Source organism: Pinus tabuliformis, chromosome 6, assembly GCF_031772625.1.
Source record: "Pinus tabuliformis cultivar Carrire ecotype Pingquan chromosome 6, CPIR1, whole genome shotgun sequence".
Classification (NCBI taxonomy): domain Eukaryota; kingdom Viridiplantae; phylum Streptophyta; class Pinopsida; order Pinales; family Pinaceae; genus Pinus; species Pinus tabuliformis.
In genome coordinates, this window is record NC_142292.1 from 319613237 (window position 1) to 319685325 (window position 72089).

Consider the following 72089-nt stretch of genomic DNA (forward strand, 5'->3'; position numbering starts at 1 on the left):
CGTCTGTGAAGGGCTTGATGCTGTAGGGAAGGCGGCACTGCTAGCGAACTTTGAGATCTCGTCCTTTGTGAAGCCACCCGATACTGTACGGCTGCGGGTGCGGTGTAGTCGGTAGGCCCAACCGCTTCACGACCTCTGCTGAAATGAGGTTCTTTTGGCTGCCACTTTCGACAATGAATTGCAGCGGTGAACCCTTCACCCACATCTGTGAGTGGAAAAGACGCTCCCCTTCTTCTGGATCTGCAGGATCATTATTCTGGATCTTGGCAGTGGCGCTGGGATCCGCATCAATGATCTGCTTCCCTTTGCCATTCCCCTTGTCGGGTTCTGGCTCAGGATCGGAACGTGCATCTGATTCGGAAGCCTTCAACTCGGCCACCAGCGACCGCTTGGTCCGACACTCACTTGTGTTATGAGTGGGACTCTTGTGGAACTCACACCACTTCCCTGTGTCCTTCTTCGGCTTCGTGGTGTTGTTCTTTTCTTGTGGCTTCGACGGGTTGTCTAGGGTCACCCCGCCTTGGCTTTGTCCTTTGGGCTTCGGATTTGCAGATCCAAAGTCTCGCTTCTTCTGTTTGAACTTTTGCTCGATTTTGACAGCGTATCGGTATGCTGTGCCGAGTGAGGGGATGTTCAAAAACACCATCTCTTCCTGGATGTATCTATGCAGGCAGCCACGGTATTTGAGTACCAGATGCAGCTCAGAATCTTTGATACCCAATTGTGTGCGAAGGGTATGAAAAATGTTTGTGAACTCTGGCACATCTTGGTCTCGTCCCTGCCGCAGTGTGGTCCATTTGATGTATTTGTCCTCATAGGTTCCGACAGGGTAGTACTGCTCCTTGATGGCATCTCGGAAGTCATTCCAAGTGGGTGCGACTGAAAATAGTGAGCCTGTACTTTCATCCTTCTGCTCGCAGTAGGTTTCCCACCAGTCCTTGACGTGGGGGGCTGCTTTGAGAAGAGCGAAAACAATCTTTTCCCGACTTGAAAATTCATGAACAGAAAAATACCCATCTAGCAGATTTAACCATTTATCTACGGCATCTGCGTCTATTTGACCCTCGAAGATGGGGATTTCAAAATTAACTTGTACCTTAAACGGTGTGGCGTTTCCAGAGTTGCTATTGGAAGTCGATGCGTCGCCTCTGGGTAGCCGCTGAAGGATCTGCGCAAAGCTATCCATCATCGCGTTCCTTTGCCGCTCGAGCGCTTCTTCAAGCAAAATTTTGATAGGATCTCCTGCCCCCTCGTCTTTCTTCTCATCCGCCATGGGAGGCCGTCGGGATTTGCGAGGCTGGTCTTGCAAAGGTTTGACCAGTTCAAGCCCTAACTCCTTATATCCCGACCTCGTTGGGGACATGCAAAGAAAAACAGAGAAAAAGCAGACCGCTCCGATACCACTGATCCGGATTTAAACAGGAACGCAATAGATTACAGAGATAACCATAAATACAGAGATGCAATAACCATAAACACATAGATGCAGCGGAAATAATGATTCATTTCATTCATGGAAAATACTGAATACAACCAGAAATGGAAATAAACCAGCTAGGGCGATGGTAGCTATCTCTGAGAAGAGATGTCCGGCTACATGCCTCTGAACTGTTCCGCACTGTATTACAATGAGGCTCGAAGGCCTATTTATTGTTGAGAAACAATGGAAAACCCTTCACATCCCGAAACCTAACCCTAGAAGATGAAACGCCAAATTGTGGGCCCCGTTTGGGTAAATTGGTATATCAATTTCCCGGGGTCGTAATTTTGGCATACGATCTCTGTTTGACGCGTACGATAGCTCGTTAGAAAGATCTATCCGAGAACTACCACTTTGGGAAGGGCAACATCGGTCCATGGACCCATGTTGCCCCCAGATTCCCAAAAAAAACGTCGTTTAGGGCCTCAAAACGGCTCCGGAAGTTCAGGACCCGAAAAACTGCTAAAAATAGTAAGTTGTGCTACAATTAAGGAAACTGAAAAGACTGAAAGAGACAGTTGTGAGGGTCCAAATGGGTTGGTGGGTGGCCACCAACATCCACCTAGATCATTATGATTTAGTGATTGAAATGCATATTAAGATATTATTTTATACACAATTTTTATGTATATATATAAAATTAGTTTTTGATCATGATTATCAAAAAAAATTAATAGCTGTATAACATAAATTGGTTTAAATAAATATAAAATTTTTACAAATTAATTTTCTTCAATTATAAAAAATGAAATACTTGATTATAATAACTTAGTTATGTGGTAAATCACAAATCATTATAATTGATAACTTTAAAAAAAAAGATGATTTATACATTAATTATAATTTTATTAATATAAACTTAATTTTCAAGAATATTTCCATTTTATAGTTATTTTTCCTTTTATACTTAATATATAAAAATTTTGTTATAAATTAAAATTCAACAAAGATGAGATAAAAATATAAAAATGTACCAATGGAAGTGATGATTTAAGATAATAATCATTAGAAATTATTTAAGTTATCACATATTATATTAAAAAGAAAAAGAGACAATATATAGACGTAAAAATAAAGGTAATTGTAAATCACACTCAATTTACAAATATTAAGTTTTTCACAAAAATAAAGGTAATCGTAAATGACACTCAATTACAAATATTAAGTTTTTCACAAAAATAAAGGTAATTGTAAATGACACTCAATTACAAACCTGAAGTCTTTGAGCATGTCGGAAAAAACAAAAAAGTGATTTTTTACAATGTGCATCAAAACCATTATCTTTAATTTTAAAGTGAATGATGACTAAATAAAATTCTTAAATAATGTTATCAATAATTTGCGTAGAATATTATGTGGGGCTCTTTTGTGGGTTGAAAAATATATTATATCTAAATATGCAATTAAGGAAAGACGACATGTAACCAAAGAAATAGAAAAATAGAAAGATTTAATATTAAGTTACGAGGGTAATCTGATAATATTAAATATCAAAATATCAAATTATAATAAAATAAATATCAAATAAAAATTATAATCAAATATCTATGGTGGAGTATAAGAAGAATTGAAAAAGAAAGGTTGATTCATTATTTATAAAATGGATAAAAACATTTTGGTATCAACATTAATATACCATGAAAATATTATGTAGCAATATCTTAACACATTTTTAAATAATAGATACAAAGTGCAAAAATCAAATAAAAAATTGTTAGATTTTAAATAATTACAAAATTGATGCTCAATGTGTTTGGTTTTTTGAAGTTTTGGAAGCTCCACATGATAAAAATGGCAATGTTTGTATTAATGAAAATAAAACCCACTAGTAAGCTCTACAAAAGAGAGTCTGAACCATGAGAGTTTGGCTCTACAGAATGCTCTACATTGATCATCCACATTACACATTAAATAGAAAACATGGTTTTAGGGAAGTTAGAACAACATCCTAAGAAATAGAAACTAATTCTTATCCTGAGGTTACGTGAACCAACTCTACCTATTCTAGGATATTCTCCATTATCTTCAACACTCCCTCTTAATGGAAAATGGGTTCACATATATGCCTAACATCTCCCTAAACATTTGAAACTTAACTTTTCCAAGAGGCTTAGTGAAAATGTCTGCAACATTAACACATGTATTATAATATTTCAGATGAATTTCTTTGGATTGCACTTTCTCCCTGACAAACTGAAATTGAGTATCAATATGTTTAGTGTTTTTGTGAAAAACCAGATTGTTGGCCAACTTGATTGAACTCTGATTGTCGCATCTGATTGTTGTTGCGACTATTTGTTCTTCCCAACATCTTGGAGAAGTCTCCGCAACCAAACCACCTCACACATTGCTACACATGTGGCTTGATACTCTGCTTCTGCTGAAGACAAGGAGACTTTTTTTTGCTTCTTGCTACTCCATGTGATCACCTCAGATCCAAGACTGAATGCATAACCTATTATAGATCTACGATCATCTACATTTCCTGCCTAATCTGAATCTACAAATCCTACCAATCTAACATCAGAAGAGTTAGTGTAAATAATGTTGTAATCTATAGTACCTTGTAGATACCTCAAAACACTCTTCGCTGCATTCCAATGGCTTTCAAGTGGTTTCGACATAAATTGGCTTAACACACTGACTGCATAAGACAAATCAGGTCTAGTGGTGGTTAGGTAGATCAAACTCCCAACCAACTGTCTAGCGTTGCATCCACCGCCTTTGAGCCATCCTCACACTGCAATTTGATGTTCTACTGCAATGGTACTGGTGCAGGCTTACACTGATCCATTCTAAACTTTTCTAATATGCCTTTGACATAATTTACTTGAGACAGAAATGTTTGACCTGAGTCTCTCCAGATCTTGAGACCTAAGCAGTATCTGAGTTTAGCAAGGTGCTTCATCTCAAACATCTGTGACATTTGTTGATTAATTTCATCAATTAGATATGTAGCATCACCTAGAATTATCAAATCATCTACATATAATGAAATCAACACTACGCACCCTTGTTCATCTTTCATGGTGTAAAGATTAGGGTCATTCTTACTTCTATTGTAGTCAGCTTGTAGAAAAAATGAATCAATTTTCTCGTACCACGACCTGGGAGCTTGTTTTAGTCCATAAAGTGCTTTCTTCAATTTACAGACTAAATGTTATTTTCCTTTCTGGACAAACCCTTCTGGTTGCTCTAGATAAACCTCTTCTTTTAGTTCTCCATTCAAAAATGCAGACTTTACATCTAGTTGGTGCATCATCCAATGTTTCTTAGTAGCTAAAGTGATTAACATTTTGTTAGTGTTCAATTTAGCTACAGGGGCAAAGGTTTCTTCATAGTCTATCCCTTGTTTTTGCGAGCACCCATTTGTTACCAACCTAGCTTTCAACTTTTCTATAGTTCTGCCTGCATTAATTTTCGATTTATATAACCATTTACAACCTATGGCTATTTTCCTCTAGGAAGTTCAACCAATTCCCAAGTGTTATTTCTAATTATTGAATCATATTCTTGTTCCATGGCTATTTTCCATTCACTACTTTCATTTTCTTCTTTATAGCTAGACTGTTCAACCACATTCATCATACTAGTTATAAAATCATTTTTCCTATATCTTGCATACATTTGAGCTTTCCTACCTGATCTCCTAAGTGGTGGGGTAGTGGTTTCAAACCTTATTTGATCATCATTTATTTCTTCCTGCTTTTACTGTTGCTCATCCTCTGCTTTTTTTTGCTACTGACCTTGACTGTTCTCTACTTCTTCTTCCTCAAAGTACAGAATGTCCCATCCATCATAGTGTTGATCAGGTTCTTCGTTATCCTGCTCATGGAATTTAACATCTCTACTAACAAAGATCTTGTGAGTAGAGGGATTAAATAATCTGTATGCTTTATATGATGAACAATACCCTATAAAAGTACATCTGATGGCTTTTGAGTCTAATTTTCTTCTATCTTCATTTGGTATGTGGGAAAATTCTTTACATCCAAATATTATTAAGTGTTTTACTGCAAGCTTATATCCATATAAAGCTTCAAAAGGAGTTTTAAACTCAAGACTTTTTGTGGGACTCCTATTTTTCAAATAAACCACAGTATTCACTGCTTCAACCCAGAAGCCATTTGAAAGATTCTTACCTTTCAGCATACTTCTAGCACATTCCACCAATGTTCTATTCCTTCTTTCTGTTACTCCATTCTGCTGTGGAGTATGGGGTACTATGAACTGCTGCAAAATTCCATGATCTTTACAATATTTGAGAAACTCATCTTTCCTGTATTCTCCCCCTTGATCAGAGCAGATAATTTTTATTTGTTTCCCTATTTGTCTTTCAATCATATTTTTAAATTGCTTAAAGTATTTGAATGTATGACTCTTCTTACTCAAGAAATACACCCAAGAAAACTTTGTACAGTCATCAATAAATAGTAGAAAATACAGTGCACCTCCTAATGATTTTCTCTACATGGGACCATAAAGGTCTGTGTGCACTAACTCCAGTATATCCCTCTGTTTCTTTTCTACTTTAATAGGGAATTCTTCTCTATGCATTTTTCCTAAAGTACAGGCATCACAATCATTGTGTACTTGTTTTAGCATAGGAATATCTCTTACCATTTCCTTCCTTTGTAATAACAGCAAATCATTGTAGTCGATGTGGCTGAATCTCTGATGCCAAAGCTCTTCTGTAGTCAAGCTCACTGTTGTCAATGCTCGGACTGGTGCAGGTCTCACATCCAACTTGTACAGTCCTCCTGTTCGGATTCCTGTAGCAATTTTATTCATGCCATACATTAGATATTTAATGTAACAGTTAGATTTTAAAAATTCAACTTTCAAATCTTGATTTGTAATCATAGATACAAAAATCAAGCTCTTTGTTATGCTAGACACATACATTACATTATAAATTTGTTTAATATTACCATAAGGTAGAATAATATAAAATTTCCCACATCCTTTGATTTGATGACTTCTGTCATCACCTAGGTAAATCTGTCCGCCTTCGTTGATTTCTTTAAAATCCTCTAGCCAGTGCTTATTCCCTGTCATGTGTGTTGATGCTCTTGAATCTACATACCAGATGTCTGCATCAACATTTTCATCCTGATTTGCCATAAACAATCTTAAATTATGCACCTTATCACCATTCGCGAGATGACCTGCATGTCTTTTTGGCTTTTGTTGTTCTTCATGATATTTCTTTTTCCTACACTCCATGGCAATATGACCCAGTTTTCCATAATAAAAACATTTAGTTTCATAGTAGTTTTTATTCGGATGCTGATCTGAATTCGAAACTACTTGTAAATGGTTTGCAACGTATTCAATTCAGATATATACATATTTAAAATATGTTCATGTCTTGCAGAAAGAAAACAAATGAAAATTTTAGTTGTTCATGACCCATTTAAGCATAGCAGATTTATTTCCTTTTATTGTTTAACACACTAAAACGAATTTTTTCTGCAAAATAAATCAACCACAGATGCAAAAGAAGTTGATAAAGTAGTTCACCCCTCCTGGGCTACGTCTGCTGGGTCCAAAGTCCCAAATGGGCCTGTCCTTGTTTTAATTAAATGCTCAAATTGAATATATAGTTGAATAGAAGCATCTATAGGTGGAACAGATGGTAAAAATGGATTCAGAACACTTGAATCCTTCAAGATTGACTACTGGTTCACCTCCAATGGATACCTGCAACCCTATACAGCCTTCATAATACTAGGCCCTAGTGGCTCCTAGAACTTTCACGCATGGAAAATTTTAGGGGCTAATGTTCGCCCAGTGGGCTAATTTTCCTTGATTTTTCCAAAAAAAGATTAGCCAATTACCAATTTTTATAAAAGATGATTCGCCCAAATTTTAGAATATAAAATTATTTTACCTCAAAAATCGCCAACATTATATAGAGACTATATATAAAATCATTATAGATTTGAATAATTTTACAAATATATCAATACACATTTTATAGTTTGCATATTAGGGATTAGTGAGATTCGCCAATTTTTTAAACTTCAAGAAAATTTTCCATCCTTAAAATTTTCCTTGCTTTCACGGCTCCAAAACCTCTGAAAATGACCTCATATGGCTGTAAGACGTACACCAATGGCTTCAGAAGGTAGAAAATACCCAAAATAAAAAAAAAAAAATCGTCCAAAACTGCCTTTCCTAGCCAAAGTTATGGCCAATTAATATTTCCCTCCAGTTTAGCCTAAAAAAACTCCAGCTAATTGTAGTTGGAGCCAGTTAGGCCTGCCAAATATGGAGGGTCTGCCCAAATTTGGCGCTCCTGCCAAATTTTCCGCCAACTTGACTGCAGTTATAATAAATGCTTATGAATGGTTGGCGGTTTATCTCGGATTTCGTGCCCGACAGTTAAAGGTTTGGCCCACGGTTTTTGGGCTGTGGTCACATGGTGTGCGGGGGCTGCACTCAAACCAATTCAAACTTCATAAACCCTTTCCACCACTTTAATAACACAACCCATAGTGCTGGCGCATTGGTAGGGCTATTTGTTAATGAATGGGTGGTCCCGTGTTCAAAACTTGCCAATGCCCAAATTTTTTTTACATATGCACCCATAGGATATGCTAACGTCATCTTTGGGCCACGTGGCGGCCTCCGGGCCTGCCACGTGGCATCTTGTGATTGGCTGCAAAAAAGGAATATTCCCCAAAATATTCCTTGGAATATTCTGTGAAATATTCCTTGGAATATTCTGTGAAATATTCCTTTTTAAATTTTTTTTTTGAAAAATTCAAAATTACAATGTTATTGAGAAATTCTTCTTTTTGCCATAACTTTCTCATACAGCGACCATTTTTCGAACTGTTTGTGGCACCGGAACTAGGAGGACAAGCACTTTCCAGTTGTTCAAATTTGAACTAGTTCTGAGCATTTTAAATTTTGAGCATTTTACGACACTTAGGACATGAGCACCTGATCACGCCTCCCCACTGGGAAGCTTTTGGACCCCAAAAGCCTTCAACTAGCTGTTAAATAGGTGAGGGTACAGCTCCCTCACTATGTCCACCTCCATCCACTTTTCCTTTTCGGTTTGTTGCCTTTGAGACCAACCCGAACATAATCTACACTGCCCCTCCTTGAAGTGCATGTCCTTCTGTCAAGGATTGTATCTTCTTTCAGCTCATCTAAGAATTTTGGCCAGAAATCTTCTATAGATGGCAGCTGAATAGCACTTTCATGATCAGCAATCAAAGGAGGTTCATACAAACATAAGTTCTCCACATTGACAATAGAATACATTTGCATGTAGGAAGGCAAATCTAATTGAAAAGCATTATTTCCAACCTTCTTGAGGATTTTGAATGGACCATAACGAATAGGCTTCATCTTTTTACCTTCTCCTTGCATCCTTTTCTTACTAATGTACAACCAAGCCTCATCCCCTTCTTGAAACTTGTGATCGGCTCTATGCTTGTCGTGTCTTTCCTTGTACTTGCCTTGACTCTTCTCAAGATGTTCTTAAATTTGCTGATGTATTTGTTGAATTCTTTTAATGAATGAACGAGCTTTGTCAATATCACTATGTCCCTCAATGGAAACATCTTTCTCAAGAATGAAATCAAGAGGTGATTTTGGCAAGTAACCAAAACAAGCTTCAAACAATGAGGTGTTTGTGGAAGAGTGCTTGGCACGATTGTAAGCATGATGTATGTAGTGCAAATGTTCATCCCACAGCTTGGGATGCTTGCTACAATATCCTCTCAAGAGGTGCACAATGGTTCTATTCACAACTTCTGTTTGTCCATCTGTTTGCGGATGGAAAGCAATACTTTTCTTCAACTTTGTGTCCATCATCTCCCATAGGTTGGACCAAAAATTCCCCACAAATCTGGAATCCCTGTCACTAATAATGGAAGTAGGCAAACCAAAGTGAATCCATACATGATGAAAAAATAATTCAGCAGTGTGTTCAGCAGTTATAGTTTTCTTACAAGGCATAAGTATACACATTTTGCTGAAATGATCAACTACTACATATAAATAATCATGTTGCTTTCTAAATTTTGGCAAACCTCCTACAAAATCCATAGAGATGCTCTCCCATGGTCTAGAAGGTACCGACAGAGTATACAAGCCAAGATTCCTATTACTAGGCTTGCTTGTAGCACATAATGAACATCCTCTTATGAACCTTGAAACAAAATCTACCATGCGAGGCCAATAGCAATACCTCTGTAGATGTGCAACTGTTTTGCTTACCCCAAAATGGCCAGCAATAAGAGAAGAATGAGCTTCTCTTATGACATTTATTCTCTCCCCCTGTGGTATACACAACTTTCCCAAATGAAACAACAAATTGTTATGCATGTGATAGTCATTTTCCTCTACATGATTCCCTTTACTCAAGTTAGCATGCACAGATTCTTTAAAGTCATCATCAGATGCATATTGTTCTATGTAACTATCATGTACAATGGAATCATTCTTAAGTAAAGTAACAGCACCAATAATAGGCCTTGAAAGCATATTAGCAACCTTATTCAAAGTACCTTTCTTGTACCTTATTACCAAATGGAACTGTTGCAAGAAGCCCATCCATCTGAAGTGTCATGACTGTTGTAACTTGCTTTGTGATTACAAGTACTGTAAGGGCTGATGGTCGGTATGTATAACAGTTTTTTTGCCCATCAAATAGTGTTTCCACTTTTTGACGCTTTGCACCAATGCATACAACTCCTTATCATATGTAGGATAATTTACAACAGCACCATTAAAAGTTTCTGAATGAAAAGCAATAGGCTTACCATGTTGTAGAAGAACTGCACCCATGGCATAATCACTACCATCGGTTTGTATCTCAAATGGCTGTCTCAAATCCAGTAATGCAAGGACCGGAGTTGAACTAATTTTCTCTTTCAAAGATTCGAAAGCTTTTCGCTGCTTGCCTCCCCATTGGAAAGCATGCTTCACACTTGTCACTGCATGCATAGGAGCTGCTATAGAAGAGAATTTAGAGATGAACTTCCTCCAATATTGAGCTGCACCCAAAAAACTTCTTACCTCTGTTATGGATTTCGGAGTAGGCCAATTCACAATAGCCTCTATTTAGCAGGATCTATTCTCAAAGCACCTCCTCCTACTATGTGTCCCAAATAAACCAAAGAAGTCTTTCCAAATTCAAACTTTGACATTTTAAGAAATAACTGATTCTTCTTCAAAACATCAAGTACTTTCCTAACATGCATGACATGATCTTCTATAGACTTGCTGAAAATTAAGATGTCATCTAAGTAGACAATAACGAAATCATCAAGAAAAGGACGCAAAACATCATCCATTACCCGCATGAAAGTTGCAGGTGCATTGCACAAACCAAACGGCATCACAAGCCACTCAAAGAGTCCTTGTTTGGTTTTAAAGGTTGTCTTCCAAATGTCACTTTCTTCAATTCTTACTTGATGATATCCACTGCGCAAGTCTAGCTTAGTGAAATATCAAGCATCTTTCAGCTGGTCTAGCAAATCATCTATCCTTGGGAGGGAGTAACGATTCTTTACCATTATTTTGTTCAAGGCCCTGAAATCAACACACATACGCCAAGTGCCGTCTTTCTTTGGAATCAATACAATCAGTGACCCACATGGCGAAGTACTTGGCCTTATGAAACCCTTGTCCAACAAGTCCTTGATTTGCTTCTTTATTTCAGCATTCTCCATAATAGACATGCGGTACATGCCTATGTTTGGAAGAGGACAATCTGGATGCAAATGGATTTCATGCTGAATCTCCCTCTTAGGAGGCAAACCTGTTGTCTCTTCAAACATCTCATGATATGCATCAACTACATCATACAGTTCTGACTTAAGTTTTGGATCACAATTGTCAAATGACTCATGATTCACATCAACCTTGGGCTTAATCATAAGAAGAACAAAATTCTTACTTGAATTGACCAGCCTTTTTACCTGTCCTGCATTCACCATCGCTATATTTGTCTTCTTGCGATGAGCTCTAACAATGAACTCCTTGCCATCTTTGAAAAGATGATATTTGTTTTCATAGCGATGAAAGATAGCTTTCCTATCAAACAAGTAAGGACTTCCCAAAACAATTCCTTGTATATCAAAAGGTACCACATCAAGTTCAACTTTGTCAATAAAATGTGTAGTAATTGCAAAGCGCAATGTGCACTTTCTTGAAACTTGTAAATTTGCATCTTTGCAAATCCATCCAAGTGGATATGGCTTCGGATGTGGAGGTATCAAGTTTAAGCTGCTTGACCAAGTCCTCTGATATAAGGTTTGCTTGTGACCCACTATCAAAAAGTGTGTCAATTTTAGTATGTTTTGAAATCACCCTCACATGAAACAGTTCAATTCTTTCTTCCTCATTAGGAGCTTGTACATGGCAGTTTGAGGTACTAGTGCTGGCTTGAGTTTCAATTTCTTTTCCCTTCAAGTTTTTCAAACCCATGGCTGCAATTTTGATTTCATCACCTGAATCATCCCCTAAATCCTGTGGTGTAGATGTAGTAGTAGCAGTTTTCTGTTTCCCTTTGGATTTGTTAGATTGAGGTCTTTTTTCAGGATGTAATTTCCAACAGTTTTTCTCCTCATGGCCTGGTTTAGAACAATGTTTACATATCACTTTCTCACTCTCTTGCTTGGCAGATGCATTCTTTTTGCCCTTTCCCTTGGAGGTTTTCTCTTTTTTTTTCCCCTTGGGGGGCTTGTTTCTACCCTCTTCAAATGTGTTTTTTCCCCTTGCCTCTAAATGGGTAGCTTGGACACAAACCTCGTCCACGCTAGTAGGGTTAAACATCAAGATGGTGTGTCTAAGGTAGCTATGCAAGCCACCAATGTATTTCAGCAAGGTTTCCTGGGTCTGTAAATCTACCCCTAACAAGAGAGCTCTTCTCCTGAATTATTGGGTGTAGTCTTGGACACTCTAACCCTTAAGTTGTTTGAAATTTTTCCAGTTCATAATGGCTTTCTGCATGTGAGCAAGAGGATAAAACTGTCTTTTAATGGATAACAGAAATTCAAGCCATGTTAAGGTAACCTTACCATATTTCTTAATCTCCTCTTTAGTCTTGGCCTCCCACCAGACCAATGCTGCTCCATCCATTCTCAAAGAAGCCAACTGAATCTTGGTGGCATCATCATGCATATTCTGGATCCTCAAGTAAACTTCCAACTGCCTAATCCAGTTGTCAAGCTTTTCTGCATTCACTTCACCATTAAACATAGGTAATTCAAATTTTACATCAAGCTTCAAAAAAGGACTTTTTCCAGAGGATCTATGCTTATGCACAGAAGAAGAAGACGAGGATGAAGAGGAAGAAGGTGACGATAGGGGTGGTGGATCACCATTACCTCCATGTCCTTTCTTGGAATGATCATCATCCTTCTTACCTCCTTTAGATCCCTCTCCTTCCTGTGGATGTTTGGACCCTTCTCTAGCCAATTTCTCATTTCTTTCTTGGTACAATATCCTCACCATTTCAGTGAGGTCCAAGAAAGCCTTTCTGAAGACTCTTTCTTCTTCTTTTGGATCCATGTCTATAGGAATTTCTCCTTCATGTGCAGACATTCTTGAAGCTTTTGCTAAGACTCTTGAGGGTGAAATTGAAGGTGGAGGTGATCGCTCTCTGGCCTTCCTTGACTGAGGATTCTCTCGTTCTCTAGTCAATTGTCCTTCCCCTCTTTTAAGTTTCAACCTGGTGTTGATGCCCTAAAAATCGTTGTATCAACATTGGGGGATAACCACCCAGTCTGGACCTTAATACAACTCCTTTTCCATTTGGAATAGTGGCTCCGACTGGGGATAATGGGACCAATTTCCCAGTAATAAAAAAAAGGTGTGGATGAATGATTGATTGTCTAATCTAATGATAGGCGAATAACTTAATCTATCAGCAAAATGAAAGAACTACTACTAATCCCGGGAACTATTGTACTTTGAAGTGTAGCGCTTGATGATCTATGTCTATTGACAGGCATATAGATGACTCCATCTAAAGACATGGACATTTATTCATTCAAGGAGTACTTTGCTTAAATAGTTAAACAAAGTGATTAACGCAATATTGCTACACTTATCATTTATATCATCGATACATATATGATCAAAAGAAAATCATACCATAAACATCCAATAGTGGAGGGAATAAAGAAATGTTGTTAAAACACATACATATATTCGATAATAGCAAAGGCGATCAAATGACAATTCATATAAAAAGAATGAATTCAGACATAGATAATAGTACCATATGAGCTGCGAGTCACTCCCAATATCAATCGCTATTTGAGATTCTTCTTCCGACTCAGAAATACTTTCAAACAAACACAGTAGTGCACATTCACATAAAAGCTTCCTTGCCAAAATTAGAATAATTGGTCCAGTTTTATAAAAGAATATACCTAAAGTACAGTAGTGCAACTTCAGGTTTTTAAGTCAAGTACATAACTTTACAACCCTTTCCAAAACAATGAAAGGGTCTATAAATACTTAATTAAGCTAACTATCTATGAAACTGAAATCCTACTTAATTGGTATCAAACGATCTTGAATATCTCCTTCTCAGCAATCTGGCAGTCGGCGGCATGAATCATCATGTAGGTTGTTTGCCTTTAAACCTGAGCTGACATATCGCAAGCATTGGCTCCACTTCGGGCGGTCTGTTGAGGTGAGAGTTGAGTTGGGCGGCATAGGTGGCATCCTGAATATCGGGAATAATATACCCGATTGCATCTGTAAGGCATTTGAGGGTGGCTCTCTGGCTGTGTGGTTTTACTAAGAAGAACCAATAGGCATCCCATGTTAAACTGTTAATTCCTGCGATTAATCTCCCATTTTTCTCTAGATCCGGATAACATGACTGCTCCAATGTTTTCGCCGCTGTCAATTTACCTGGAGTGCATTGGGAAATCATGTTAGACAAGTAGAGAGTATTATTAACCAATTCAACCAAATTACTTGTGGTTGTTTTGCATCTTGAAATTGCCCTCTCTGCTTTCATTAACTGGGACTGCCATTCTGTAAATAACATTTCCTTATGTGATTCTAAAATCTTTGGTAAATTAGCCGCCTGTCCCTGATCGGTATCTTGCCACTCAAGAAAATCAGTTAATGTTTCATGAGCTTGATCCAAATCTGTTCTAGCTTTTTCTGATTTTTTACTTATTGATGTCGTCAAATCGCATAATGGTTCTGCCTGGGCGATTTGTTGACATAAAAGCTTGATCTGTGTTATTAATGCTTTATTTATCTGTAATGCTTCTGATTTGAATTCGGCTATCTGTGGAAGATTCTTTGTCTTCTCAAGCTAGGCTGATAGTTGAGCAATCTACTCATCTTTTGACTTCAACATTTGTTCATTCGCTGCCATCAGTTGTGCCAATGCCTCAGACAACTCTTTCTGCTTCTGGACTGCGCTGTGATCAATCCTCTGTTTCTCTTCCTGCAATTGTTGAGTTAATTGATTATTTACTTGTTGTTGTGTTAACAATTGCTGTTCTGCCTGCTCTACCTTCTGCTGTACTTCTGATAGTTGCGCTTGCAATAAAAAGATCTCCTGGTATTTTGTTTTTAATAGAAGACTCACTTCTGATGCCTTGTCTATTGTTGCTGCCGAATAGGCTCCAACATATTGTGATAGTTTTGTTAGGTCATCAGAAGGGTCAAATTCCTCCTTCCAAACCACATTTCCCGTGATCGTTTGTTCTGGGAATAGGGAAGGTTGATCAGTCCTTCTCCTCTTCCTCTGTTGTTTTACCACAGCTTTGTGTCTTGGGCTATAGAAGACATCCAAGGGAGGAATTTCTTCTATCTACAAAATAATTTGATCAGAGGGATCCTTTGGGATTATCTCTACTTCTTTCGAACTGGGTAGGCTGCTGGTTCCACTTGGAACCTGTTTTGAAGTGGTCTCCTGTGTATTCGCCGCTTTTGAAGTTTCGGTGTCCTTTGAGCACTTAAGATTACTGATAATTGAATCGAATTTCTGCCAATTCCTGGAGCAATTTGGGATCAATTTGAGTATCTACATTTACGTCTATGCTGCTCTGTTCCTGCTCTTTAGTCAGGGTTTCCTCTTGCACTTTCTCCTGTTCTTTTGATGTAACCGGAGGTTCCTTAGTATGTTGCTATTCAGGCTCGCTTGATTCTGTTGCTGGGGTTGTTGCTAACAGATCTAGAGGCAGAGTTTGCAACCTCTGTTCTCTAAGTCTGTTGAATTCAACTAACCCTTCATCTTTGTATTCCATTATGGCCAGCAATCTAACTTGATACATTGATTCAGCTGAGGAGAACAGGTCATCAAACTTATCCTCTTTATGGTCAAACTTTGTCAATTTGGCCTGTTCAAGTGCATTATAGGCGACTTTATTGGGATCAAATCGCCTATTAGGGAGAGTTGTTAGAGTTAATGACTTCATCTTTGTAGCTTCTTTCTCTGCATGTTTGAAATCATGCAAAGTATAGACACCACATCTCAGAGGAAAAGAGGGCCAGACCTGCTTCTTATTTTTGTTTAGAGTTTGTGTAAGTCCTTCGGAAATAATCTGATAGGCTATCTCCCTCGCCAACATTTTATCAGGTATGTACAAAGGAAGGACATGAGGTTCGGCTTGGCTGTCGAAAATTCTTATATAAGTAAATCTTTCCTCTCCGAACCATCTTCCTATTGATGTCAAATCAATCCCTGCTTGGTAAGAAATTTTGGGAGCAGGTTTATCAAAAATAGAGTAATGAATGGGTAACATGAAGCCATTGCAGACTTGGTATAAATGGTGCTTATAGGAAGTTTTCCACAATTTCTGATGGTATATGTGAATAGGCATGGGGTCTTGTGCAGTCCACCTCCAGCCAAGCACGGGAAATTCAGAATTAAAACACAGGGTATCTAGTATATAAGCATTGTAGTAGAATGCGAGAATAAGCCTTTCGGTGACGCGGGTTTTAGTTCTAAAATCAAGAACTGTTGTTGCTAGCTTATCTGACAGTATAGTTTCCCAATCCATTATTTCACTATTACACGCTGCTTCCATCAAGGAAACCATTTCTATAGTGAAATTAGCGGAATCGTGCAACCCCCACAATCTACACATCATTATCCTAGCATAACAATAAGGAGAACATAGGGAATCAACAGAGTACTTACCGGAAGTTTCATGCTTGTGTTTTGCCGAATTTTGCCTCCAGTCCCGAATGGGTTTGGATTCAGTTTCGTTCTCATTTCAAAATTTCTCCAGAAATTCCTTGTTGTATTTCTTCTCTGGCTCGGGCAAATGATACATTTGCCTCAAATCATTAGCCTGAAATGAAGCAAAGATTCTCCCATCTCTGGTGTAGAAGGTTCTGTCTGTGATTGGGATTTCCTTAATTTCCCACCTCACTACATCCGTATATGGGAGCATTTGTTCTCGAGCCGCTATCCGATGAAGGAAAGAGTCAGCTAAGTCCTTTAAAGTACCATCAGATTTTCGATTAGTATCTGTTGTGGCTTGTACTGCTGTCACCTTTGGTTCTTAGGCCTCAATCAAATTATAGGTACTTTGCCAAGTAGTTCTGCCAAGTCCTGAACATGTAGTATCAGATATCAATCCTTTCTTTTTAGTTCCTGGATCAGTGACAACTTGTCCTGTGGCTGGTGAAGCGGAAGCGATTGCAGTTTTATTAGACTTCTTCCCCATTCTGCTTGAATCTATTACTTCGGAAGAATTCTGCACAGGAGTGAAAATAAGCGTAACACAGAGAATTGGTAGCGAAAACAAAGTAGGAGCGAGACATATTGATTAATGCACGATGAAGGATTAACTTAAAGTGGTCGCGGATACAATCTGTGAAAAGATTTTTTAAGCTTACTATTTCATTAAATGGCCGTTAAAACCTGCCAATCCTTTAAATGCCCATCATATCGTTTATCGACCGAATGATTTGTTTAAGCATGCCTTGGATGTTTTGGCGGTTGAGCGCAGGTGAATCATTGTTTGAAAGATAAGGCCTTTAATATGAATTAATCGTAATATCCCTGCTTTAACAATTTTTGAAGTTTGCGCTTTTGGCTTTATCGTAATCGGGTGTCGGGGGAAAACTTAAATCATTATATTGGTTCCTTTTGGAATCCCCGATCGCCGATAGCGATATCACATCGCATCGGGAGTATTAACTGGGGCACTTTGAAAAGCATGCATGGTACATCCTTGATCGCCGATAGCGATATCGCATCGCATCGGAACGAAAGGGACCTGATCGCATCGCATCGGAACAAAAGTGACCTTTGTTATCGAAACTTACTATTGCCGATATCCAATAGCCTATTGCATGTTGTCACGTCGGAGAAAACCAACGGGTCTTTAATTTATTCCTTCTTTGTCATTGCGATATGCAATCTTGCGATCGCTTTATCGCAATGATAAAAGATTAATCATTTATATTATAAGACCAAATAATTGGTTTGTGAAAAATGTTTTTTAATGTTTTCACTTTGTTTTCGGATCTTTTTAATGGAATACAAAGTTGATACCAATAAAAATAAAAAGGGACCCATTTCATATTATAGTTTTGTGAATAAAAATGATATGAAATGGGGGGTTGTTGTAGAGCACAACAATTGGCGATTCGCTAGAAGAAACAATTATCTCTGAAAAGTACGGAAATACTTAAACTTTTTCAAAATAGAGTTCTCATCAAAGGGGAAAATTCTAATATAACTAGGTATATATGCATTTCGAGTAGAATAAAACTATTTTTGCTGATTTCCTCTCTTGTTTAAAATTAGATACATTCTAAGTTTTAAATTGGCCTCTATTGGTTGATAATGATAAAACAGAAAACCTTTCCAAATCAGCTTTTAGAATTGACTCCTTTGTCATAGGTAGAGCCTCTGCTGCCAACAAACGTTCATAGTTTCGACAGGGATACCTTTTAACCAAGCTATTGTCCATTGTCCCATTCATTTCAGAGTATGATTAACAGAATGAATTCAAAACATGCTTTTCATATTTTGCATTTCTTTTCTACTTCTCTGTTGTTTTGTACGATAAAAAGCCATTGTCCTGGTTTGGTGACCAGCTAAGTGACAATGCCATTCACTGGTAGTAATTTAACCGAACAAGCTGGCTCGTGATGAGACCCCTTGTCTTATAATTCTAAGCCATTAACCTGTTTTGGTATGCAATATTGGTAATGTCGGTTAAACTATTTCCCTATGATCATGGTAAGCAGGCTTGTAATAAGACCTCTTATCTTTTATATCAAATATTTTAGAATTACACTCTGAGTAATCATAAGCTTTGGTGACTGGGATGGACGATTTTCTCCTTAAGAGTAAATGGATGACAAGGCAAGAGTTAAAGATGCTGAAGTTGGATTAGTTTCTATTTTGATATTGATAACCTTTTTTGTGACCAATTTGAAAACATAAAATGATTTACAATATTTCTAAACTTTGAGAAGCGTTCACAAAAATTGAAGTGTAGTTTCAGAATGCAATTACACCTAATTTTGTTTAGATAATCTTCGGCAAAATCACATAACCAATCTTTTGTCGACGCGTTTCGAACCACCCAGTGTGGTTCATCGTCAGCACAAGTTGAAGAACCAATCCGGCTTAGCCGGATTGGTTCTTCAACTTGTGCTGACGATGAACCACACTGGGTGGTTCGAAACGCGTCGACAAAAGATTGGTTATGTGATTTTGCCGAAGATTATCTAAACAATGTTATGGATCAGAGAAGTCTATACACCTAATTTCCTAGAAATTATCCTTTTTGTTTAAGACTTCTATTATTTTAAAAGTAAATATCAACCCTACTTGTTTTGAGCAACTTTCAAGCACAGCAAAGGTCAATGGAAGAGACCTCACAACTTTATTTTCTAATGATCCTACAAACTACAAAATTCGAAAAAAAGGAGAAGGGATTACCTTCTCAATTGAAGAATTTTTTTAAGATAAGGCCATTAAGAGGGAGAGAATCTCTCAAACCTAATAAATCTTGTAATATGAAGGTTGAATGGCCTATCTTTTCACAGATCTGAAATGGCCCAAGCCACATCTTCTGGAACTTGGTGTGTTTTCCCTTGTCCTCATGAACTTTGTCCCATTTCAGAACTAAATCACCGACTTGAAATTGTTTTGAACCGGATGAGACTGAATCAAAGGATGACTTGATGATTTGCTGATGTTTTGCATGAATAACCTTGGCTTTTTCTCTTTCCTCTTCTAATTTTAAAATTTGGTCATGTCTAAGTTGAATAGAAGAAGGGATTTCCTCAATAATCTGAACTAGGGCTAGAGAAGGAAGGACAAGATTTGTTGGTAGCACTGATTCTTTTCCATACACAATGTTGAACGGAGAAGAACCTATGGAAGCCTTCTGCGTTATCCTATCAGCCCATAGTGCAAATATTAAGGATTTGTGCCATTTTTTATGATCTTGTTCGATGGTTCGCTTAATAATTTTAATCAGACTTTTATTTGTAGACTCTGCTAAACCATTACCCTGGGGATAGTAATTAGCAGAATATTTTAATTTAAATCCTCTTTTAATAGCGAAATCAAACATAGCATCGCCTGAGAAATAAGATGCATTATCAAAAACAAGAGCATTTGGGACACCAAACCTGGTAATGATGAATTGATCTATGAATTCAATAATTGCCTCACAATTTGTTGTCTTCAAAGGGATTGCTTCAACCCACTTAGTAAAATAATCAGTAGCGGTAAGGATATACTTATGTTGTTTGGAAGAATGTGGAGTAATTTCTCCAATGATATCCAATCCCCATTGCTCAAATGGTTGTTCAATGTTGACTGGTTGCAGAGGGAAAGCTAGTTTTCTTTCTCTTCCACTAGAAGTTTGACAATTTCGGCATTTCCTTACATATTCATGAGCATCTCTAAACAGAGTGGGCCAATAATATCCAGCATGAATGATTTTGTGGGCTGTTGTATCAAATCCAAAATGTCCTCCTGTTGGTCCATCATGTAATTCCTGCAAGACCTTTTGTGCTTCAGGTTTTTCTAGGGATCTTAATAAGATTGTATCATAATTTTTCCTAAAAAGCACATCATCAATAATTGTGAAATTTTTTGCTTTTAATCTAATGGCCCTTTTGTTTTTGTAAGACATGTTAGGAGGTGCATATCCATTTTTCAAATAAAAGATTAAGTCAGCATATTGTGATTCAGAATCAGTAATACTTATCTGGTTAATTTCTTCGGTTTGATCTGTATCACCTGATTCTGGGGTGTTGGACGCTCCTGCCAATAACCTGCAAAAACCTTGGCCTCTAAAAATCTTTGCTAGTTTAATTTCTAAATCATATTCTTGAAGTGTTGTAACCCAGTTTGCCCTTTTTTCACCTAGTTCTCTTTGGATTAATAGTTGCCTGACTACAGAGAAAGGAACTATAATTTTTGTATGGGCTTTTAAAAGGAAGGGTCTGTAATGTTTGACAGCTTTATATACATCAAAGGCTTTTTTTTCTACTTCGTAGTAATTCAATTCAACACCCCGAAGATTTGAACTATAGAATGAAATGGGTGCTTCCGAATTGTGATCGTTAATCTGTGTGAGTACTACTGCATAAGACAAATCGGATGCGATAGTATACAATGTGAAATGATTAGAAAAATTAGGGGTATTTAAAGCGGGGGCATTAATTATTGACTGTTTGACTAAATCAAACACTTCCTTTTCTGATGATCCCCACTTAAAGACTGAATTTTTCTTAATCATAGTTTGAAGTGTCAAAATGATTTGAGAAAAGTCTGGAACAAATCTTTTGAAAAAATTTATTTGGCCTAGAAATGACTGCATGGATTTTTTATTATGAGGGAAAGGGATTTCGGAGATTTCTTTGATCCTATCGGGATCAATATAAATGCCATCTTTAGAAGCAATAAAGCCTAAGAGCTTTCCTTGGTCAAGAGCGAAGAAGGATTTTTTAGGGTTAAGTGAAATACCATACTTTTTGCAGCGTTGAAAGATTTGATTTAAATCATGCAAATGATTGGATTTCTCTTTTGAAAATACAGTAATATCGTCTAAGTAGACGACTACTGTTTTGTTAATCAACCCTTTAAAAGCTATATCCATCGCTCTTTGGAACGTGGCTCCTGCATTAATAAGTCTGAAAGGCATTTTCTAATACGCATATGTTCCCCATTTTGTTATGAATGTGGTTTTGAGTTGGTCATTAGGATGGACCAAAACTTGGTTATATCCTGAAAAATCGTCTAGAAAGGACATTAACTCAGAGCCTGCCACTAATTGGAGTATCTGCTCCATATTAGGTAATGGGAAATTATCTTTTAAGCTCGCCTTGTTCAAATTTCTGAAATCTATACAAATCCTGATGTCGCCATTTTTCTTTCTAACTGGCACCATATTGGAGACCCAGTTTGAGTGCCGAACGGGAAAAACAATCTTAGCTTTCAAGAGTTTATCAAGTTCAGATTTTATTTGACTCTCTAAGTTCAGATGTATTTTACTCAACTTCTGCTGAATTGGTTTCTATTCGGGAAGCATTGGAATGGTATGCTGGATGATGGATGTATCATACGTCTTTAAATCATCATATTTCCAAGCAAAAACATGTTTATTTTTCCGTAACAGTCTAATGAATGCTTCCTTCTCTTCCACGGAAAGTCCTAATGCTAAATTAATGTTTTGAGGAGTTTGTTCAGTGCCAAGGTTTATCAATTCAAACCTTAAGGTAGAACTTTGGAGCTTTGTATTGGTCACAGGTTTAAACCTGTCTTTAATATCATAAAGATCCTCAAGCTTCACCACAGGCTTTGGGATTGAATTCTCCTCGGGTTTACCTCTCATTTGAAGGTCATGCTCGTTTTCCTCTATGATTTGATCATCATAGGACTTTTCGGAAGTTAAAAACTGTAAAATGTCTTCATCGTGGTTGAATACTCTCCAATTAGTGACATTGTCAAGAATTGTTGGCCTAAAAAGTAATTCTACTAAAAATCTATCTGGGCTATAGTCTTCGGAAGGTAGGAGCTTGGAAGCAACATTGGCTAGCAGGTCAGCTGCTGAATTTTGAGACCTAGGAATGGAAGAAATATTGAATGCCGAAAAGTGGGAGGTGAGTTCCTGTACCAGCGACTGATAATGTTTGAGATGGCTAGAAAGACAATGAATTGTATTCCTTACCTGTTTGATAATAATTTTAGAATCTCCAAACACTTTCAAATATTGGACGTTAAGGTCAATAGCTTTATATAGTCCTTGGACTAAGGCTTCATACTCTGTTGTATTATTCATGCATTCAAACTCTAACCTACAGGACAACATTGTTTTTTCTCCTTGTGGGTTAATCAAAATACATCCTACTCCTGAGCCCCCACTAGATTTGGACCCATCGAAATATAATGACCAAAATAAATAAGTATTAACAATTTTATTTACAGTTTCCTCAGTATCATTAAAACATCTTGACCTATCTGTTTGTGAATAATTTTCGATCTGAGATGTAGAATGGTTTACTGAGAAAGGAGATGGTTGGGCAGCGAAGTTGCCAAAGAATGACTCTAATGAATAATTCCCCAAAATGTTGTTATTAAATGCTATTGGTTGGTTTTCTTGTTCAAATTTTGTAACTGTATGGGTCATATGCTTTTCCCGATCGATTTTTATTTGATTTGGCTTACCCTTATAGGGAAGCCACATATGGGACTAATCGGTAAAAATATACCCATGTAGTTTTTCAAACCAATCCCTACTCAAGGTCAAACCATAAAATTCAGGTATATCGGCGATCAAGATATCAATTCTTTGTACTACTCTAGGATCAGCAGATAGCCTGATAGTTACGGAGTTGATTTCTCCCAAAACTTGTACTTTAGTCCTGTCCAACTGTACAATATGAATAGCGTACTTTTGGGGTTCAATGTTCAGTTTCGAACAAACTGAAGCTGGCATTATATTAGAGGATGCCCCTGAGTCAATCAAACAGTTGTGCAGGTTTCTATTGTAGATCTCATAGGTTAGAAGGAAAGGTGGAGTATGAGAATTTGATCTATCTCCTATCAGAACTGCATCAGTAGCTTCAACCATACCAGAAGGTGGTTGACCTGTATCATTTGCAGCTTTAGCACTGGGAAGGGGTGAAGTAGGAACAACATTTAATTCTTTGAGAAGCAGTTTTTGTTGATGTTTCAATTTACTAAGTTCAAACATGGTAATGTTTGCCTTAGTCTTTTTCATGTCATCAACAATATTGTAATCCATTGAATCAGATACTACCAATGTCTTAGCTGTTGATGGGATTGTTGAGGTTGAAGGTTGGTTTTGTGGAATTGTTACAGGTGGCTTCTTTGGGGGTACCTTTTCCTTTGTTGTAGCAGCACCTGCACTTCTTTTCTTCAAAGTGATCTGAACAGGTTCAGAGGTACCTTTACTCCTGGTAGTGACAGGAAATGCTTCTTCTTCATTTTCTGTATCGGAGCTAGGCAATATAAAATCCCACATTCCATGACATTCAACAACTTCCTCTTCTTCATCAGTTGGTGAAGCTGTTTTTTCTTCTCCTTCTTCAAGATCTGAATCTGCATTAGATATAACATTCGATGGTTTTGATTCAGTTTTCTTGTAATTCCTAAAGGGTCTTTTGGTTGAGGTTTCAACTACCTGTTTTTTTATTTCAACCATTTCATTTGACATAGTTTTGAGGACCTTTTGTAGACCCTTCATGTCATATGGGTCTTTAGGGGTTTTCTTCTTTGAATCGTCTTTAAAAGAAACTTTTTTGGTTTTTCTATCTTCAGGAGCAGCTTTCTTCTCTAGAGCATTAATACGTTTCTCCACAGCAAGTGCTTCTTTCATGTTTTCAGCTAAAGTTGGTTTTCTAGCCCTATCTACAAAAATAGCTATATTGGCAGGTAGGGCAGTTATATACCACTCGCTTAGGATTTGCTCAATTGGTTTGGAGGCCGTTGGGATTTTGTTCAAGAGTTTATTGAATCACGCATTAAATTCTTTAATTGGTTCCCTATGCTCTATCCTAAGATTGGAGAGATCATTTATTAGTGTAGCCAAAGACCTATCATCACCATACTTAGTAAGAAACAGTTCTTGGCAAGTCGTCCAACTGGTAATGGAACCAGAAGGTAAAGAAAAATACCAGGATCTTGTTGATCCTTGCAAAGTATAAGGGAAAAGCCTAATGACAACATCTTGCTCCGTTACTCCCTTCAAATTAACTGCCAACATGGAGTTATTAATATGTTCCTCAGCTTGTGTTCCATCATCTGGATTAAACTTGGGTAGCCATTTTTCAGGTGCATCAGGTAATGCATGCAATGGAGCAGGCATATTGACTGCACCAGGCCTGGTCCATGGATCTGCCACTGTAACCGCAGTAGTGGATGATATTACTATTGAACTTCCAGAAGTCTGGGAAGGAGTTGATATTAAGGATTGCGCAGTTTGGGATGTTGCAGTTGCTAATCCCTGATGAAAAACAATGTGTGATGAGGGAATGGATGGTTGACTTCGCACGGGGGAAGGTGAGATGGAGGATGTAGATGAAAGTTCTTCACTGTCAGATCCTTCTGTGTTTTTCTTCGCCTTTTTCCTTTTGGGTAAAGGGAACTCAGTAGGTTCAATACCAAGCTTTCCAATCTGAAGTCTGGTGAGAGGGTGAGGTAAATTAAACTGTGAAGTCACACTGCTTTGAGATACCTCAGATTTCTGTGGTGATATCGAGAAACTCTGAAGTTTGTGGATAAGAGACTGGACTTCCGGAGATTCAAGACTTAGTTGTTCTTGAGTATGATGAGTTTGAGCAGTGGTAGTTGATTCCTCTTGTTCTTGTTTGGATACTGGAGAACCAGCATGCAATTGGGAAGTACGAGGTTATGCGGAGGGAGAATTACTCTTAGAATGGTTTGTAGATTTGGGTTTGCTTGCCATTCACAGTTGAAGCCCTCCTTCTAGCGCCAAAAATGTTGATGCCCTGAAAATCGTTGTATCAACATTGGGGGATAACCACCCGGTCCGGACCTTAATACAGCTCCTTTTCCATTTGGAATAGTGGCTCCGACTGGGGATAATGGGACCAGTTTCCCAGTAATAAAAAAAAGGGGTGGATGAATGATTGATTGTCTAATCTAATGATAGGCAAATAACTTAATCTATCAGCAAAATGAAAGAACTACTACTAATCCCGGGAACTATTGTACTTTGAAGTGTAGCGCTTGATGATCTATGTCTATTGACAGGCATATAGATGACTCCATCTAAAGACATGGACATTTATTCATTCAAGGATTACTTTGCTTAAATAGTTAAACAAAGTGATTAACGCAATATTGCTACACTTATCATTTATATCATTGATTCATATATGATCAAAAGAAAAGCATACCATAAACATCCAATAGTGGAGGGAATAAAGAAATGTTGTTAAAACACATACATATATTTGATAATACCAAAGGCGATCAAATGACAATTCATATAAAAAGAATGAATTCAGACATAGATAATAGTACCATATGAGCTGCGAGTCACTCCCAATATCAATCGCTATTTGAGATTCTTCTTCCAACTCAGAAATACTTTCAAACAAAGACAGTAGTGCACATTCACATAAAAGCTTCCTTGCCAAAATTAGAATAATTGGTCCAGTTTTATAAAAGAATATACCTGAAGTACAGTAGTGCAACTTCATGTTTTTAAGTCAAGTAAAAAACTTTACGACCCTTTCCAAAACAATGAAAGGGTCTATAAATACATAATTAAGCTAACTATCCATGAAACTGAAATACTACTTAATTGGTATCAAACGATCTTGAATATCTCTTTCTCAGCAATCTGGCAGTCGGCGGCATGAATCATGTAGTTTGTTTGCCTTTAAACCTGAGCTGACATATCGCAAGCATTGGCTCCACTTCGGGCGGTCTATTGAGGTGAGAGTTGAGCTGGGCGGCATAGGTGGCATCCTGAATATCAGGAATAATATACCCGATTGCATCTGTAAGGCATTTGAGGGTGGCTCTCTGGCTGTGTGGTTTTACTAAGAAGAACCAATAGGCGTCCCATGTTAAACTCTTAATTCCTGTGATTAATCTCCTATTTTTCTCTAGATCTGGATAACATGACTACTCCAATGTTTTCGCCGTTGTCAATTTACCTGGAGTGCATTGGGAAATCATGTTAGACAAGTAGAGAGTATTATTAACCAATTCAACCAAATTACTTGTGGTTGTTTTGCATCTTGAAATTTCCCTCTCTGCTTTCATTAACTAGGACTGCCATTCTGTAAATAATATTTCCTTATGTGATTCTAAAATCTTTGGTAAATTAGCCGCCTGTCCCTGATCGGTATCTTTCCACTCAAGAAAATCAGTTAATGTTTCATGAGCTTGATCCAAATCTGTTCTAGCTTTTTCTGATTTTTTACTTATTGATGTCGCCAAATCGCATAATGGTTCCGCCTGGGCAATTTGTTGACATAAAAGCTTGATCTGTGTTATTAATGCTTTATTAATCTGTAATGCTTCTGATTTGAATTCGGCTATCTGTGGAAGATTCTTTGTCTTCTCAAGCTGGGCTGATAGTTGAGCAATCTGCTCATCTTTTGACTTCAATATTTGTTCATTCACTGCCTTCAGTTGTGCCAATGCCTCAGACAACTCTTTCTGCTTCTGGACTGCGCTGTGATCAATCCTCTATTTCTCTTCTTGCAATTGTTGAGTTAATTGATTATTTACTTGCTTTTGTGTTAACAATTTTCGTTCTGCCTTCTCTGCCTTCTGTTGTACTTCTGATAGTTGCGCTTGCAATAAAAAGATCTCCTGGTCTTTTGTTTTTAATAGAAGACTCACTTCTGATGCCTTGTCTATTGTTGCTACCGAATATGCTCCAGCATATTATGATAGTTTTGTTAGGTCATCAGAGGGGTCAAATTCCTCCTTCCAAACCACATTTCTCGTGACCGTTTGTTCTGGGAATAGGGAAGGTTGACCAGTCCTATTCCTCTTCCTCTATCATTTTACCACAGCTTTGTGTCTTGGGCTATAGAAGACATCCAAGGGAGGAATTTCTTCTATCTGCAAAATAATTTGATCAGAGGGATCCTTTGGGATTATCTCTACTTCTTTCGAACTAGGTAGGCCGCTGGATCCACTTGGAACCTGTTTTGAAGTTGTCTCCTGTGTATCTGCCGCTTTTGAAGTTTCTGTGGCCTTTGAGCACTCAAGATTACTGATAATTGAATCGAATTGCTGCCATTCCTGGAGCAATTTGGGGTCAATTTGAGTATCTACATTTACCTCTATGCTGCTCTGTTCCTGCTCTTTAGTCTGGGTTTCCTCTTGCACTTTCTCCTGTTCTTTTGATGTAATCGAAGGTTCCTTAGTAAGTCACTATTCAGGCTCGCTTGATTCTGTTGCTGGGGTTGTTGCTAACAGATCTAGAGGCAGAGTTTGCAACCTTTGTTCTCTAAGTCTGTTGAATTCAACTAACCCTTCATCTTTGTATTCCATTATGGCTAGCGATCTAACTTGATACATTGATTTAGTTGAGGATAACAGGTCATCAAACTTATCCTCTTTATGGTCAAACTTTGTCAATTTGGCCTGTTCAAGTGCATTATAGGCGACTTTGTTGGGATCAAATCGCTTATTAGGGAGAGTTGCTAGAGTTAATGACTTCATCTTTGTATCTTCTTTCTCTACATGTTTGAAATCATGCAAAGTATAGACAGCACATCTCAAAGGAAAAGAGGGCCAGACCTGCTTCTTATTTTTCTTTAGAGTTTGTGTAACTCCTTCGGAAATAATCTGATAGGCTATCTCCCTCGCCAGCAGTTTATCATGTATTTACAAAGGAAGGACATGAGGTTCGGCTTGGCAGCCAAAAATTATTATATAAGTAAATTTTTCCTCTCCGAACCATCTTCCTATTGATGTCAAATCAATCCCTCCTTGGTAAGAAATTTTGGGAGCAGGTTTATCAAAAATAGAGTAATGAATGGGTAACATGAAGCCATTGCAGACTTGGTATAAATGGTGCTTATAGGAAGTTTTCCACAATTTCTGATGGTATATGTGAATAGGCATGGGGTCTTGTGCAGTCCACCTCCAGCCGAGCACGGGAAATTCAGAATTAAAACACAGGGTATCTAGTATATAAGCACTGTAGTAGAATGCGAGAATAAGCCTTTCGGTGACACGGGTTTTAGTTCTAAAATCAAGAACTGTTGTTGCTAGCTTATCTAAAAGTATAGTTGCCTAATCCATTATTTCACGCCGCTTCCATCAAGGGAACCATTTCTATAGTGAAATTAGCAGAATCATGCAACCCCCACAATCTACACATCATTATCCCAGCATAACAATAAGGAGAACATAGGGAATCAACATAGTACTTATCGGAAGTTTCATGCTTGTGTTTTTCCTAATTTTGCCTCCAGTCCCGAATGGGTTCGGATTCAGTTTCGTTCTCATTTCGAAATTTCTTCAGAAATGCCTTGTTGTATTTCTTCTCTGGCTCAGGCAAATGATACATTTGCCTCAAATCATTAGCCTAAAATGAACCGAAGATTCTCCCATCTCTGGTGCAGAAGGTTTTGTCTGTGATTGAGATTTCCTCAATTGCCCACCTCACTACATCCGTATATGGGAGAATTTGTTCTCGAGCCGCTATCCGATGAAGGAAAGAGTCGGCTAAGTCCTTTAAAGTACCATCAGATTTTCGATTGGTATCTGCTATGGCTTGTACTGCTGTCACCTTTGGTTCTTCAGCCTCAATCAAATTATAGGTACTTTGCCAAGTAGTTCTGCCGAGTCCTGAACATGTAGTATCAGATATCAATCCTCTCTCTTTAGTTCCTGGATCAGCGACGACTTGTCCTGTGGCTGGTGAAGCGGAAGCGATTGTAGTTTTCTTAGACTTCTTCCTCATTCTGCTTGAATCTATTACTTCGGAAGAATTCTGCACAGGAGTAAAAATAAGCATAACATAGAGAATTGGTAGCGAAAACCAAGTACGAGCGATATATATTGATTAATGCACGATGAAGGATTAACTTAAAGTGGCCACAGATACAATCTGTGAAAATATTTTTTAAGCTTTCTATTTCATTAAATGGTCGTTAAAACATGCCAATCCTTTAAATTCCCATCATATCGTTTATTGGCTGAATGATTTGTTTAAGCGTGCCTTGGATGTTTTGGCGGTTGAGCGCAGGTGAATCACTGTTTGAAAGATAAGGCCTTTAATACGAATTAATCGTAATATCCCTGCTTTAACAATTTTTGAAGTTTGCGCTTTTGGCTTTACCACAATCGGGCATCGGGGGAAAACTTAAATCATTATATTGGTTCCTTTTGGAATCCCCGATCGCTGATAGCGATATCGCATCACGTCGGAACGAAAGGGAGCTGATCGCATCGCATCGGAACGAAAGGGACCTTTGTTATGGAAACTTACTATTGCCGATATCCGATATCCTATTGCATGTTGTCACGTTGGAGAAAACCAACGGGTCTTTAAGTTATGCCTCCTTTTTCATTGCGATATGCAATCTTGCGATCCCTTTATAGCAATGATAAAAGATTAATCATTTATATTATAAGACCAAATAATTGGTTTGTGAAAATGGTTTTTTAATGTTTTCACTTTGTTTTCGGATCTTTTTAATGGAATACAAAGTTGATACCAATAAAAATAAAAAGGGACCCATTTCATATTATAGTTTTGTGAATAAAAATGATATGAAATGGGGGGTTGTTGTAGAGCACAACACCTGGTAAGCATCAATACTTGCAAGACAGTTAGAATATCTTTGCACAAAAACAATCAAAATACAACTACACCAGATTGACTGAAAGAGCATTTATCTACTTTGCAATTGTATAACAAGAGCATTTCGAAGGCTTCCTAGCTCGTTTCAGGCTCTATCTATAGTTTATTTGACTGCTTTTGATACAAAGAAACAACAACATAGCTCTGATACCAACTTGATCTGAATTTGAAACTACTTATAAATGGTTTGCAAGGTAGTCAATTCAGATATATACATATTTAAAAGATGTCCATGTCTTGCAGAAAGAAAACAAACGAAAATTTCAGCTGTTCATGACCCATTTAAGCATAGCAGATTTATTTCCTTTTACTATTTAACACACTAAAATGAATTTGTTCTGCAAAATAAATCAACTACAGATGCAAAAGAAGTTGATAAAGCAGTTCACCCCTCCTGGGCTACGTCTGCTGGGTCCAGAGCTCCCAAATGTGCCTGTCCTTGCTTTAATTAAATGCTAAAATTGAATATGCATCTGAATAGAAGCATATACAGGTGGAACATATGGTAAAAATGGATTCATAACACTTGAATCCTTCAAGATTGACTACTGGTTCACCTCCAATGGATACCTGCAACCCTATACAGTCTTCACAATACTAGGCCCTAGTGGCTCCTAGAACTTTCACGGCTCCAAAACCTCTGCAAGTGACCTCATATGGTTGTAATACCTATACCAATGGCTTCAGAAGGTAGAAAATACCCAAAATCAAAAAAAAATTCATCCAAAATTGCCTTTCCTAGCCAAAGTTATGGCCAATTAAAGTTTCCCTCCAGTTTAGCCTAAAAAAACTCCAGCTAACTGTAGTTGGAGCCAGTTAGGCCCGCCAAATATGGCGGGTCCGCCCAAATTTGGTGCTCCTGCCAAATTTTCTGCCAACTTGACTACAATTATAATAAATGCTTATGAATGGTTGGTGGTTTAGCTTGGATTTCGTGCCCGGCGGTTAAAGGTTTGGCCCACAGTTTTGGGCTGTGGTCACATGGTGTGCAGGGGCTAGCCCTTAGGGGCTGGCCCCCTTAGGGCCGCACTCAAACCAATTCAAACTTCAAAAACCCTTTCCTCCACTTTTATAACACAACCCATAGTGCTGGCACATTGGTAGGGTTGTTCGTTAATGAATGGGTTGTCTCGTGTTCAAAACTTGCCAATGCCCAATTTTTTTTTTACATATGCACCGATAGGATATGCTGACGTCATCTTTGGGCCACGTGGCGGCCTCTGGGCTTGCCACATGGCATCTTGTGATTGGATGCAAAAATGGAATATTCCCTGGAATATTCTGTAGAATATTCCTTTTTTATTTTTATTTTTTGAAAAATTCAAAATTACATTGTTATTGAGAAATTCGTATTTTTTCCATAACTTTCTCATACAGCGACCGTTTTTCGACTCGTTTGTGGTGCTAGAATCAGGAGGAAGAGAAATTTCCAATCGTTCAACTTTGAACCAGTTCTGAGCATTTTAAATTTTTAGCATTTTACGACACTTAGGACATGAGCACCTGATCATATGCATACCTTGGGTTAGATTTGGCCGTTTCGGTGAACTTGCTCCGTTTTGCTATTGTGGACCTCCTTTCCATTTTTGGAAGTTTTTCCTCACCATCAATGCAATATTGGCACTCTGGGGCTTCAGAGTTGATCTCCTCTCTTCTTCCTGCATCAGTATACCTGTCAGCTTTTCGAAATGTTGTATCTTTTCTCTGGCATTTATCCCAGTGATGAAAATTTAATAATCATTAGTGACACCATTCATTGTAATGGTTACAAGATATGTATTGTCCATTGTATGACCAATGTCTGATAATTTGGTTTTCAAATCCTTAATCCTTGCTAGGAATGAAGCAATTGTTTCATTCTCCTCCATCTTCATGGATAGGATCTCACTCTTGAGGAACAGAAGACGATTTGAATTTCTGATCTCGTACAATTCCTTCAGAATTCCCTAGATCTCGTTAGCTCACTTAATTTCTCTGATGTGCGGTATAATGCAGTGTTTCACTGACATATTTAACATTGTCCTTGCTCTACTTTCTCATTTCTCCAAATTTGGGACCGATGTTGATCCAGCCGCGGGCCTCAGCTCATCCCCATTCACAATCATCCAAGCGCTCTGCGCTTCTAGTAGAGTCTGCATCTTAAATTTCCAATTTGCATAATTAGAACCATCGAGCTTATTATGCTCGTTCATGCATGCTTCAAATATATTGTTATTCATCTTGGTGATTTAAAAAAAATAATTCAACAGGTAAAAGATGTTAAATTTACCCCAGATCTGTGATAGAGACAAATCGTTGTTCTTCAATGTTGTCTGATCTCGCAGCAGATGCACAGATCACTGTGGCTTCCTTCTGATCCTCCAGACAACCTTTTGTTGTCAGCTATAGCCTTGTTATTGACTTCCCCATGCAACTTCTCTGACAGCTACAACCTTATTCTTGGCTTCCCCTCGTAGCCACAGCTTTATTATTGACTTCCACGATCGTCGCAGATGTGCCTGTATTTTCTGCGATGTCATTGTAGGTGTACACATATTTGTTGCGATGAAAAAGTTATAAAATATGTGTGAAGGAGCTACAGTGCACTTGTTGTAGAGGTACACTCAAAACCAGTGACGATATTGGAATTGTCGCAGTTATCCACCTAACAATTGCGATGATCTCGGTTCAAAGAACCACCCACCAACCAGCTTCTAGGTTCCTCAAACCTGATGCTCTGATACCATGATAAAAATGGCAATGTTTGTATTAATGAAAATAAAACCCACTGGTCATCTCTACGAAAGAGAGTCTGAACCAGGAGAGTTTGGCTCTACAGAACGCTCTACATTGATCATCCCCATTACACATTAAATAGAAAACATGGTTTTAGGGAAGTTAGAACAACATCCTAAGAAATAGAAACGAATTCCTATCCTGAGGTTACGTGAACCAACTCTACCTATTCTAGGATATTCTCCATTATCTTCAACACCACATAGTATGATTGAGCTTAGTAACGGTCGGAAATTCATATATATATATATATACAATTTTATGGGCATGTGTACTTCATCATGATCCTTTTAAAGAATGAAGCTAGAGAAAAATAACAGTGTATTCAATCATCCAAAACATCATGTCAAGTGCATATGAGATTCATTTTGATGTTATTAGGATATGCACTCCTAGTATTGATAAGTACTAAAAGTTGTGAGATCCACTACACAATTTAATTGTATGTGGTAAGTGGACATATAAAAACATTATTTTACATTAGAGAAGTCTAAAAAAAATTGGATTCTAGCACTAGCAAACTTAAGTAGTGACATGGAATATATGAATATTGTTGGATTACCTTCATGATTTGTTGAAACTCATTAAGTAAGGTAATTTCAAACTAGGTAGTTACAAATATTAGCAAGGTTGTTCATGTTAGAAAAATGACATTATCTGGATGGCTTAGTGGTAGTAAGTGAGTTGGCATTGATGACAATCAGGTTAGCATTGATGTCCTATGGCTATTGCAGTCTCTTGTAGAGAATCATCATTATAGCAGGCTTAGTGGAGAAGCCATAATATGATGATTATGATGGTTGGTGAATCCCATGTTTCGAAAACGTTTCTACCTATGGAGTTTAGCTAAGATTGTCTTGGAGATAGCATAGTTGGATTGTGCTTGAAAAAATATTTCGAATGGTATATTGAAGTTTGCAAATGATCTCTTGGATCACAACTTATTACCAGTCAAAGGTACAGAGCTAAATGGTTGGAGGACCCTTGGACCACGGTTAGTTTGGTGTTCTGCGAAAATGTAACAGAGCAACTTGGAAAAATATTTAAGTAGAGTCGCCAAAGGAAAGTCAAACAGATTTGGGTAGAAAGAACATCGACAGAGGGCTTTTTATTTTCCATGAAGAAAGTCCCACTTGATATCTAAGCTTGTGTACTCTCCCTTGGGAATTTTAAAGGGCACACAAAGTTGAAGGTCGAGATAGAATGATGAGAAACGTGACAGATAGTGGTGCAAATAAAAAGAGCATTGGTTGGTGGATTTTGTAGAGTGGGGAGGTCCTACTTTGCAGTTGAGCATGATGGGTTTGCCTCGGTTAGTTCAAAGAGCACATAAAGATGAAGGATCAGGACACTATTATCTCTCCTCATTGCAGGTACATGGCAATAACAAATTGGTTGGTGATGACATCAACATGACTACAATATAGCAGACATGTGGCAGGAAGATTCAACATTTTTTCTTGGCCTAATGGGCCAAATCCGGGTGACACGTTTCACCACTCTAGAGGTTCCATGTGGCAATGATGATGATAGCATGATGTCATCCCACAAGTATGAACTTGGAAAGTTTGATATGTGCATAAAGAAGAGTGGTTGCTGACAAGGAATCAGGATCACGTGTAGTATAACACATCCCTTAAATTTGTTGATTAGTTGATGCAAGCACTGGGTGGACCCATAGGGTAGATCATCCTTGGAGCATGATCCTAAAAGGTTTTTAAAGGGGTGAATAAAAGGAGCAACTTGCCAACGAGGGACTAAGCCAGTCTAGCAGATTTGGGGGCCAATGGGAGTGAAGGAAAGTGGATGCATTAGATAGCTCATCCCAAAGGAAAATAAGGACGTGAAATAACAAAGTGCCAGGATAAAGGCATCAAGGGATAAAATAAATGCCAAGACATGGTCCTGTGTGTGGTTAGTGACTAAGAGCATGGAGGAAAATAAATGCACACAGGAGGAAATGTTGGGGGGGCTTAGGTAAATACCAACACGTGCTTATTTGCAACTATGTGACCAAGGACATAGAGGTTTAATGCGTAGCATTTAAGTCTTTGGGGGCTATAGCTCAAAGAAGCATGAAAGAGCTTATTTCACAACATTTTTATGGGTTAAGTGACCAAGAGCGTATGGGCTATTTTGAATGAAAAATGTTGTGGCCCTTGGGATGTAGGAAAAATCATTGAGGGCATATGTTTAATGGTTAGAATGAGTCGGTAGCTCTTTGTCACCGTGTGCTAGAATTCGTAGTCCCTCCATATTTGGTGGATATGTGGAAATTGGCCATTCGCCATAGGTTGGTTATGCAAGCATGGTTGAGTCAACAACTACTTAAGATCTTAGCACCTCTGAGCATGAAAATGAGTCGAAAGCTACAATTAATAATTGAAGTTAAAGAAAACTACCAAGAAGCTTTGGATTAAGGCAGCAAGTGCCAATATTTTCAAGATTTATTAATGAGCCTGGTTCAAGCATAATTCACCATATCTAATTGTCGCTCATGCTAGGAAGAATTGAAATTGGAATGGAGGGTTTATGCTTAGTATGGATGTGCCATCCTTGATCATAATATATGTAAAACATAATAAATTTCAGTCATGGGATGACATAACAAGGAATTTATATTCTTTGATGGCATGTTGTAGTATTCTCCTATTGTCCTATGTGCCTCAAAGAGAAATGAAGGAGAGACATGTTGTGTGTATAGGATGAGATTAATGAAATATCTCTTTCATTTTGCAATTTGATTGAGATTTAATTCACAGTATGGAGAAACACACATGTCCCCATTCTCATGTTTGATGTAGCTGCAGTGACTAGGAATATTGATGCAACAATAGGATGGAGAGAAATACTAGTGTACACTCTCGGGCAATGTTAACAACATAATGGTAGCTGAAAAAGCTAATATTTTTCTTTATGGAGAAGAGGAACAAAACCAAGGATTGCGGTTGTGCAATTGGGGGAATAACAACACATTTGAGAGAGATGAGTGGATAATCTGAGTGTGTGAGGTTGTTGTAGAAAGAGGTCATGTGCGCCTATGTAGTGGAAGAAGGTGGAGAGATGAGGATATGCTACTGAATGTGTTTCTCAAATAGAGGGCCAAAAATTATAAAATTGTATGTTGCTATAGAATGAACAAAGTGAAAAAAGAGTAGAGTGTTACAAGGGCTGAGTATGGGATTATTCTACTAATCTAGAGTGAAGGTTGTTGAGTGGAACAGAGGGCCAAAGGTAGAGGATAATAGAGAGTTTAAATCAGGCCAACTGGGTGCCATAACAGTGAGCATTTAGATCCTTATTGAGTGTGGGTTGGAGTCTGCAAACCAGGGAGTTGGTGCTTCCATCTAAGTCGATATCTAAGTAGAGCTTGGGGCTTGGTGCCTCCTGCAAGTTGGTGCTTGCCTAAATCCAAGGAGATGCAAGTTGGTGCTTGCAACAAATATTTTAAGTTGGTGCTTCTCATAAGTTGATTAGGTTTTTGTAGAAGAAGGGAATTAGTGCTTTCTGCTAGTGGGTGCAAGCAAACAATCAAAAGGATTTGGTGCAACCTCTGAGTGGTGGCTCAAAACAATTGATGTAATGAAGTAGGATATCATATTTACATCATAATACAAACAATATTTGGTATTTTTTCTCCCGAAAGGGTTTCCACGTTAAACCTTTGTGTCTCATGTGTTTTTTGCTCATGGTGTATGTGTTTATGTGTTGATTTTATACTGTTGCCACATGATATGTTGTTGATGATTATATGGATGTTTCCAAGTTTGAATGTTCAATATAAATTGGCACAAAAGTTTGAACTAGCCTTAATAATTATTCACCCCCCAACAATATTAACAATGTTTCCAACAATTCACCTCCTACCAACACATTTAATGCTATATTAAGCCATTTTCTATATATGTTAATACTTATCAAAGGAACTGTAACAACCTATTGTAGCGGCTACAACTACCGTCCAAAACTTTGGCTCGCACCCAATTTTAGAGCCTCCCTTGAGAGTTTCACTTGATGACTGTGCACACTCAAGTTCACTTCGTGAGCCCATGCGAGTCTTTGCATCCGCCTTGCTTATAGATTTCATCCAAGTTTTTGCATGTTTGTATCAAAGTCATGCTTGCGACCATGTTCTGGTCATGCTCGAGGTCTTCACTTCGTGTGTAAATGTTGTGTTCACTCTAAAAGAATATGTTTCACTCGCACATGGAGTCACACTCACTGTTGCACAAACGTGGTCATAGTTGATCAACATTCAATCACAAGTTTTTTGCTTGTCGCTCACATTGTCAGTCAATCATGTTGAGAATGCGTGTCTAGATGGTTTGGGTTTTGTCATTGTCAAGTCATGCTGGTGTGCATTTGCAAGATCACATGTACATCTTTCACTCATTCACACACTTAGTCATTTTGTTGAAGTTTCGATGACTGGACCCCCCTCTTCCATCCATACCATCACCCCACCATCGACTCAATCAATTGTCACCTAGAACAATGCAGAAGCACCAAGAAAGTCATCTCAAGTTGCACTGCCCACAAGCGTATCAATCATCCTTCAAGCTGGCCGATCAGAGGGTTTGACCTGGCAACCACCCCGGGACTCATTCCCTACAAAATTTGCGCAGAGGATGCAGACCCTTCCCATTCCTCTAGCTGGGAAAATTGCATAGATAGGACAGACAGATACCTAGTGCCCATCCCTATCTCCCTGAGAAAATTGCACAGTTTTTCCAGCCAGTCCTCCCGACAGTTGACCGACTGCTCATCCAGAAAATTGTGTAGTCTTCACGAGCAGGCCCTCTGCTGCCAAGAAATCTGTGTAGCTCAAAAATTACGTAGCGATGATCAGCAGGTCGACCTCCGAGCCTGAGTGTAGCTTCTTTCGCCAACATCTCCCAATAACAGACATTCAGTTCCCCTTGGGAATTGCATAGTTTCTGCTTCTAGTGAACTAGCCAACAGACTTCTAGATCCCTTTAGGAATTATGTAGTCTGTGCTAACAGTGGCCCGGCTAGGTAACTGCTAGTACCCCTTGGGAATTTCGTAGTTTCTGTTGCTAGGCTCCTGGATAGTTCCTCTGAAAAACTGTGCAAATCTTGTATGCAAGTCGTCCCTGCATCCCAGACAGTTCCTCCAATAAATTGCAAAAATTTTGAGAACAAGCCTCCACTGCCTTCTCATTCCAGAAAATGCACATATTTTGACTGCTCTACCTTTCCGCAACCCAGACTGTTCCTCCCAAAATTTGTGTAATTTTTCCTTGCAGTTGAGCCAAATCTCACGGAAAATCACTGTCAATCCGGATTTCTCGTCTTCATCACCTAGTGACGCTTACACAGTTTTCATCAGTAGTGCCCAGATCCATCATCCTGTCTCGCCAACCTTGCTGCCTCTCCTTGTCACCTGCATTTGAAATGATCATGTGTCATGGTAGACTAGAAGGTTTTTGGATTTGATGTCATCTCGTCATGAGTGACTACAGGTATAAGTACACCAAAAAACATGGCGCGATGACGAATGGGATGAATGAAGGGAGCACATGCTGAAGGACATGTTCACCAATAGATGAACGAATGATGCATGCAAAGAGATGTGCTCGCGAATGGATGATCATGCAAATATATTTTTACATATGGACGAACGAGTAGACATGTAAGATGTGCGCACAGACGGACGAAGGGATGAACATGCACTTTCATGAATAGATGAGCCTTTCACGCCTTCCAAAATACAAGCAATGAGAAACGTGCCAAAGAAACATCAAGTGATCCAATGACCATCAGAAAATATGCTCACCTTGCCATACAAAGATGAAGTTGTAACACACCACATGAAGACATCCATCACCCAGCAGCACTGCAGCCCGACATGCACTCCAACAACAACACAAATGTACTAGCACTATCATGTCGAGTCGTGTCATGAGTCATGTCATTCACATATCCACTATAGGCCGTGTTGTCAAATCAATGTAATGGAACATGGAAGTCCAAGTGACCCACTTGTTGTAGAAAGAGTCATGTAAATTCGAAAATTCATGGAAGTCAAATAGTCATGAGGGTAGTCGAATAGCCACAAGGGTCAGCTTCACCCTTGGCTATAAATACCCCCTCATTTGGACATGCAAATGAATTTCTTACATCAACTCCTCCCACATAGCCAAGAGAGTTTGTAATCTTTACTTTCAAGAGTAAGTAGTGGCTCTAACGCCCCTCACAAGGGGTTAGTGATGTATGGTGTAATGATGTGTCCTGGAACTTTTGCTTAGTTCAAAAGCTTGCTAACTGGCCAACACGTTTTCACACATGTATTGTAACTATTGTAAGACTAATCTGTAACACTTGTGATGCATGTTGCCTTAACATGTGTTCTACATTTGAACTATTTCACTTGTTGTAATACATAATCTATTAATGGAAATGTGTTGTATATGTTGTTAATGTTGTCTCGCCCATGTAGACTACTCTCCTGGACATCAAACAAAAATTTCACATAAAACTTGCTGTAACAACCATGGCACTCATGCAGACTCATCCATTGAGTGTTGTATGTTTTATCTTACCTTGTGTCTTGTGACTTCCACATCCGTGTGGATTTCTACGCTGTAAGCTGTGCATGTCCTATTATGTTCTGTGTTCCTAGAAAAGTTGGGACTTCTCCCAATCGACTTGGGGCTCACTCGCACCCTCTCTCACTCTATAGTGAAAGAACCATTGACACAAGTATCACTTAGACTCACCAATCACATGAACCTCACTTTTCGAAGATAAAGCAGAGCACTCTCCTGTGTTGAAAAAAAAGAGTTGAGGCAGATCTTTAAGATAATGGCAACAAAGCCATCATACCGGATGGGACTCCCACACCAAATGGTGTGAGGTCTACTTGGGACTTCATACCGGGGTGATTCCCTGAATGTTGGTGGGTCCAACATCATCAACATTTATAGCGCTAGAAGGAGCATCAGATGACAAGTTGTGTCCTCTCCTCCTGTTTTGAACCTTTTCATATCTATCATGGAGTCTTGCACTCTTCTCCCTCCACGATGTTTTTTGAATCCGGAAGATGTCACCATCATGAGGTATTTTTTCGATCACTTGTCCACTTACACATATGATGGTGAAGGTGGAGTGGCTTGGCCTAAGTTCTTACATGACTTTCTTTCCATGCTTCATGAGGAAGATCGATGTTCTCATGAAAAAGCCAGTTTTCTTCTTGCATACACCCTTCGCGAATCTCCACATCGGTGGCTGTGCAGCCTACCAGCTGACAGCGTGAACTCACTTGAGAACTTCTATGATCTCATTGAAGACACTTTCTATCATTTTGATCCAGAACATCTTGACCAAAAACTGTTACAATAGTGGAAGGCTTTGCACTAATCGCTTATGGATTTGTGGTAGCGCTTCCATGATTTGTAGTTTCAAGCTTGGAAGAGCCAAATGAAATTTTTCTATCTTTGGGACCGATTTGAATACTATTTTAAGAAATCTTCTCATCCAAAGAAGAAGTTCAAGCTCAAACCCTGTTTAGAATTTTTTAGTGCCTAGATTTACCTCAGGCTGAAAAGGTAGGATCCAGGGCCAACATCAAACCACGCTTAGCTTGGTAACTAGCCCTACTAGGTCAGGAGAGAGCTCTCTCCAGGTCAATCTCAGTGAATTATAATCGATGAGGGCTTGAGATGACTGAAATATTTTCTGATCTTAGGCTAGGTATAAGTGCAAGAGAGTTTGATTGAATAAAATGATAATTTTGTTGGCTCAGATGGAAAGACAAATTTTGGGTGCAGGGATTGACGCTTAGTCCTGCAGAGATATCAATGGGGCAAGGTAGGCAATTGTTTTTAGCACTTAAAATTGAATGAGATGGAAGGAATAGACAGGTGAGGTGTTGAAGAGGAAAATAACAACCATGGATCCTCCCCAAACCGCTGAAAACATCAAGAAACTACAGCAAACTTCAAGTAGAGCACTGCAATTTCAATGGATTCTACTTACACTCTTGTTTGTTTAGTTTAGAAGAAACAAGATAGAGAATGGCATACATGACATATAAGAAAATTCAAAATTATAAAAGAAAGCACTGTACCAAGACAAATTGCCACATGAATCCCAAAGAGTGCTGCAAATCCCGGTCTCAATTCCTTTGCCAAAATGAAATTATGAATGTACAATGAAGCTCCTCACTTTCTCAAGAGTCCAACCATGCTAATGACTGAAAAACAACATAATATAGAAAACCATAGCTCATCCTTGCCTCTAGGAGTCGAGCTCACATGTTTAGGAGCTGATTCAACTAATTTTAAACTAAGAACTAGAAATTAGGCAACAGAAAAGCATGCCTCTAAAAATAAGGGCACTGATTCATTCAGTTTCAAACAACTTTTAAACTGATGAATCTACCTCTACAAGTGAAATTTAATATATTTACATCATGATCCATCAATTTACATCAAATTATATTACAAATTTGTCATTAGGAAAGTGAAAAAGTCAAACTAGCCAAAGCCAGAGAAAAACTTGGTAAAACTGGCAATTTTTCCTCTATGCACCGCGCCTGTTTGGACCCACTTTTTGAGGCCTTCCTGGTGTCCAAATGAGCTCCAGGTGTGCTTGTTGGAAAGGTCTACCTGTCTACTTGCCAACCCAAGTGGAATATTTCAATTTGGCTTCCATTTGCCCCTCCAAAAGTCTATTCTCCCAACACTGCTTCATGTGTGTCAAAATAGGGGTAGCGAGGTCATTTTTTGAGTGTTTTTGACCTTTTTGAGGGCTCAAAACCTGTCCAAATTTCTTGGCCATTAGTAGGAAAGAACATTTTTTCATGCCAAATCCAAAAATTCTGGGTTTTTGTTGGGTCCCTATAATACTAGTGATTACCCCATTACTATTGTAGTTGTACCCCTTATTAATATTGTTGTGCCCCAATTATCTCCATATTGTTATTACTGTGCCCCATAGAATCCCTCTATTATTATTTTTGTGGCTTTATATTATTATTGTTAGGTTGGCTGGGTTATATTGTGACTCCTTAGACTCCTATATATAGAAATGAGGTTTTGTCATTTGAATCATCCAAGAATTGTTCATTTATGTAATGTAAAGGAGGTTCCCCCCTCAAAGAGGCTGAATTCTAAGGCGTTGATCTATATTTTCTATCTTTTTCTTGAGCTGGTTTCATAACATTTGGTATCAGAGCTTTGGATTCTAGGGTTTCACTGCTCCAAACAAGTCATCATGGAATTGTCGCTATAACTTTTTTTCTGCGATGTTTCGGAAGTTTCAAAAAAAACCCATTTGAGAAGAAGTCGCGCGGAACCTTGGGTCCAAATTTCAAAGCTTTTCGCGCTATATTTGCGGAGATATGATCTAAGGAAGTTGGTCTTTTTGCAGAATCCTGAATTACATTCCAAACAGGTGACCTTGGGAAAAGCATCATAACTTTCTCTCTGGGGATCGAATTGAAATTTTGTAAGAAGGTACAGAAAGAGAATGGAAGGTAGTTTCTTGTATGCATTTTTCAGATCCAAAGGTCGAAACAGTGACTCGTGGCAAGTCATACAAGTTCGCTCTACTCAACTAGTCTATAATCAAGTCACCGGGGGAGATTTCGCATAACTCTTCCTTGGAGAATCTAATTTGCGTCAGACTTGTGGAATTGGAAAGAGGACATAGAGGACTACTGCAGATCAAAAATTTAGATCTAGATGATTGGAAAGTACAGAGATACATCAGAGGCAATATCGAGCTCCTACAAAGTGAAAAAAGGTGTGTATATTTTCTTAAATTTTTGCTTAAACTTGGTTTGAAAATTTATTTTGAAGGAATTCAAAGGGCATAATAGAGCATTATTATTGGTAACTAATGCTCCAAGGAAAGAAAATGCAAACACCTGGTAAGGAACCTGAAATCTCTAGCATGACTCATGAAGAAGAGGAAGAAATGCAACATGATATATCAAAATTACAAGACCAAGTGCAACAACTGTCCCTTGCACAAAAAGGAACAGAATCTAAGATGGATGGTTTAAAGAAAGGCGTAGAAGCTAAGATGGATTGTTTAAGAAATGTGTAGAAGCTAAGATGAATGATGTGGAAGCTAAGATGGATGATTTGAAAATAGATTTGAAAACAGACATGAAAGAATTGAAGATAAATATGAATAAGTTGCTACAAGAAAGGGTCACTAATGGTGAAAGGGTAGTAAAGGAAACTCATGATGAGAACAAAATAAATGTTAATCATGATTCCATAGACTCTAATGTTGGATCAAAGACCCACCATATTCCAAAAATCGATATGAGAAAGTTTGATGGCAAGGATCCCCCAACATGGATATTACAAATGAAGCAATTTTTCGATCTCAATAATGTGAAAAACACACAAAAGGTACATATTGCAACTTTATATTTGGAACCAAATCAGTTTGTATGGTATAAATGGCTTTGCTCTCATAAACAATTTATCACTTGGGCAATTTTTACGAAAGAATTGATAGCACATTATGAAGATACAAAAAACAACACTTTTTTTAGCCAATTGATAAGTCTCAAACAAAAGGGTTCAATAATGGAGCACATTGAGGAGTTCCAAAAATTGAACATAAGGGTAAAAGATATTCCTGATGAGCATAGGGTTGATGTGTTCATAGGGTCTTTAAATTATAATATCAAACATGATGTTCACATTTGGGAACCTGATTCATTAGAGAAGGCATTCAGGTTAGCAAGAAAAATGAAAAGCAAAATTATGGCAACCAGGAAGCATACCACTCACAACTATAAATACGGAAGTGTTGTTGCCGCTAGTCTTCCACAACCTATAAGGTTGACAATACAACAATTGGAAGAAAAAATAGCAAAAGGGCTTTGTTACAGTTGTGATAGCAAATACACTAAAGGTCATAAGTGTGCTGAGAAGAAATTATTTTACATAGATTGTGAAGAGGAAGAAGAAAATGAGCAAGAAAGTTCAAAAGAAGAGGATATAGTCCAGGAACAAAGCCTAGATAAAGAGGAAATGAATCTGACCATATCTTGTAATGCATTGGTGGGAATTACCACTCCTCAAACCATCAATAGAGAAGGACAAATCAAGAAGAAAAAGGTAATAGTGTTGATTGATTCAGGCAGTACCCATAATTTTATTCATTGTAAGGTAGCAAGAGAATTGAATTGCTTCTTATATCCAGCACCAGAGTGTCAAGTGATGGTTGCAAATGGAGGAACAATAAATTGCTCGGGAAAGTGCCATAATATCAAGCCATCCATGGGAGAATATGTATTGACTAGCCCAATGCTTTCCATTCCAATGGGAGGTGTTGATGTTGTACTAAGAGTCCAATGGCTACAATACCTGGGTACAATAGCTTTTAATTTTCAAGAAATTTTCATGAAATTTTCTATGGAAGGAAAGGAAGTTGAATTAAGGGGTATTGTAGGGAAACCAGGAAAGATAATCAGCTCTAACGGTATGACAAAGCTTCTAAAAAAAGAACAAAGAGGTGTAATTGCACAATTATGTTCGCTAGATGTGTCCACAGTGGAATCATCTATTTCTCCAGATCTCCAAAAAGTCTTGGACAATCATTCCAAGGTATTTGAGACTCCCAAAGGTCTCCCACCTATTCGTGATCATGATCATGCTATTCATCTGATTCGAGGAAGTGTTCCTCCAAACATCAGGCCGTACAGATAAATCTATGCCCAAAAGAGTGAAATTGAATGTATGGTTGCAGAAATGCTAGAGGCTGGTATAAATTCAACAAAGTCAAAGTTCTTTCTCTGCTCCAATCATATTGGTGCACAAGAATGATGGATCATGGCGCATGTGTCCAGATTATAGGGAGCTCAACAAGCTCACTATTAAAGATAAGTTTCCCATTCTTTCCATTGATGAATTACTGGATCAATTGCATGGATCAATTTACTTCACCAAGTTGGATCTTCATTCAGGATATCATCAAATCAGAATGAAGATTGAAGACATTTTGAAAATATCATTTAGAACTCATGAGGGTCATTATGAATCTTTGGTCATGCCTTTTGGCCTTACCAATGCACCTTCAACATTTCAAGGTTTGATGAATTCAATTTTCAAAACATTCCTTAGAAAATTTGTGTTAGTATTTTTTGATGATATACTAATCTACAATAAGTCTTGGAAGGATCATGTTGAACATGTTGGCAAGGTGCTACAACTATTGGAGGAGAAAAAATTATATGCAAAAAGATCCAAATTTTTCTTTGGAGTACAAGAGGTGGAATATCTGGGTCATATTGTATCTCATGAAGGAGTTAAGGTAGACCCTAGCAAAAATAAAGCCATTAAGGAATGGAAAATTCCCACATCCATAAAGCATCTGCGAGGATTTCTCGGGTTGATAGGGTATTATTGCAAGTTTGTTAAGAATTATGGGAGAATAGCAGCACCTCTAACAACATTATTGAAGAAAGATGCATTTTCATGGACTCCAGAAGCAACAAAGGCATTCGAACATCTTAAAGAGGCAATGTGCTAAGTACCGGTCTTAGCTACACTGGACTTCACAAAAACCTTTATTGTGGAATGTGATGCTTCAGGAAATGGAATTGGTGCTATTTTAATGCAATATGAAAGACCCATTTCTTTTGAAAGTCATCCAATCAAGGGAAAGTTTTTACACAAAGCTATTTATGAGAAGGAAATGTTGGCAATACTCCATGCACTTCAGAAATGGCGACCCTACCTAATGGGAAGACAATTCAAGGTAAAAACGGATCATGATAGCCTTAAATACTTTATAGAACAAAGATTATCCTTTGAAGAGCAACAAAAGTGGGTCACAAAGATGTTGGGTTATGACTTTGAAATCATCTACAAAAAAGGGAAGCAAAATGTGGTGGCAGATGCACTCTCAAGGAAGGATGAGGATGTGGAAGCATTGTTGTGTGCCATTCCTATTATCCAACTAGATTGGATAAACGAAGCAGTGGAGGAATGGAAGAATGATGAAGAAGTGTGGGAACTTATTCAAAAGTTACAACAAGATTCCAGTATGTCTGATACATTTAGCTGGCAAAATGATTTGTTATGGTACAAAGATCACTTATACCTCTATAAGAATTCCCAGCTAAAACAAAAGATTCTTATGGAATTGCACACTTCTCCCTTAAGAGGGCACTCAAGATTTTTAAAAACTTACCACAGGGTTAAGAAGGAATTTTTTTGGGATGGACTTAAAGCAGATATTCAAAAGTTTGTGGCGGAACGTTTGGTTTTCCAACAAAATAAAGTTGAAACAATTAAGGCACCGGGTCTATTACAACCTTTATCCATTCCAAGCCAACGTTGGGAGGAGGTTTTAGTGGATTTTATCATAGGTTTACCCAAGTCTGAGGGAAAGAGTGTCATCATGGTGGTAGTTGACAAACTTACCAAGTATGCACACTTTTGTGCATTATCACATCCATTTAGAGCCAGTACAGTTTCTACTGCATTTATGGAAACAATTCAAAAGCTACATGGAAACCCAAAGATTATTGTAAGTGACAGAGATCCCATTTTCACTGGAAATTTTTGGACAAAATTATTTTCTTGTCTTGGTACTTAGTTAGCTCATAGCTCATCTTATCATCCTCAATCTGATGGGAAAACTGAGATAGTAAACAAATGTTTGGAAGGATATCTTCGTTGCTTTGTATCTGATAAAAAGACACAATGGGTCAAATGGTTGCCTTTGGTTGAATGGTGGTATAACAATTCATTCCATACAGCAACAAAAATGACCCCATTTATGGCACTTTATGGGTATCAGCCGCCATCCATGACATCATATTTAAGAGAAAATTCTACGGTTCAAGCAGTGGAACATCACATTGAACATCAACAACAGGTCCTCCAAATCTTAAAGGATAACCTCGTGTTGTCACATAATAGAATGAAACAACAGGCAGATCAACATCGTAGGAACGAAGTTTTGATGTAGGTGATTGTGTATTCCTACGGCTACAACCATATAAGCAAATGTCGCTCAAGCAAGCTAAGAAGTATAATAAATTATCACCAAAGTACTATGGTCCATACAAGGTGTTGTAAAAGATTGGTACTATGGCATACAAATTGGAGCTTCCTGCAGCTTCTCGATTGCACCCAGTTTTCCATGTTTCATGTTTAAATAAGGTTATAGGTGACAAGCTCCCAGTTCAAACAATATTGCCAGAACTTGACGAGGAAGGAAAAATTATATTGTAACCGGAAGCAGTCATAGAAACAAGAACTCGATAGCTATGAAATCGATCAATTTTGGAGTATCTTATCAAGTGGAAGAACTTATCCGCTGAAGATTCCACATGGAAGGATGAGAATTTTATACAGAAGCATCCAAAACTTCTCAAGCGTTGAGGACAACACTTTTTTGAAGGAGAGGGGCATGTTGGGTCCCTATAATACTAGTGATTACCCCATTACTATTGTAGTTTTACCCATTATTAATATTTTTGTGCCCCTATTATCCACATATTGTTATTGTTGTGCCCCATAGAATCCCTCTATTTTTTTTTGTGGCTTTATATTATTATTGTTAGGTCAGCTGGGTTATATTGTGACTCCTTAGACTCCTATATATAGAAAGGAGGTTTTTTCATTTGAATCATCCAAGAATTGTTCATTTATGTAATGTAAAGGAGGTTATCCCCTCGAAGAGGCTGAATTCTAAGGCGTTGATCTATCTTTTCTATCTTTTTCTTGAGTTGGTTTCATAACAGTTTTTGTGCTTTGGAGGCTCCTAGAAAAAGTGAGTGCCACATGGCACGGCGCATAGGGCAGAAAAAGCCTGTTTTTTATGCCAAAAGTTTCAAAAATGCCCCAAATTTTTTGAAATTTGGGCTGAGTTTTCTTCATCAAACTTGGTGTTGGGCCAAGGAAGCCTCAGCCAATATCTGAAGTCCTTCATCCTCTTTTTTCCTCCTTGATGCTCTTTTCAACTTTGCCTTTAAACTCCTAATTCTCGCTTGGCACACCAAGTTCCTTGAAAAGTAATGATATGACAGGTTTCTAAGGATATTCTTCTCATTGATGGCCTTTTCTAGCTTCCTCTCCAAGTGGATATTGGCTCTTTCAAGCCATGAATCCCTATCGGCATTAATCTCCTGCTCCAGTGAAGTGAACTCCACCCTTCTCCTTTGGGCAACTTGGCGATTCTCGCGAATGTTTTGCAACTCAATAATCACCTGCTGGTCCTCAAGATGCTTATTCCTTTGCGCCATGTATTGTATTATCCATTGGGATCTATCCAAGTTGATTGAAAAGGCATCAATGTCCGCCTACTGTTCCTGAATGATTTCTCTAAGATTTGTGCTTTGCGGGCCCATATTAGTATCATCACCCTCGATGAGAATGAAATCAGTCTTCCGCTCACCTGATGGTCCTTCCTCTTATAGTGGCCTCTTGCCTTAGTCCTGAACCTGTTGTGTTGATGATGGAAGCGAGGCCCCTTCCACCCCAGGTGGAGATAACACTCACCTTTCTGCTGCAAACAACCATCTAGTGCCCTTCTGATAGGTGATAAACACCGGCATGCTAGCGGTCTGTGTCTCATGGCCCTCATGCTGATAAGAAGGTCCACTTGTCTCAAGCAAAGCCTCTGAAGGTCCCTGTGAAGCTTTGAAAAAATCACAAGAGATGAAGTCCTCCCAAGTAATGCCCTGTAAGCCCAGCTGATGAATGACCACAATTTTAATGAGAGAAAAATGGTAAATACTGTTGAACTGCTGCTGAGAAGTCTTGTGCTGCACAAGGGTGGTCATCTTCTCTATGTTTCCGCACATGAAGTAAGGGACGTTCATCATCCTTACCCTGGTAAAATGCATCAACATCCTGATATGATAAGCATACAAATGTGAAAACCGGCTCTCACAGCTGAAATACCTCATGATCAATTTCATGAAAGGAGCATAAGCATCGTGGAGGTACTGGAAAGAAAACACTCTGCTGAGTTGTCTTAAATAGCCCGGTTTGATGTATGGTTCATAATGTTGCCAGTCAATTTTCTGCCTCTTGTTCCATTGCTCTCGAATGTTGGGAATACCAGTTGCTAGTGAAATGGATTCTGGTGTTAATGTAAAGGTAACACTAGCTAGAGTGGCTTGACCATCATGCAAATGCAGCACAAACAAATGAGCCAAATCATGGTGAAACTGAATGCTAGCAACCTTCTCACAAAATTCATAGCAGGACTGGTTCTGAAAACAAGAGATGGAAAGAGGGTAGGTATGTAATTCAACAAGAGTGGTTGGTTCTTCTCTAATATGTTTGCCACCTCTATGAGGCCTCCTGGTTGCATGTCCCTCTATAGGTGAGTCACTGTAGGTCTCCTCTTCATAATCATATGAAGGATCAAATGCCATGTCTGCTGATGGATGAATTGTCTTGGAGTTGCCTTGATGAGAAGTAGGTGATTGTGATGTTTTTAACTTTTTCTACCAAAGGAAACAGTAAAATGAGGGACTGTGTGGGGGTGGGGGGGAACAGTGAGGGACTTAGTGACTGTTGGGATAGGGTTTTAGTTAAGGGAACAAGGAATTATGGAGTAGTTTGGGAGTTTTTAGTATAGGACTGTGGTTTGGGAGTTTGAGTTTGGGACTTTGGGAAATGGGAATGGGGATAGGGGATCAATGAATTTGGGGAATAAGGAAATCAAGGGAGAAATGGAGTAAGGGAGTGCTGAGGGAATAAAGGATGGACTTGGCAGCAAAACAACAGTTTGAAACCCTAGGCAACAATTTGTTTTGCAAATATTGAAGAGATAGGGTTTGATTTCTTATCTGACCACCATGAGGCAAACACCATCAAACAAGCACCAAAGTTGGATGAAAAACAATAATAGAAGCTCAACTTACTTGTCAAGTGAATACCCACGCATTTAGAGCGATTTGGAGCAAGCTTGGGCAGTTTTCGGGATTGTCGGCTGTATGCGCAGCGCAACAAACCCAATGCGATGCGTCTAGTGTATGTGTCGCGCCTATGCAAAACTGAATTAGAGGTTGAGGCCCAGTGCACCGTGCCGGTTATATGCGCCATGCCACGTACCCAATGCGCTGCGCCCAGTGACTTGGAGCGATTTTCACCAATTTTGCCTTGCTCAACCCCAAAATGATTTTTCTTTGCTTTCTCTTTGATTTTTGAGTGCAAATGAGCTTTAAACATTTGGAGACATGACTTATACATGGAGCTTTTAAATTTTGATTTTGCAAAACCCACTTTCATAATTTTTTGAAAATGACTTTATTTTTTAACTCTGCTTTTGGACTTTTTCACTTCATTTGAGCTTTGTGATGAACTAAATGACCTGAGCTTTTCTTGTTTTGTAGGTGTTGGAACTATTGGGGCTAGGGAAAGAAACCAAGGTTACAAATGGAGTGATTTACATATGGAGAAAATAAAATTACATAAATTTATACCATAAAAGCAAAAATACTGTGTTTTCCCTCAAAACAAAGTTTTGAGGAAAGACACATCTCTGAGCACTTGATGATGAAATTTATTGATGCTTGAACCTCCTCATGGCCTACTGGTAATTATTGAACACCTTGAAACATTTTTTGATGAAACCCTAATGAAACCATAGACCTAAATGACAATGAAACCCTAAAGCAAGATCTTTGCAATTTTTAAGACAAAAAATGACTGTATATGCTTTGAAATGAACAAACATGAACCAGCAGGTAGATAACATGAGGGAAACTGTAGGAAAGCCACTACCGTCAGATGATCCATGCGCCTAATGGAATGCAGTTGACTGAGTGGGACACCTAATATGCAATGCAACAAGAGGATTTGATCTCTGACGGAGGGATGAAGATATTGACACTAACATAATTATTCAGTGATGGAGCTACGTAATCACAGACAGACACAGTCACTATCACAAGTGACTGTCCATCGTCCCCTCATCAAATAGCTCCACCATTGCAGATTGATTCCAGAGAGAATGCACACACATTTGTTGGACTGTCAATACTTCTCGACATCGCTCCTCATTTTCGCATAGAGCTAGTTGTGAGTCCCATACCTCATCACATGTATTTTGTACCTCAACCTCTGTCTTCATATTCTAATCATCCTTCGGATGGCACTGTCTTGTGTTCTTCCATTCCAGACTCTACACTTGTTCTGAACGAGGATCGATCTATTGACGAAGTTGGTGCTGCACAACCAACATGCACAGGCATTCATGAAGGGCATGACGAGAAGCTTTAACATCCACCGGCAGTAGGGGACCATCCTTTTCTATCTGTACCTCCTCCATTCTTTCCTGACATCGTTGTTAATCCTGCCTTCCTTGATTTTTCATGTGTATCTCCATCCATGGATGAACCCATTTTTGATCTTTTACAGGGCACACCGTATGTTAGCCCATCATCCAACAACGGAGAGGACCAATCATTCATTGAAAAGCCACTTGATCTTTCAACTGCTCTTTCCAGAAATGTAGAGGGTGAACATCCTTCCTTCTCATCTACCGCTTTGTGTGATTCATCAAACCATGAGTATGCTGACCAAAATCCTGAATTTTATGATCTTGTTTGTCGTGATCTCTTCACCTCATCATCCAATCATGATGTTGATTCACTTGTTGTTAACCCATCTAAGCCACTAGTCTACGATGATCCATCTGTCAACGATGTTCAAACCCAACAGACTGTTGAGGCACTTCAGCCCGAGCTAATGGTTATGTCAAGCCCTCGTTGTCTTGAGGTTGGTTTCACTTCTGATTAGGAAATTGTTCAAACACTCAAGCTCCTCATCACTCATCTTCATGCACTCAAGATCAATCTAACACTAAAATTTTACTTCCTCCACTCAAACTAAACGATCCCTTTTCTCATGCATTGGAGGAATCTTACATAGCAAGCACACTTGCAAAACGTAAGTGGTCTACTTTTCTCACGTTTTCTTTCATATTACGTTCAATCGAATGCATACAGTCAACATCTTCATGCAGTGTAGCACAACACCATGGCAAGTTCACAGAGTCCATGACATGCACTTTCACTCATTTTTGTTCTATGGATGCTTGTAAGGTTGGAGTGTGTATGTTTTCATTGTTGTATCTTTCACATTCACTGGTTCTCACAACTGGGTTATGCGCGGACCAAGCCTCCACCAAAATGGGTCAACCAATGCGCCAGTGGCTACATTTGAAATATCACTTCACGTGATTAGGCCCATGTATCGTTCGCTTAGGAGTAGGAGTAGTGTTTGATTTTAGTTTGGTTGCTTGCATGCATGTTTGGTTTCTTGCTTTGCATGCTTATTTGATTTCTTTCTTGTGTGTTTTCTTACTTGCTCTTGCTTTTTCTTTTACTTCTGCATCTACTTTATTTTGTTTGTTTTTCTTTCTATTTTTGTTTACGTTCATTTTTATTTCTTGATATATTACTATTTTTGTTTCCGCAAATAAGTGATGCCGCCTACTATGTTCTCACTTTTGAATAGAGTATGTTTCTAAGATAGGAAGAGACTTGTGACAATCTAGCACATGGCCAATCTTGTGTCCTTCTTCTATGTGCTTGGCTACAACCTTTGGTTGATGAAGTCTTGACGGAAAATACGAACCTTCTGCAAGGGAATTTTTGGTCCAATCATGAACCTATGTCCACACTCGCAAGCCCCATGCCTATACCCAATCCTCTGCTCTATGTGTTCAAACTCATCCAACTAGTAGAAACGGGGAAGGGGAAAATCAAAACGAGTAAACCTATGTCAGAGGTCTTACATGGTTCTTTGAAGGAACAACCTCTTCTTCTCTCAATAAGTCGGGATCCTTCTTCCACCCCAAAAGCAAATAAGTGCCTATGCACAATCCTCTTGAAAAATACAAAGGTGATAGCAGAGAAAGGCTTCTTGTGTAGAGAGGTGAAGCATGCAACTCCTCCAGGGTGTTGACCAGGCTTGCTAGTAGTGGAGCAATGTGTGTGTTCCCACATGACTATGTAGGGGTACTGTCCAGGCCTGCTGGAAGTGGAGCAACACCAGAGATGAAAAATTATACTTTGAAAATTTTCAACTCATGAGCTAAACTACCCTTCCCAGATTCAAAACACTGTGATCAAGTTAAACTTTTGATTTTTCTTGACTGAGTTGGAAAAAGGTGAACCATATATATCCATGGGGTAAATGGGGAAGCTAAAGTAACACACATAGTGATTCAATACTCCCCGAGAGAGCAAGGCCCTGTGTTATTAATAAACAAAAACATAGAAGTTGGAGTTTTGCCAATGTGTCACCAAGTGTTGTAGCGGCTACAACAACCCTCCAAAATTTTTGCCTGCACCCAATTTCGGAGCCTCCCTTGAGAGTTTCACTTGATGACTACACACATTCAGGTTCACTCTGTGAGCCCATGTGAGTCTTTGCATCTGCCTTTCTTGTTCATTTCATCCAAGTTTTTGCATGTCGGTATCGAAGTCATGGTTGTGACCATGTTCTAGTCATTCTCAAGGTCTTCACTTCGTGTGTACATGTTGTGTTCTCTATAAAATAATCTTTCGCACTCACACACAAAGTAACATTCACTGTCACACAAGCGTCATCATGGTCGATCAACTCTCAATCACAAGTGTCATGCTTTTCACTCACAACGTCAGTCAGTCATTTTGAGCATGTGTGTCTCAATGGTTTGGGCCGTGTCATCATCAAGTCATGTTGGTGTGCGTTTGCAAGATAACATTTGCATATTTCACTCATTCATATGCTTAGTCATTTTTCTAAAGTTTCGAAAAACCAGACTCCCATCTTCTAGCTAGACCATCACCCCACCATTGACTCGATCAACTCTCACCCAGAACGATGCAGAAGCACCAAGCAAGTCATCTTAAGTAGCACTTCCTGCAAGCATCTCAGTTAGCTTTCAAGCTGGTCGTTCAAATGGTTTGACACAACAGCCACCCTAGGACTCATTCCCCTCAAAATTTGCATAGAGGTTGTAGATCTTACCTGTTCCGTTGGCTAGGAAAATTGCACAAATAGGCTAGATAGACACCCAGCTCCCGTCCCTGTCTCCCTCAGAAAAGTGCGCATTTTTTCCAGCCAGTCCTCCCAACATTCGACAGGCTGCTCATCCAAAAAAATGTGCAGTCTTCATGAGAATGCCCTCTGCTACTAAGAAGTCTTCTTAGCTAAATTTCACAGAGATGATTAGGAGGCTGACCTCCCAGCCTCAGTGTAGTTTTTCTCGCCAACATCTCCCAATAGAAGAGTTCCAGTTCACCTTGGGAATTGTGTAGTTTCTGCTGCCAGTGACCTGGTCAACTGACTGTCATTTCCCCTTGGGAATTTCACATTTTCTGCTGCTAGTGAACTAGCCAGCTAACTGCCAGTTCCCCTTGAGAATTGCGTAGTTTCTACTACCGGGCTCCTAGCCAGTTCCTCCAAAAAACTACGCAAATCTTGTCTGCCAGTCCTCCCTACATCCCACCCAGTTCCTCCAAGAAATTCCACAAATTTTAATCACAAGCCCGCACTACCCACTCGTTCCAGAAAATGAAAATATTTTGGCTGCCCTACCTTCTCGTAGCCCAGACTGTTCCTCCCAAAATTTATGCAATTTTTCCTTCCAGCCGAGCCAAACATCACTAAAAATTACTATCAATCAATATTTCCCATCTTCATCACCCAGTGACTATTGCGTAGTTTTCATCGGTAATGCCCGGAGCCATCATCTTGCCTCGCCAACCTTACTACCTCTCCCAGTCACCTACATCCGAAATGATTATGTGTCATGGTAGAATAGGAGGTTTTCGGATTTGATTTCATCTCGTCATGAGTGACTACAGGTATAGGTACACCAACAAACATGGCAGGATGATGAATGGGATGAACAAAGGGAGCACATGCAGAAGGACAGATTCACCAATGGATGAATGAATGATGCATGTGAAGAGATGTGGTCCTGAATGGATGATCATGCAAAGATGTGTTCATGGACTGACGAACAAGAATACAAGCAAGATGTGCTCATGACGGACGAACATGCACTTTCGCGAATAGATGAGCCTGTCATGCCTTCCAACATACAAGCAAGGAGCAACGTGCCAAAGCAACATTAAGAGATCCAATGGTACTCGAAGACTCTGTGCACCTTGCCATGTCGAGGTGAAGCTGTAACACACCATGAAGACATCCATTACGCAACAACACTGCAGCCCGACAAGCACTCTACCAGTAGCACGAATGTACTAGCACTATCACATCGAGTTGTGTCATGAGTCATGTCATCCACATCTCCACTATGAGCCATGTTGTCAAATCAATGTAATGCAACGTGGAAGTCCAAGAGACCCACTTGTTGTACAAAGAGTCATGTAAAGTTGAAAAGTCATGGAAGTCAAATAGTCATGAGGGTAGTCGAATAGCCACAAGGGCTAGTTTCACCCTTTGCTATAAATACCCCCTCATTTGTACATACAAAGGACGTTTTAACCTAATCTCCTCCCACAGAGCCAAGAGAGTCTGTAATCTTTCCTTGGAGGAGTAATTAGTGGCTCCAATGCCCCTCACATGGGGCTAGTGATGTATGGTGTAACAATGTGTCTTTGAAATTTCGCTTAATTTAGAAACCTGCTAATAGGCCAACACTTTTCACACATGTATTGTAACTGTTGTGAGACAAATCTTTAACACTTGTGATGCATGTTTCTTTAATCTTTGTTCTACATTTGAACTATTTCACTTGTTGTAATACATAATCTGTTAATGGAAATGTGTTGTATATGTTGTTAATGTTGCCTCTCCCATTTAGACTACCCTCCCAAACATCAGACAGACCTTTCACATAACACTTGTTGTAACAACTGTTGCACTCATGCAGACTTAGCCACTGATTGTTGTACATGTTATCTTACCTTGTGTCTTGTGACTACCTCATATGTGTGGACTACTCCGTGGGAAGCTGTGCATGTCCTATTGTGTTGTGTGTTCCTAGCAGAGTTGGGACTTCTCACAACTGGCTTGGGGATCAGTCTCACCATATATCCCTCTACAGTGAAAGAACCATTGACACAAGTAACACTTACACTCACCAGGCACGTGAACCTTACTTCTCGAAGACAAAGCAAACCACTCTCCTGTGCTAACAAGCAAGAGTTGAGGCAAATATTTAAGATAATGGAAACTATGCCATCATACTTGATGGGATTGGCACACCAAACGATGTGAGGTCTAGTTGGGACTTCATACCAAGGTGATCCCCCGAATGTTGGTGGGTCCAACACCATCAACACAACCCCAAGTTAAAAATCCATGTAATAAAGTTAATAAAGGAAAAATAAGACCAAGTTCATGTGACACATATTCCAAGTTGAATGTTGGGAAAAAAATCCTAATGGGTGTTCATTTGGCTTATTATAGCTAAGGGGAAATTGACAAAGGCAATGGTAAAGTCTTTGGAAAGGAAAGAAGCATTAATGGGCATTTTATTTATGAAAAAATGGAAATAAAGAGAAACAGAATGTGAAAGGTTGAGGTTGCATGTGAGGAGGAAAATGAAGGAAAAATATTGGAAATTACAGAAAATAGAGGCCTAATCAATAAAAATTCTTCTGAGGACTAGTTCACAACCTTTTGTCAGTTTTAGCTTGGAGCTCTCTCTATTCTCTATATTCTCTCGTACTCTTGCACACTTAGATAATTCTTGGAGCACTCTAGCTTCAGAGGGACGAAGGAAAAAGAAGGGAAAGAAAGAAAGGGGAAGCAAAGGTCAAGCAAGGAAGAGTTGGATGAAGCATCTATAGTGGGATTACTTGCAGGTATCGAGTTGCATGTATGATTTCCTTGTTAGTTTTGGCATGCATGGTATATGCATGTGTGTATATGGTTCTCTTGATTTCATTAGCATGGGTTTTTCTAGGTGTGATAGTGGATTCATCTTTTCCTTTCCATTTTCAATTAGCCATGGTGTGATGGGGTTCTTTCATTTAGTTGATATGGATTACCAAATGGTTTTGAAACTAAGTGAGGTGGTCTCAAGAAAATTCCCAAAGGCCTACAAATCCTTGGATTGGTAAAGGTGGGATAAGCAGTAAAGCCTTAGGGTGGAGATAGGAAAATTCCTCATGTTCTAGGTGGAGAGATCTAGAGGCATCCATTCTTGTATAGGATTAGTGATACCTAGATTGGTATATGGTGGGATTATGGTAAAGCCTGGTAGTGTATGTTTCCTGTTGGGTCTAGGAATCCCTTGGCAGGATATATGGTAAAGCCTAGTTGTATAGGTGCTTTCTTAGGGCCTATGAATCCATGAGCGGTTCTACTGGTAGATGCAAAAAAGTCTAAGAAGCATGGTCATTTTTTTGTGAGTCTCGCATTCATGCTTGGAATATGGCATATGGATGATTGGATGAAAGAAAGATTTGGTTCAACCCAATCTATGTTCAGGTGGTTTGTGGAAGTCCCTGACTTGGTTGGATTTGCATATGTTAATAATAGATCTTTTCCTCGTCTGTTTTATGTGCAAATTTACTTCTCATTGTGTGGCTATGATGGTTGTTCTATTATTATTTTTTATCTGGTTATATGGTGGTTACAAGCATGGTTATATGATAGTATTAAGTTATGGCTCTCATCATGTTTTGCTTATTAGATGAAATTTTAATTAATGAATGACCCAAAATATGATAATGTATTTATTTTGAGAGGGCATCAGACCTTCCTCCCGAATCTCATATAAATATGAGGCCCCTATGTTCGAATGTGTTTGTATGACTTATACATTACATTTTTATGATGTGCTTAATGAAATTCCTATCATGGTTAGGATGGATAATTTATGGTGCTTGTTCAAGTTTTGCATTAGAGGCCTTGTTTCCTTGTTTCCTTGTTATTTATCACTTCTTAGTGTTTCATAAATTTTTGGGTAGAGTTCTAAATCCCAGCCTTGAAAAAGTGGCTTAGACCTCATGGACATTGGCATAGAATTGGTTAGAAAAGATTGTAGTTGCTAGGAAGTAGGCCTGTGGGACCGATTAGAGGGTTTTAGTCACATGGAGGGCCTTGTGATGGGAGAAGCTAGAAGTTTAGTTCAGTGAAAGACTAACTTAACTTAGGGGTTGGGCACCTAGGGTGGTTGGTTAGCTTCTGGTGTTCCTTTAGCACCTAAGGGAGGTTTGTAAAGTTTTGGTTCATCGGTTCCACTTCCTTAACTCTACTTAGGGAGTGCAATTATATCATAGTAACTATTCGTCACATATTTACCTCGGTGGACTATTAAGCTTGGGTAAGTGTGGGAGGAGGGTGTTACAGGAACTCTTCATTAAGCACATCTAAAAATTGAAACTTTTCACAAAACTATCTAGAACTAAAAAATAAGTACAAAATATAAACCTTCTACAAGAAATAAAATAGATGTTGATCTACTATATTTGCTGTATGAAAAATATATGAATGTGCCTCTATATATAGGAATGGAGGATGCCCGATGGAAATCTACATTTCTGGGGAAGATGAGATATCCACAACCAAAACAAATGGTTGATTGGGAAAATAAGCATTGCAAAATGTCAATTCATGGGGAAAATAGTAGCACTAACATACCCACTTAATAAAATTATATAGAATATAGAAAATACAAAATGGGTCCTAGAATCTATGATTCCTAAGATACCTATGTATAAACTCTCATAAGTGGATAAAAGAAGAGAAATTCATAGGAAAACAAACTCCTCCCTAGAAGAGAGAAAACAATGAAAAAAAAAACTAAAGGAAAGAGGACCCAATCTAAGAAAATTAATCATAACAAAAGAAAATTAGGTGATGCCAAAATTTTAGTGAGTATGTAAGCAAATTTCTCTTCAGTAAGAAAATAATCAAAGTTTAGTACACCATATTGGATGAGTTGGTGAATGAAGTGCATGTGTATTCCAATGTGTTTGGTCCTTTGATGCTCCACTAGGTTCTAAGAAATGTGCATTGTATTATGATTACCAAACCAAAGTGTCGTAGGATAAGAATGCCAAATTTTTTCATCATTTATCAAAGCCAAATGGCATATTGACTTGAAGAAATTGTAGCATGATGCCCAACTTCTATAGAAAATAATGCAATCATTTCTCACTTATTGTAAGACCAAGCAATAGGAGTAGAACCAAGCTGAAAGAAAAATATAGCTATGGATTTTTTATCATCAACTAAATTAGCCAAACAATAGTTTCTGGGCTATAGAAGTTGAGAAGTAATAGAATTGTACTAAATTCCAAAAGTGGTAGTACCTTGAATATATCTCAAAATCTGTTTTGCATCCTTCTAGTGACTCTCATTTTGTTCTTGAGAGAGTAAAGAGAGATGGCCTATTGAAAAAGGGATTTTAGAACATGTATAATTAAAAAACAATAGTCCTAATAACTTGTCGATACGATAAAGGATTATTACACATGGTGTAACAACTAGTAGAAATTAGGGTAACACCTGATTGGAATGGATTTTACACAATATACAATTACCATGCAAAATAACTAAGGTAAATCCACTACATACTTCTTCTAGAAAGTCAAGATCCCTTCTAAATATTCAAGAACCTTCAAACTAAGAAAATTATGTAGAAGTCAATGATCTATCATATCAAATTGTCCCATCAATATTTCTTTAACACTGTAAATCATAGGTGAAGAATTCCTTGTGAGAATCAAACCATCCACATATAGAACTAGAATCAAAGGATCAATATCCATCCTTGTAGTCTAATTATTAGGATTAGAATGATAATGATTGAATCTTAAAGTGATAAAAATATATCCATATTTTCCTTCTGAGCTCAATGTTCTTGTTCCAAACCATACAATGCATGTGAAGCTTCCACACAAGAGAATAATATGGAAAAAGCATAGGAGGTTGTTCTATGCAAATCTCCTCACGTATACACCATGAAAAAAGCCACTCATCACATCTATCTGGTACACTAACCAACTCTGGGAGCCAATAAAATATAACACAAGTCATATATAATTCATATTCTTGGAAATGAGTGAAACGATATAAGAATAATTAATCACATTAACTTGTGAAGATCCGTTTTCAACAAGATATGCCTTATGTTTGTTAAAAAAGCCCTGAATTGCATATTTGGTTATGTAAACCATTTACAGTGAGTCATAGTTCATCCTTAGGAACATGAGTGAGATACCATGTGTGATTCTTTATCTAGGAAGAATACTCATCTTTCATGTTAGCATCCCATTCATGTATCCTACTAATTTCATTAGTAAATTGTTGAGGATGATCTGATATGGTGTCACTCAAAAGAGAGATACTAGTGGCTGGTGACTAACTCAAAAGCGAGATACTAGTGGTTGGTGACTACATGTCATGAGTGATAGAGGAAGAATAGTTAAAATTAATATGGTCAAACTTATATATTACAAGCCTTTCTCTCTTACAAAAACTCCTCCTTAGAGGTAACTTATTCATTATTAATTTTTCTTTTCTTAGGTTACTATTGTTTTGTTAGTTCTAAAAGATAATCTTTATTTCTAGATAATTTCCATATTCTTCGTCATCTTATTGTTCTAAAAAATTAAATTTGTCAACATGATTTTCACAATCATCAACATGATGATTCATAAGAGAAGGAGATAATTTTGGGTTGGAGTTCTCATCACAACAAAAAATATTATGAAACCAAATATATTTTGAAATGGGATCAAATAGCATATAGTAATTCATATCCTCACTATAACCAAAATATATCAATGTTTGGCTATTGTTCTAGATAGATTTATGCTTTGATCCAAAATTAACACCCATGTGAGGTTACCAAATACTCTAAATATAGAGACATCAAGCTTAGAATGGATTCAAGCTTCCTCTACAGTCATATGGAATATTTCACTATGAGGTGTCAACCTTTGAGTCCCCATGAAATGAGAAAGTTTTAGACCACATAGGAAGGAGTTATAATATTTATACTTAATGAGATGGTGTCATGATCCATTGATGATTTTTCATTGACATCTAAGATCTAGAATGGTTCAATTGATGTACCATAAATTCATATCCTTAGATCAATACAATGTTTTGAGGAATGGCTTAAGGCATTTTGCACCACTTTGCTTGACTTTTCTTACTTACCTGATTCTTAACATGGAATCATAGATGTGACACAATTTTGGATATGGTGAGTGTGTCTCTGATGTGTATATGGCCCACAGTTGATAGCTTGATGCAAATGATTGTTGTGCTAACAATCTATTTGTGCATGATGTGGCTTAGATTTGTTTGGATTTGGGTGGCGACATTAAATCCCAACAAGAGCAAAGAATTATTGTCCCTAGAAGTGATTTCATTGTGCACAACATTATGTCTATTTTTTAGTTATCTCTTCCATTTCTTGTAACATATCTTCAAACAAATTCATAAAATTGTGAATAATATCCTACAGAGTCAGAAGCTTAGGGAAAATGAAAAACACCATATTGTGATCGAGATATTTAATCACTTTGTAAACATAGTTTCTTCATTATGAAATTAGATAAGAACTTACAGCACAGGATTTGGTGAGAAATATGGCTATAATAATCCAATGTTTCGCTAGACTCAATGTATTTCGTATACGAATTAGTGATCCTATAGGTTGTAGATCTAGAAACAAATTGTTCATTTCCAATTGAAATCAATAGAAGAACAATGTATACCCATGGGAGTTTTATATGTGATCCAAAATGAGTTGGAAAATATTATACGACCAAAATTGATGATTATTAATCAAGACATCATAGAAGGTACTTTGCTTGAACCTTTTTAGTTAAAGGCATAACCCATTTTTCATAGAAGCCAACAATCAAAGACGGTTGAATTTTGTATACCAGTGTCATTGTTGTACTATCCAAGTTGACCTCTTGACCATGTGGCTTTGAGCTCCACTCTCCTCTATACCATTTCCTCCAAATTTTCGAAATTCAATACTGTCATCATTACTTACCTATCATCATCCCATATTGTAGGCTTTTATTCTTTCAAGGAGTCTTAATTTTACTTCAACTATAGACTTTCTATAATTGATCCTTCTGGATATGGACTGCAAAAAGGATACATCACAGAGCATCATATCGAACCTTATAATTTTGGAAGACTCAAATCCTACGTTTTTGTATGATTTCCATCTTTAGATGCACAAACAATCCATGCACACACATCGATAACCCTTCTATCTCCTTCCCCAAAATAATTGAGAAACTTCATCAAGCTCTATATTTCAAATCCCATGAGTATGTATGGAATTCAAAATAGGGAGTTAAGTGTGCTCATGATATTTGGAGATAAAAATATCATAGTTACTTTGGTATTGTTACAATATCATTCTATTCTTAAATATTTTTATATTCACTTGTTATATGTATATCAGGATAGTTGGTATCCTATTATAATTTTGTTACTAAATATGTTTTCCAAGGAGAAAATAAAAGAATATTTTCTCATTAAAGAGGACATGAATACAACTAAAGAAGAATAAATTTAATTTGAGTCATTTATTTGTTCCAAGACTTGAATTCCAAAAATAATTATTGTAAGGGGACCTGCTTGAAATTGAACAAGGAGGTCAAGTGAGTCAGTAATTCTAATCACACTCTAAGGTGCATGATCGATAGTACCTATTATCCTAAGGAGAAAAATCTCAAGAAAAAATGACACATAAGAATATTGTTAGGGTCCAACTGTAACCCCTTTGTTTATGTAATAAGACCAAGTGGCCTAGTAAGAGTCATAGTTATTTAATTGACTCAATACAACCCATAAGAGATTATCCACATTAATAATAATTGTAAGCGGTTGACCCGCTTTATAGAAAATGGACCACAATTAGTTATAAACAAGTGATATTTAATAAATAAATTGGTTAACCTATATTATGTAAGGGACCACTTCTAGTTATGGTTTTAGATGTCATAATTCTATAAATATTCATAGATATCAAAGGAAGAATCATTGAGTCTTATTGTAATTGAGTTCTTCTCTGTTAGAGGTTTCCCCCTCGAAGAGGCTATTGAGTACTGGAGAAGGTATGTTATTATCATTTATTTTGTCATCTTTTCTTTAAAACTCATAACCTCTTTGCATCATGACCTAGGTAGATAATACGAAATTATGATAAAATCTATAGGATTTGTATGTAACACATAATAACTAATAATTGCCCTTTTCTTATGCAAGAAAAGGAGAAAACGGAAGATTGCTATCCGAAAGGAAAAGACATGACAAAGTTAACTACTATCCCTTTGACAGGGAACCGCATGCAAACAAGGCGATCCAAATTGGAGCGTACCAGCCAGGAAAGCGAAAAGGAGATACTAATTCAGCGTAAGAGAACAAGAGGATAACTGAGAATTAACAGTCTGGTGAATCCCTTAGGATCCTTTGATCTTGAGGGATCGCTATCATAACGATTTTTTGTTTCGTTGATATATCCGCTTAGCTGTTATAAGAAGGGGCAACACTGCTAGCCCGGGGGATGAACTGTTGTTTTTTTATGTAATTTTCCTTTGTGTTTGGAACTTTGATCATCAACTCTCACTGAAGAGCGATCCTCTATAACTTTATTTTGATGTTTTAATATAAATATGGTTGTCATTCCATCTTTAATTCTTGAGTAATCTCAAGTGGTGTGTCCCTGGAGGCTAAGGGCCTGACCCTAGTGGAACACTTGCTCATGTACCATTATTTCTAATTCGTGTGTGGTTTTTGTTATTAGCTCTGTTCAGTAATCTGATGTGTTTTGCTATTTTACATAACAGTTCTATTATATTTTGTTTATGCTCAACTGAGTAATGTTGTTCTCTATAACAGGAATGTTGCGTTGTTCATTTTGACTTTATAATGCATTGTTGTTCCTTGCAACTTGAAATGCAAATTTTCTTTCACTTCCGCATACTAAATGAGATGCAATTTTTTATTTTGATGCCTTTAATCTAAAGAAATCAGTAAGCAACAAACAAATTTGGAAAACCATTTGACCCCAAACAATTGTAATCTATGTCCAGGTAGTGAACAGAAATCGAAACAATGTCAAGATTGGTTCAACAACGATCACTAGATAATCAACCAAAAGTAAGCAAAGGGGAAGGCTCAATCAAACCAACAGCAAGCAGCAAATGAATCTTTGCAAACAAGCAACCAAGCGAAGCTGATCCAGCAAACTTGGAACAATAAAACTAGGTCACAAAGCAAAAAGGCAAGATTCGCTGAAAAAAAATCACAAGAGAGTGCTTCAACCTCTAGATAGTGAAAAACAAGTCATCAACCAAGTGAGAATAGCAGGGGTTAGCAAGACTGACAGATTCAGGAGGCAGAATTGAAAAATTCAATTCTACAGCAATCAACATCGGTAATACACAGCAACAAAGCGCTGATAAAGAACGACGCACAGCAACAATGCGATGTCAGTGCGGAAGTACATTCCTTTTCCGCGATGGTCCGATTTACAGAACCGTTGCAACTGTTAGGTGTAATAACGCGATGAACAGGAAATTACAAAAAAGGGTGGCGCGCTGACAACACGACTGTTAAATTAAAAAACGCGATGATGTTCAAAAAGAGCCATAGTCGAGCCAAAAACTCCCAAACCAAAACATCTTTAAACAAATAAAGCATCTCCCAGACCAAGCCAGGAAACCCAAAAATAGACAACTAATCCCCAAAATTTTGAAAAGAGACCGAAACAAAAACTCAAGGGAAGAGTGAACAAAAAGGGACAAAGGCCAGCTCCCCAGTATGGTCGTAAATTTGTGAAGCAGGAAAGTGTTCCCTCTGCAGACAAAGGCAACCCCTCTAGCCCAAGAGTGGGTCTAGTCACAAACAAGGACAAATCAACAATAATTCTCCTTAAATAGTTCAAGTTGGAGGCCTACCTCAATCGGTGTTCGATGGAGTTCCGTTGCTCTACTCCAGCTTATGCTTCCTTCTCTTAATGAGTAATCAACCTGAAACAAAGCAAGGAAATACAACAAAGCACATAACCGAATACAACAAAGAACTATTTACCCATAAAGTCAAGAAATCATGAGCTATCTAGTACATTGCATACGAGACATAGGAAAACATCATTGATTGCATTAAATATGAAATAGAGTAATCTTACAACCCAGGTCTTGACGTCACAAGCCTTCTCAGGAGGGTCCAGGAAGCATGTTCCTCAAACATTCACCCTTGGAGATGGATCTCCTAATACAAGTCTCTCTCACTCACAAGTTTCACACAAGATCAAAAGCACTTCACAACCTTCCTCAAGCTCTCAAACAATCCTACACTTGTCACACCAACTACCTATCAAACTCACAATACTATCAGCAACACTCCAAAGACTAAGAATTCCAAACTAGTAGCTCATAGTAATGGTGAAAGCTTAAATAGGAGAAGGAGTCTCCATGAATGGTGGGAAGATGAGCTTATCTCCAAGGAAGGTAGCACAAATGATGGAACAACCATGCTAGAGAAGGGAGGGCGACATAAACAAGGCCAACAACCAGGTCTGGAGTCATCTGGAAGACCGACTGTTAGAACAAACTCGCCCAAACTGGATAATCGCGGGTACATAATTGTTATGACGCGCTGACATCACTACTACATAATGGAGGTGTTCATGTCATCACGGGAAAATAAAAGTAACAGTCGCGCTGGCTCATGAAATTCTACCATCGCAGGAATCACGTGTACTTCCGCGATGGAAACGCGTATGGTCTGTTTTGGAGTGCTTATCAACGCGTTTATTTGGAAAACAATCGCGATGATGTAGAAACTTTGGCAAAGTGAGTCATTTGGAAAAATCAGAGAGCATGAGCATGAATGATTTTGGACTCATGACACAGTAGGAAGACTGGGATGAAGGCAGTGACAAATTACTGTGTAACACACCTGTAACAATAGATTCGACTGTTATAACACAGGACCCCACATATCCTCAGAGATTGGCTAAACCTACACAATGTGAATCTGATTTTCTTAGGGAGTTGTAAACTTTCATGTACGAATTCCTCTGTTGCAAGCCCTTAAAGAAGTACCCATCTATGCTAAGACAGTGAGAGATTTGTGCATCAAGAAACCTGGGAGGAAGCCTAAAGACCCTGCCACCATACACGTGATGGGGAAATTATCTAAATTAATGTCTTCTCAGCCTCTCATAAGTAGAATGATCCAGGAAATCCTACGATCATTGTCTACATTAATGGTCAGCTCATAGCCAACACATTGATCGATCTCGAGGTTGCCATTAATGTAATGACAAAGGACCTCTTTATTGCTCTTTGGCTACAGGGACTCAAACATAGTCCTACTGTACTTGAATTAGCAGACAAGTCTTGTGTTAAAAACGAGGGGATGCTAGAGGATATAGTGATTACAATAGATTCCTGGAGATATCTAGCTGATTTTATTATCTTACAGCCCAAATCCAAGTTGGGGGGGCATCATTTGATCCTAGAGAGACCTTGGCTGACCACTACAGATGCATTTATAGGCTGAAGGATGGGATATATGGTGATCCTGGATGGTCAAGAAACACAGAACCTTAATCTTTATCCCCTAAAACCAAATATGGATGTGTACAACCCTTGGTGGGATAAGTTTGAGCCTGAGTTAGATCTTTCCCTGCCACTCCTCACTCTAGGGAAAGCCCAATATTTTAAAAATGAGACAGAAGATGATGTCATTAACAGTTTTATTAGTAACTCATTTTCTCTTGCTTTTGTTAAAAATGAAAATGACGAAGAAGAGGTGGAAGATATGGATTTTGAACAAGTGAGAAGCACTCTGAATATTGCTAGCAGTCCAATTGAGATTGAATCTGGAAAGTTTTTGAATGTTAATCCCAACCTTAATGTTGAACAGAATAAATGGATGTTATAGCTTTTACAGAAGTATAAAAAGGATTTTGCATGGGATTATATGGATATGGAAGGGATCCACCCTAACCTATGCACTCACCGTATTTATTTGAAGGATGAATGCAAACTAGTCAGACAGACACAGTGCCGCATGAACCCTGCACTAAAGGAGGTGGTGAAAGAAGAACTACAAAAACTCCTAAGTGCTAATTTTATTTATCCAATATCTCATAGTCAGTGGGTGTTACCACTTGTCATTATTTGTAAAAATAATGGAAAGTGGAGAGTCTGTGTCGATTACAGAGAACTGAATAAGGCCACTCACAAGGACCACTTTCCCTTACCATTTATATATCAGGTCATTGATACTCTCTCTGAAAAGAAATTCTTTTCATTTTTGGATGGATTTAGTGGCTACAATCAGATACAGATTGCCCAGGAAGACTAGGATAAAATGATCTATACATGTCCTTGGGGAACTGTTGTGGCCAGCAACAACCCCCGTTTTTATTTAGTTCTATTACTAATACTAAATAAATGGGGACCCTTCTAAAAAAGAAAAAGTAACACTTATATTCCACTTTGAATAAAACATACTATCATAAACTTAGGAAACCACCCGTAAAACCCAAAGAACTTAAGTTTTATGATAAGTTCCAAATAAAATTGTTTTCTCAATAATAAGACATCACATTGCAAAGGGTAATGGAGGGCATCATATAAGTAAACTACTGAGATTGCGAAAACGCGATGCGAGATCTCACGCCTTAAAGACCCATTGCACATAGCTGCTTTCATATGCCGCAAGTATCACCTAAGGTAAAATATCCCGACCTAGCGATATTCGATAGGGCATCTCACAAATCGCATCTCGCAGAAACATGTGCTGATAAATGATCGTTAACAAAACGGATTAGCAATATTGCGATCTGCGATATTGTGAAGCAAATTTCAAAGTAACTTTATTGCAGATCTATAGGGCTCATCATTCAATAAAGTTTATCTCGTAATCCGATACCAAGTAATGGGCATTAATGTCAATTTAATGGGTTAGTTGATGGCCATTAATGAGATAAGATTTAGATCTGATTGAAAGGTTATTTCTCGTAGGATGATATATTTTATATGATTTCGGAATTAAGAGCTTCCCCGTCACCTTACCTCTTACCATTATTCTTTCCTTACTTGTAAATTTGCAGGAGTGGAAAGCAGAACAATATACGCAGCAGTGTTCAGAGCGTAATGGAAAAGAAAGGAAAATCTCTGGTTGCTTAGGACAAAGAAATGACGCCCGTATACACAGACACCACCTGTAACAAATATGTTGGCATAACTACTTGGGAAGGCATGTACAGTCTGCTCGAAGAATAAATCCCCAGAGTCATGGAGGTTAAAGCAACAACAGACTCACACGGGTCATCTAAGGCATCAATCACAGAACTTGCATGTTCGTTCCTACACCGAATAGCGGCAAGAACCAAAATTCTTCCATACATAGACATGATTAAGTGGGTACTGGACAGTGTTGATATAACAAACAGACAATTCAAGACTCGAGGCCAAGACCTCATTGGGTCATTCACTCTACAAGATTAACGGTTTATGTATCATCTACCAAAACCATGCAGGAGGCGAAACTAGCACTAGGGAAGCCCAAATCAGGAAGAGGCAGTTTTCAATGTGAGATTAGCGTAATCACACATCGCTAGGAAACACCCCTCGTGAAGGAAAGCCTCAGAGCACTTGATCGCATCTAAGCCAAGAAAAGCGTGGAAAAAAGTGCTAAAAGCTAAAGACGAGAGCCGCGATTCAAAAACAGTGGTATTTTTCTAGGACATCCTTGGGTGATAAATGGATTTGGTTGAAATATAGAACTTGGTAGGAATCGAAAGAATGAAGGAAAGAAAGTGTGCTCAGAATCAATAAATCCCACAAAGAAATGCTCTTTCATAAGTGGGATGCATAGATTAGGAAGGCAGAACAGGTAGCAGAAGAAGCAACTACAGTGGCAAACAACATCATTGATTGTGTCAATGAAAACCTGCACAGAACAAACCTCATATCAGAGATCACTCCGGGATTTCTCCCAAAGGCACAACAACTACAAACAAGCTGGAGACAAAAAGTTGAGGAAAGGGCAAAGTCCATCAAGAAGTTAACCAGGCTGAATTGGGATTCTTACTGGCAGTACTTGGTTAAACCACACAGTCAATGCATGACTCTCAAATGCCTTACAAACTCTTCTGAGAAGATAGTGCCAGCACTTTCCGATTATGTTTTCGCAGGGCAACTAAAATCAGAGTTCGGCCAACCAACGCTCCTCAAGCCGATGTTAAATGCTTGCGATCTCAAAGAACAGATACATAGATAGTTAATTTCTAGATTCAGTTTTAGTTTTAGTTTTGATTTATTTTTGTCTTAGATGAGGACGGTCATTTACACCTCCTCCTATATTTTTGTAATAAACTATTTTTAGTATTTAGGTAGTAGTATTTTAACCCCTCTCATGCATTTAGAGAGGGGTCCTGAAATTTGTCAAAAAAGTTTCCTCAGAACATGCACTTTTGTACTCTTAGTAGATGTTGAATTAGGAAGAGATAAATCTATATTGTTGAAGCTCATGAGTAGAACTTATTATCAATGGTACTTTTATCTCTTAATGATCTATGCTTATGTGTTAAAGTGATATTTATGTTCAGTTATTTATATATGAAGGCTTGAATGTTTGAGTTATCATTTGGCACTTTGTACGGTGATGACTATTATGTTTATGTTTTAATGTATGAATGACTTATTATGCGATATGCTTCTCACAATTGTTTCGGCTAACATTTTATACGAAACAATTTATTTTTATCAGATTCTTTTCTCGTAGAAATTGAATGATCTTTGTTACTAATTGTTGTTAGAAATTATTTTAGATCACATAACTGAAAAGTTAAATCCCGGGTTAGTTTTAGAATAGATATTTATTTTCATTAGAATACAATTGCATGTTTTAAACTAGACTTAGATTAAAATCATTTCACTTAGAAATCATTAGAAAAGGAAATATCAATTCTCATCACACACACACAAATTGGGAAACTGGTCCCATTATCCCCAGTCAGACCCACCATCCCAAATGGAAAAGGAGCTACATTCAAGGTCCAGATTGGGTGGGTATCCCCCTTGTTGTAGACCTGATTTTTGGGGCTTCAACATATTTGGCGCTAGAAGGAGGGCCCTGAACTGTGAATGGCTAGTAAATCCAAATCTAAATACCATTCTGAGAGTAAATCGCCCTCAACATCTCGCCCGACATCTCTATCGCACTTTGAATCTTTAAATATTGAGCTAGAAGTCGATAAAACAAGAACCACTACCACAAGCCCAAACAATTCAGAGAAATCCACTGTTGAAGTTGAGTCTTTGATTCATGAACTTCAAGGATTTTCCATATCACTGCAAAAGTCTGAAATATCTCAAGGTAGTGTGACTTCGCAATACAATCCTTCCAATCCTCTTACTAGATTGTAGAGTGAAAAGTTTGGTATCGAACCAACTGAATTACCTCTACCTAAAAGGAAAAGAGCAAGGAAGTCACCTAAAGGGTCTGATAGTGAGATTGTTTCATCATCATCATCCATTTCAACTTCTCCATTGTGAAGTCAACCATCCACCCCTCCACTTCAAATTGTTATCGATCAGAGTACTGAAACTTCAACATCAACTTCTCAATCATCTGGAACTTTAATATCCTCATCTTCCCAACCACAAGGAACATTCTTTGTGCTTTCCTCTATTAGTAGTTCAATGATGGCCACCCCATGGAATAACCCATGGGTACTCTTAATTCCTGCGCCCTTGAGTCAAATACCGGACCATCCTGAAAAATGGTTGCCTAAGTTTAATCCTGAAGAAGGTATGCTAGCAGAAGAACACATAAACAAATTTATGTTGTCTATAAATCTAAATGGTGTTACTAATGAATATTTGTTGTCTAGCTCTTCCCTTACACTTTACAAGGAGCAGCCGGATCCTGGTATTTTTCATTACCATCAGGATCCATCACTAGTTGGGATATTTTCCAAGAGCAATTCTTGACTAAGTTTGATGATGATAGAACTACAGCAACATTGATCAATGATCTATCGAATCTAAAGACTAAGTCAAGAGAACCTATCAAAGATTTTAACTTGCATTTCAACAAGCTTTTGAATAAAATTCCGACCGCTTCCAAGCCTAGCGAAGAAGTTCGAAGTGAATGGCATATATCTACTTTACCATCAAACATAGAGATCTTCGTTGATAGGGCTGCCAAGACAACATTGGCTAAAAACATGAAGGAAGCGATAGTGGTAGAAAAACGTATCTTAGCTTTTGAAAAGAAAAGTGCTATCGATGAACGAAAATCTAAGAAGGTTACTTTTAGAGATGATCCTAAGAAAAAGCAATCAAAAGACCCATTGATTTAGAAGGATTGCAGAAAGTCCTAAAAACCATGTCTAATGAAATGGTTGATATTAAGAAACAAGTAGCAGAGAGTTCTTCTAAAAAGCCCTACAAGCCTTATAGAAAAAATCCCTCAACTGATTCAAATCCGCCCAATGCTATAAAAAATGCAGAATCTAAAGGAGAAGAAGAGGAAGCTTCTAATGAGGAACCTACTGATGAAGATGAAGTTGTAGAAGTACAGGGAATGTGGGACTTCATTCTTCCAGACGAAGAGGATCAAGAGGCATCACCAGTCAGTACCAGAAGTAGAAATCAACTCGATCCTCCGCAACCTAGTCCTAAACAAAAGAGCGCAAGCTCGACATCTAAAGATAAAGTCGCAGGTAAGAAATCATCACCAAAAGTGACTCAAACAAGCCCAATCCAATCTAACTCACTAACTCCATCTAAAACACTGATTGTTTCTGATGAAATGGAGTATAATATCATCAAAGACATGAAGAAGACTAGGGCTAACATTAATTTTCATAAATTGAGCAAATTGAAACAACAACAAAGGCTTCTTTTGAAAGCGTTACATGAAATTCCTATCGCACCTCTTCCTGCTGCTGTAATCTCACAAGCTTCTCATGAGATGGGAAGACCTCCAACCAATATGGCAAATAAATTTGATCTGAACGATATCGATTTAATTGGAGGTAGGTCAAAATCTCATACTCCCCCGTTCCTTCTTACTTAT